General features: G+C 46.1%; 1 protein-coding gene across 1 annotated transcript; it reads left to right on the top strand.

Moving 5' to 3' along the window:
- The first annotated feature begins 28,290 nt into the window (after positions 1–28,290).
- ZNF366 (zinc finger protein 366) lies at positions 28,291–64,686 on the top strand. The gene is made up of 5 exons (XM_068248274.1): positions 28,291–28,434; positions 40,165–41,467; positions 50,554–50,745; positions 60,060–60,234; positions 63,692–64,686. The coding sequence occupies exons 2-5, from the start codon at positions 40,172–40,174 to the stop codon at positions 64,111–64,113; spliced, it is 2,085 nt and encodes a 694-aa protein (XP_068104375.1). The 5' UTR covers positions 28,291–28,434; positions 40,165–40,171; the 3' UTR covers positions 64,114–64,686.
- Positions 64,687–72,089: the final 7,403 nt, after the last annotated feature.

Genomic DNA, 72,089 nt, shown 5'->3' with positions numbered 1-72,089 from the left:
GCTGTCTGCCGATAAAGCTATTCGACCTGCTCAGTGGAACAGCTCAGAGTGCATGGCTACCGTACATGCAGAATAGTGATGCACCCGTCCTCAGAACCAGGGGCGTAACTAGAGAGGAACAGCCCCAGCAATCGCAGGGTAGCCCAAAGCTGTGGGGGACCCCAACTACTAACCTTCCCTTCCTCCGGTAGAGGTGGTTATACTTAAAATCAGGTGTTTTTGTGGCTACACTTGTTGTGGGTGTGAATATCATGATGGGTGGCTTCATTTGTTTTATCGTCCCTCAGTATGGTAATCAATTATGGGGATAACTATGTTTAGAGTGGGAGGTTCACAACATCCAAACACCACCTTGATGATGAACACTGCATGCTCATGATGTCAGTAGCAGATACAATATGTAGATTAGTAGAGATAGAGGCAGGTTGCATCAGGCACTGCAGTTAGTTCAAATTTATTTAATACTAGCTGATGACCCGGCATTGCCCGGGTATGTATATATGTATTTGGCTGGTGTTGTCTTCGCCAAGAATAGTAGCAATTTGAAAGAGACTCTGTAACAAAATGTTAAGCCTTATTTCTTCTGTCCTATAAGTTCATATTACTGTTCTAATGTGGTCTGTGTGAAGATATATTGAGGTGCTGATGATATTAGGGAGTACAGAAACCTATTCTATCATTTTTATGTCTGCTGTATATCTTTCAGAGGTGGAGGTCAGCCAGTATGACTTGAAGATAGTGGCAGCTAGCTTCATGGACTATTAATGTGATTGTGTGTGGTGTCAATAGACAGACAAAGGGAACCTCATTACCTGTTTCTGGCTGTCCAGAGGAACTGTACGCTGTGATCTTTTGTATTAGTGTAGACAGCTGCCATTGTCTTCAGTGAATGGACCAGTCCCCTTCAATAGGCAAGGAAGTGGGTATTGTCTTGACCATATGAAGGGCATTGAGTTTCTGCTAATGGGATTATCTGCCTGGCTTTTTGAACTCAGGAGACGGCCCATTGTCTCAATACACAAAGCAAGCCTAGTCAGGAAAAGACTAACACATGTCAACAGGATATTTGTTGTTCTCAAGATTATGACAAGCGTTCGGTGATGTCACAAACGGGGAAAGTGCATTAGTTCCTGGGGGCTGGACATTAAATGCCCCAGGGGACACTTCAGACTATTTAAGCTGACCCAGGACAGCCACCGGGATCTGCTCTTGGAGTTAGCGCATAGCTAGAGTTACTCTCGACTTCTGGTCGAACAAGCGGCATGCTCCTGCCGACAACGTTGAGACCTTCAAGTTGGTAACGTTTTTAATCCCCATTTTTATTTTTACGCAAATATCCGTGTGTGTTATCTTTGTAACTCTTAATTTTGTAACTATTTTTACTTTGTTTTTTGTAATCTTTTGTATATATTAAAGGGGAACTGAAGAGAGAGGTATATGGAGGCTGTCATGTTTATTTCCTTTTAATCAATACCAGTTGCCTGGCAGCCCTGCTGGTCTATTTCTCTGCAGTAGTATCTGATTAAAACCAGAAACAAGCATGCAGCTAGTCTTGTCAGATCAGACTTATAAGTCTGAACCACTGAAACACCTGATCTGCTGCATGCTTGTTCAGGGGCTATGGCTAATAGTATTAGAGGCAGAGGATCAGCAGGGCTGCCAGGCAACTGGTATTGTCTAAAAGGAAATAAACATGACAGCCTCCATATACCTCTCTCTTCAGTTCCCCTTTAAGTTCTGCACTGTTCTATGTTTTTCTGGAATATTAAATTATTATTTAATAAGCTTGACTTCTGCCGTACTAAACTAACACTCATAGCCTAAAAGGAGACTGCAGTGTAGCTGTGTATAAGTCCGTGCCTAGTTGTATGTTTGAGCAACACTACCATATTAAATTGTAATTGCATTGTGTGTGGGGGCGTTTGTCATACGTTGGCCTAAGCGCGCAGCTGACCCAACATACGAACAACACCAGTGCGAGTAGCGACAGCAGAGTGGCTAACAGTATCGTTCGGAACGACTGTTAGTGGGTCTTTGCTTCACGACAGTATAAGATTGCAACTGTGTGTGTGTGTGTGTGTGTGTGTGCGTGGCATTCCCGTATTTGGCCTAAGCGCAAAGCTGACCCAAATACGAAAACGCGGAGTGCGCGCTGAGGACTTGACAGCAGAGTGGAAGTGTCTAGCAAACCGCTAGTGGTGGCAGTGAGAGGTGTTCTGAGGGGTCCCAGCCTTGTTTTAGCTTGACTAAGGCTGCTTCCCCTCTCAGTCTGGTCAAACCTGCAGTCGGGAACCGTATACGCAGGCGTGCCACGGGCCGGTTCCTGACAGTCTGTCTTACTGCAGCCTTTCCTACTTGCACTGTCTCTGTAATAAATCTTATCTCCTTTCCTCTGTCGGGCTGAGGCTGGAATGTGTGGAATGTGCAGAATGTGCAGCACTGCTTGTCATTGGCAGAAGCTTTACACACCCCCTCCAAGCTCTGCATGAGTCACACAGTAAGCTGTTCTCAGCCTATGATACTCTGGTTAGAAGCCAAGTCTTTTGTTTGTAAATACTGCCTAAAACTGTTAATTACAAACCAGGATTGCAGCAGGGGATGGCAGAAACAGCACAGAGGGGCACAGGAGAACATAAGGAATAGAATGGTATGCTTTTTATTGTAAGAATATTAGAGTACAGATTCTCTTTAATATTCCCCTTGAAAATCAACAGGTGAATTTTGATTGGCTTTTTTAGGCTCCACCAACTTTTCTGAATATTAATCCCAGTCACCCAGTAACCAACTGTGCAAAATTTGAGAATAACAGTGAAGATCTGCAGTTTACATTTTCCCAGGGAAATCTGTTTTTGACACCACCCACTTTTTGTAACCTTGACACCCCAGTCACTGACTGTAGCAGGTTTGAGAATTCTGCCATTAACAGTGTAAGAAAGGCAGCAGTTTCAATATTCCCCTTGAAAATCAACAGGTAAATGTTGATTGGCTATTATAGGTTCCACCCACTTCCCTGAATATTTACCTCAGTCACCCAGTGACCATCTGGGCAAAGTTCGAGAACCCTGCCATTAACAGTGTAAGAATGGCTGCAGTTTATATTTTCTCAGTGAAATTTGTTTTTGGCTCCGTCCACTTTTTGTAACCTTGAAAACACAGTCAATCAATGACCAAGTTTATGAGCTTTGGAGTCCTTGGCAACAATAAGTGGCATTTTACCATTGAAATTAAACAAATCTGATTGGCTGTTTGTGGCCTGCCCCTTTTCAGAATTTATACTCCAGTCTCCCAGTAACTGACTGTACCAGATTTGAGGCCTCTGCCATTAAGAGTGTAAGAAGGGCAGCACTGTAAATATTCCCCTTGAAAATCAATAGGTGAATTTTGATTGGCTGTTGTAGGCTCCGCCCACTTTCAGGAATATTAATCCCGGTCATCCAGTCATCAACTGTGTCAAGTTTGAGAACCCTGCTAATAACAGAATTGCTGAAATCAATCTAACAAATCTGATTTGCTGTTTGTGGCTCCACCCCCTTTAGTAAATTTGGACCTCAGTCACCCAATGACTGACTGTATCAGGTTTGAGGCCTCTGCCATTAACAGTGTATGAATGGTAGCAATGTAAGTATTCCCCTTGAAAATCAATAGGTGAATTTTGAGAGGCTGTTGTAGGCTCCGCCCACATTTCTGAATATTAATCCCAGTCACCCAGGCGTCAACTGTCAATTTTGGGAACCCTGCCATTAACAGTGTAATCCGATTTGCGATTCTGATTTGGATTCCGATTTGCAATTCTCATTTTCCCTGAATGCTATCAACAGAAAAACGCAGAAAAAACGCAGCATGCAGTAACGATTAAAAATTGGAATCACATGTAAAAAACGATTAGAAATCAGAATTGCATGCAGTGTGCAGGGAGCCTAAGAATGGCTGCAGTTTATATTTGCCCATGTAAAAAATGTAGTTGCACTTTTTCTAACCTTGGCATGCAGTCACTCAATTACCATGTTTATGAACTTTGGGATCCTTGGTATCAATAATGTGTATATTCCCATTGAAATTAAACAAATCTGATTGGCTGTTTGTGGTTTCGCCCTCTTCCTGAATTTGAACCCCAGTCACCAACTGTACCAGGCAGGGCCGGGCCGAGGCAGAGGCGAGAGAGGCTTCAGCCTCAGGGCGCAGTGTAGGAGGGGGCGCACAGCTCATTCGGCTATCATTCCCCTATTGTGTTTGAAGCAAAGAGAAATACGAAAAGGGGATACATGGCACTGACTGCAAGCCAGATAACTGGAGATTAAGGTGTTTGGGGCCCTGGGGTGCCTCTTAGTCTAATAGCAGTCAGTGTGTGATGGCTGGGGTGGAATGGATGGAGGGGCACACTTTGGTGTCTCAGCCTTCGGTGCTGTAGAACCTTGTCCCGCCTCTGGTACCAGGTTTAAGGCATCTGCTATTAACGGTGTAAGAGTGGCAGCAATTTAAATATTCCCCTTGCAAATCAACAGGTGAATTTTGATTGGTTGTTGTAGGCTTCACCCATTTTCCTGAATATTAATTCTAGTCACCCAGTGACCAACTGTGCAAAGTTTGAGAACCCTGCCATTAACAGTGTAAGAATGGCTGCAGTTTATATTTTCCCAGGGATATTTGTTTTTGGCTCCACGCACTTTTTTGTAATCTGGACACAGTCACTCAATGACCAAGTTTGTGAGCTTTCAGGTTCCTGGCATCAAAAATGTGTGAATGGAAGCAGAAAGGGGGGGGGATCACTTGTGTGCTGTGTTGTGCGGCCCTGCAGCTTTGCCTTAACCTCCTGGGCGATAATCCCGAGCTGAGCTCGGGGTATGTCGCGCAGGAGGAGTTCTCAGGCCCTGGTGGGCCGATTTGCATATTTTTTTTTTTTGTTACACGCAGCTTGTTACACACAGCTTGCACTTTGCTAGCTGCGTGTAACTTCCGATCGCCACCGATCTGCCGCTCGCCGCCGTGCCGCGCAGCCCCCCCCCCCTCCCCGACCCCTTGCGCAGCCTGGCCAATCAGTGCCAGGCAGCGCTGAGGGGTGGATCGGGACTCCGTCTGACGTCTCGACGTCCATGACGTCGGTGACGTCATCCCGCCCGGTCGCCATGGCGACCGGGGAAGCCCAGCAGGAAATCCCGTTCTGAGCGGGATTTCCTGCTTACTCTGATCGCCGAAGGCGATCAGAGTGGGTGGAGGGATGCCGCTGCGCAGCGGCTATCATGTAGCGAGCCCAGGGCTCGCTACATGATTTAAAAAATTAAAAATTTTTAAAAAAAAGTGCTGCGCCCCTTCCTGGGCGATCTAATTGTATCGCCCAGAGGGTTAAATAGCCTGGTCACTAGGGGGGGTTTAGCACTGCAGTGCTCGAGAGGTTAAATATTGAATAAATTTGAACTAACTGCAGGACATGTGCCCCCGGGCGCTGGTCCCCTAGGGGCGTCCAGCCATGACCGTCACCGTCAGTTTTTTTTTTTTTTTTCTGTTTTTCTTTAAAGAGAACCCGAGGTGTGTTTAAAGAATGTTATCTGCATACAGAGGCTGGATCTGCCTATACAGCCCAGCCTCTGTTGCTATTCCAAAACCCCACTAAGGTCCCCCTGCACTCTGCAATCCCTCATAAATCATAGCCATGCTGTGAGGCTGTGTTTACATCTGTAGTGTCAGTCTCAGCTGCTCCCCCGCCTCCTGCATAGCTCCGGTCCCTGCCCCCCGTCCCTTCCCTCCAATCAGCAGGGAGGGAAGGGATGCAGGCGGGGACTGGAGTTCTGCAGGAGGCGGGGAGAGCAGCAGACTGACACTATAGAGATAAACACAGCCAGCTCTGACAAGCTGTTTGTCAGCAGCACGGCTGTGATTTATGAGGGATTGCAGAGTGCAGGGGGACCTTAGGGGGGTTTGGGATAGCAACAGAGGCTGGGCTGTATAGGCAGATTCAGCCTCTGTATGCAGATAATATTCTTCAAACCCACCTCGGGTTCTCTTTAATATATATTTTCCAGCGGGGGAGCACAGAAAAGGGGGAGCGGTAGGTACAGTGGTGGGGAAGGGGGGGGGGGGGGCGTCTCCCCCCCCTTCCCTCACCTTAGGGCTCCCTCTCCCTTGCTCCCCCCTCCAGATATGAGCGGCGGGCCGTCAGAACACTTACTCTATTCCCGGCGCGGAAGATAGATCTGTGCGCCGCTACTCTGGTCTAGTCTAGACCAGAGTAGCGGCGCACAGATCTATCTTCCGCTCTGGGAATAGTGTAAGTGTTCTGCCGCTGGCCCGCCGCTCATATTTGTAGGGAAAGCGAGGAAGGGGGAGCCCTAAGGCGAGGGAAGGGGGGGAGACGTCCCCCCCTTCCCCACCACTGTGCCTACCGCTCCCCCTTCTCTCCGCTCGCCCCTCCTGGTGGGGGGACACCTGGCTACATATACTGTGGACTACTATACCCCTGGCTACATATATTGGGGACACCTATACCCCTGGCTACATATACTGAGCACATATACCCCTGGCTACATATATTGGGGACACCTATACCCCTGGCTACATATATTGGGGACACCTATACCCTTGGCTACATATACTGGGGGCATATACCCCTGGCTACATATACTGGGAACAGCTATACACCTGGCTACATATACTGGGCACATAAACCCCTGGCTACATATACTGGGGACAGCTATACACCTGGCTACATATACTGGGCACATATACCCCTGGTTACATATACTGGGGACACCTATACGCCTGGCTACATATACTGGGGACATCTATACACCTGGCTACATATACTGGGGTCAGCTATACACCTGGCTACATATACTGCACACACCTATACCCCTGGCTATATATACTGGGGACAAATACCCCTGACTACATATACTGGGGACGTATACCACTGGCTACATATACTGGGCACATATATCCCTGGCTACATATATTGGGGACACCTATACCCCTGGCTACATATACTGGGGACATATAACCCTGACTACATATACTGGGGACATATATCCCTGACTACGTATACTGGGGACATATATTCCTGACTACATATACTGGGGACATATACCCCTGGCTCCATATACTGGGCACATATACCCCTGGCTACATATACTGGGTACATATACCCTTGGCTACATATACTGGGCACATATACCCCTGGCTACATATACTGGGGACAGCTATACACCTGGCTACATATACTGGGCACATATATCCCTGGCTACATATACTGGGGACACCTATACACCTGGCTACACATACTGGGGACACCTATACACCTGACTACATATACGGGGGACAGTTATACACCTGGCTACATATACTGCAGACACCTATACCCCTGGCTACATATACCGGGCACATATACCCCTGGCTACATATACTGGGTACATATACCCCTGGCTACATATACTGGGCACATATACCCCTGGCTACATATACTGGGAATATATACCTCTGGCTACATATACTGGGGACTGCTATACACCTGGCTACATATACTGGGGACTGCTATACACCTGGCTACATATACTGGGGACATATACCCCTGGCTACATATACTGGGGACATATACCCCTGGCTACATATACTGGGGACATCTATACACCTGGCTACCTATACTGGGGACATATACCCCTGGCTACATATACTGGGGACATATACCCCTGGCTACATATACTGGGGACATCTATACCCCTGGCTACCTATACTGGAGACATTTATACACCTGGCCAGCCAGTGCATCAGGGATAATGTGAAAGACAGTCATCACTGGGCCACCGATGTGAATGGTCATGTATTGATATTTCCATTATGTTAGAGCAGTGGCCATTAACACCATGGGGCTTGATTCATTAAGCTGCACTGCTAAAGCAGCGTACCTTAATGTGAAGGAGCGGCTACTATGCATGCTAGTAACTACAGTTACTATGTATAGGAAGGCACGCTCCTTACATAGCAGCGAGCACTGCTATGTACGACATGCATAGTGGCTGCTCTTTCACATTAAAGTGCATTGCTTTAGCAGTGCAGCTTAATGAATCAAGCCCCATGGCCCATATGCAATTAGCTTTTATTCCTGAGTTTTCTCCTAGGTGATATTTTCAAACTTGTCAATAAAATGCTTTTTAAGCCACCAGAAAGCAAGAAAATACTCAAAATAATTTTGATAATACTTTTTGTAATGATCGGTGTAACACAGAGAGGGTCTGATTACCGGTGAACTGCAGTATCACCGAGAATACAGAATATACCCGATTATTGATGATCTGCAGTATCACCGATAATCAGATATATCTACTAACCTCTGGACACCTGAGATAACAAGTGAGTGTAGAGTGCAACAGCAATATTTTGAGTACTGCACAGTAGTATGTTCCTTCCGGAGGCCTAGACTCTCCCGGGGGAGGAGCTAGGCTGAGAGTAGGAAGGACAGAGCGTGAGTGACACCAGTGAGAGGGTGTCACTAACAGGTCTGGGAACTGCCTCTAACAGTAAGGCCAGTTCTCGAGGTCGGGCAAGCCAGGTCGTTAACACACAGGCAAATAAGGTACAGATTCAGGAGACAGATACGGAATCCAATGAACAGGCAGGGTTTGGCAACGGAGTATCAGAAATAGCAAGGTACAGAATCAGGAGGCAAACACAGAGTCCAGGAACGAGCAGAGTTTGGCAACAGGATATCAGAAATAGCAAGGTACAGAATCAGAGTTCAGGAGGATAGTCAGGCAGGCAGAAGGTCATAACAAATAATACAGTTCAATATCCCTAACGCTAAGGTGTGAGGTCCGTGATCGTCAACACCTTTGGAAACTATGCTAGAACACAGATACTGACAAGGTCTGAGTGCTACCACGTAGTGATCGCAACGCCAGACGCCAGAGAAATGACCAGCATCAGTATATATACACCAGTGCTCTCCAGCGCCTCCCCTAAGTGCTGGACCAATGAAAACTGCTGCAATTGTCAGCTGACCGGCCTGGTCAGCTGACCCTCCTCTGGCTGCCATAAAGGCCCTGCCTCTCTGCGCGCGCACGCGTCCTCCTAAACCAGTGTGGACTATCAGTCCCAGCCACACCAGTCATGTGTTGTAATGTTGTTGCTGTATGGGATGCGAAATCCGCCGCCACGCTGTCTGAGCGTGCGGCGTTTCCTCCGCATTCCGCCTTCCTGAGAGAAGCAGGCCTATGCGTACAAACCGCCGCGTCAGACGCGGCGGTTTCTCCGCGTTCCGCTATGCCAGCCACGGAAACAGCCGCCTTATCCTGCGTCCATGCGGTGGCTTTTCCGCGTTTCTTCACAGTACCCCCCCCCCAGGAGTGGACTCCGGACAGCTCCTTCCAGGCTTCTGAGGATGTAAAGCGTGGAATTCACTTTTCAGTTTGTCAGCATGCATGCGACATTGTAATCAAGTAGCAGATTCGGGCACCATCCGTCATTCAGCTCATTTATTATAAAACAACTTGTGCAGTATAAAAGTCAAATAGTTGTCACCTGGTATTCCATGGCGATACTGTGCGGAGTAAAGTGGAGGTGGGTGCTCAGGGCTGTAGAAGGATCGGCGACAGCCGTTTCGCGTCCACCAGGACGCTTGGTCACGCTGCATTCCAGGCATGCGACATTCAGGTACCCATGATCTCTCCTCAATACCATATCCTTTCCAATGAACCAGATATTGTACTGAGTTCTGAACTATGCGTGAGTCTAAAATCTTCTCTACCTCGTACTCAGGTTGGTCATCTATCATCACAGGAGGAGGGGGAGTGGGACCCACATGGACTGCTGGCTTAAGTAGAGACACATGAAAGGATCTTACGCCACGCATACTGGCAGGAAGATCAATGGCATAAGTAACATTTTTGATCTTTCTAGTTACTGGAAATGAACCCACAAACCTGGGCCCCAACTTGGCTGAAGGCATTTTTAAGGTCAAGTGACGTGTGGGTACCCAGACTAAGTCTCCTGGTTGAAACTTCCACTCTAAGGAACGTTTTTTTGTCAGCTTGACCTTTCTGAATTTAAAACGCCTTCTCCAAATTATTTTCCACGATCCCCCACACGTCCTTAAATGACTTTTGCCAGGCCTCCAGAGCTGGAAACGGAGTGGAAGCGATTGGCAATGGGGAAAATTTGGGCAGCTTCCCAGTAACTATCTGAAATGGACAGAATCTCGTGGAAGAACTTTTCAAATTATTGTGCGCAAATTCTGCGAAGGGCAAAAACTTGACCCAATTGTTTTGCGCTTCTGCAACGTAACACCTCAAAAATTGTTCTAATGATTGGTTGACCCTCTCAGTCTGACCATTGGTCTGTGGGTGGTAGCCCGACGAAAATGACAGTTCCATGCCCATTTGGTGACAGAATGCCGTCCAAAATCTCGAAACAAATTGGACTCCCCGATCTGACACAATGTTTTCCAGAATGCCATGCAATCGGAAAACCTGGATGATGAACAAATCGGCCAACTCCTGGGCCGAGGGGAGTCCTTTTAAGGGCACAAAATGGGCCATTTTACTAAAGCGGTCGACTACCACTCAAAGGACCGACATGCCCTCAGACCTGGGAAGCTCACCCACAAAATCCATGGACAGGTAGGTCCACGGCTCACTCGGGGTGAGTAAGGGCTGCAACGTTCCCACAGGTGCCAGCCGGGAGGGCTTACTTTATGCATACACTGCACACTCTCTAACATACTCCTTGCAATCCGTTGCCAGAGAAGGCCACCAAGCGCACCTGGCAACCAGATCCTGTGTTCTGGAGGCCCCAGGGTGTCCCGCATTTTTGTGTGAATGGAACATTTGTAAGATCTGAAGACGGAATGGCAGTGGTATAAACATAACCCCTTCAGGCTTCCCCTCCGGGGCGTCCTGCTGAAAGGGCCCTAAGGTCTCCGTCCAGTCTTTCCATGTCTCAGTTGTTGCTAGTATCAGTTTCTGCGGAACAGTGGTCTCTGGGGCAGAGGGCTGTGCTGTCTCTGGCTCAAAACATCTGGACAGGGCATCTGCCTTAATGTTCTTGCTACCTGGAGTGTACGTAATTATAAATCTGAACCTCGATAAAAACAAAGACCAACGAGCCTGACGGGGGCTTAATCTTTTAGCTCCCTTGATGTATTCCAAATTTTTGTGATCAGTGAAAACTGTGATCGTATGTTCTGCTCCTTCCAACCAATGATGCCATTCCTCAAAGGCTAACTTGATGGCCAGGAGCTCCCTGTTGCCTATGTCGTAGTTTCTCTCTGCCGGAGAGAACCTACGGGAAAAATAGGCGCATGGGTGTAATCTACCCTGCAACCCTGATCGCTGCGACAGCACAGCCCCTACCCCGACCTCCGAGGCGTCAACCTCAACAATAAAGGGGTAGGAAGTGTCGACGTATCTTAGGATGGGTGCAGAGCAAAACAAGTCTTTTAACGGGGAGAACGCTTGCAAAGCTTCTGGAGACCAGTGGGTGGTATCTGCCCCTTTTTTAGTGAGACTAGTGAGGGGTGCAATGACAGTAGAGTACCCCTTTATGAACCTTCTATAGTAATTGGCAAAGCCCAAGAATCTCTGAAGAGATTTTAACCCCACAGGTTGAGGCCACTCCAGCACAGTAGAGACCTTGGCAGGGTCCATCGACAGGCCCGAGTTGGATATTATGTACCCTAAAAAGGTGACAGATGTTACCTCGAAGATGCATTTCTCCAATTTAGCGTAAAGCATGTTCTGCCTTAGTTTGTCCAATACAATTCGGACGTGTGTCCTGTGCTCAGAGAGGTTGTTTGAAAAAATAAGTATATCATCAAGGTATACTAACACGAATTTGCCCAACACCTCTCTGAATACCTCATTAATTAGTTCTTGGAAGACGGCCGGGGCGTTACACAGCCCGAAGGGCATCACTAGGTACTCGTAGTGCCTGTCGGGCGTGTTAAAGGCCGTCTTCCATTCATCGCCCTTTCTAATCCGCACCAGGTTGTATGCACCCCGTAAATCTAATTTTGAAAAGATTTTAGCGTTGGTAACTTGTGTAAACAGGTCATCTATCAGGGGCAAGGGGTAGCGATTCTTTACTGTGATTTTATTCAGGCCCCGGTAATCTATGCATGGCCGCAGACCTCCGTCTTTCTTTTTAACAAAAAAGAACCCTGCGCCAGCGGGCGACCGGGAAGGTCAAATTAACCCCTTGGCTAAATTCTCACGAATGTACTCTTACATGGCCACTTTCTCTGGCCCAGACAAATTGTAAAGATGACCCCTTGGGGGCATACAACCAGATCGGAGATCGATGGGGCAATCAAACAGGCGATGTGGCGGTAACTTGTCAGCAGACTTGGGACAGAACAAATCAGAATACTCGGAATATTGTACTGGAACCCCCTCCAAATGAATCCTGGTCTGGCCTAATGTCACCTTCCCTAAACACTGCTGGAAACAATGAGGTGACCAGCTGGTTAACTGCCCAGTGGTCCAATCAATCTGTGGAGAGTGAAGGTGCAACCATGGCATGCCAAGGATGACTGTGGAGGTGGTCATGTGTAATACAAAAAACTGTAATCTTTCGTTGTGTAGTACCCCTATAGTGACTTCCACCTCTGGTGTCTGAGACAGCGGATGATTACCTTGCAGGGGGGAATCATCTACTGCCGTAACCTGAATGGGTGGTTTTACCGGGGTGAGCGGAATACCCATTTTCTTTGCAAATTCGAAATTCATAAAATTAGCTGCAGCGCCTGAATCAATAAAGGCCCCAGAAACCTCAGTTTTATCTTCCCATGCAACAGTACAAGGAAGAAGTAACCCTTTCTCATCTAGGTAGTAGCGTTTCCGCTCCACTTGAGAAAACTCTGACCGACCAATCTGCATTGGTTCAGGTGGAGGCAAATCGGGAGGAGGTGGAGTTTCAGGGGACACAGCGTGGGACATTATTTTCACATGGTTTCCACCCCGGGTCAATCTCTGATAGGGCAGCCAGCGATCTATCCTGATGGCTGATGAAATGGCCTCATCGATAGATTTGGGCTCAGGCTGGCTTAGCATGAGATCGGAGACCTCATCTGACAACCCTGATAGGAAACAATCCAAAAGGGCAAAGGTGTCCCACCTGGCTGACACTGACCACCTTCTAAATTCAGCAGCATACTGTTCAACCGGACTCTTGCCTTGACGTAACAACTTGAGCTTCCGCTCAGAAGTCGAGGCAATGTCTAGATCATCGTAAATTACGGCCATAGCCTTAAAAAATTCATCTACGGAGGTTAAGGCTAAATCTCCGGAGGGCAGGCTGTATGCCCACGTCTGAGAATCGGCTGATAACAAAGTCTTAATAAATGTAACTCTTTGGGCCATAGTTCCTGAAGAATTAGGTCTCAACTCAAAGTATGATAACACTCTACTCCTAAAATTTCGGAAGTCAGATCTGTGACCGGAAAATGTTTCAGGTACAGGCATACATATGTCTGTGCTAAGAGGAGATCGCACTGTTTGAAGTTCCTGAATAGCCCCAAATATCTGACATGTCTGGGTCTGTTGGTTCAAAACTGCCGCGGAAAGTTGATTTACCGCGGTGGTCAGGATTCCACATGGCTATACAGTGCGTCCATTTGGTTTTGGGTCTGGCGTTCTGTAACGATCGGTGTAACACAAAGAGGGTCTGATTACCGGTGAACTGCAGTATCACCGAGAATACAGAATATACCCGATTATTGATGATCTGCAGTATCACCGATAATCAGATATATCTACTAACCTCTGGACACCTGAGATAACAAGTGAGTGTAGAGTGCAACAGCAATATTTTGAGTACTGCACAGTAGTATGTTCCCTCCGGAGGCCTAGACTCTCCCGGGGGAGGAGCTAGGCTGAGAGTAGGAAGGACAGAGCGTGAGTGACACCAGTGAGAGGGTGTCACTAACAGGTCTGGGAACTGCCTCTAACAGTAAGGCTAGTTCTCGAGGTCGGGCAAGCCAGGTCGTTAACACACAGGCAAATAAGGTACAGATTCAGGAGACAGATACGGAATCCAATGAACAGGCAGGGTTTGGCAACGGAGTATCAGAAATAGCAAGGTACAGAATCAGGAGGCAAACACAGAGTCCAGGAACGAGCAGAGTTTGGCAACAGGATATCAGAAATAGCAAGGTACAGAATCAGAGTTCAGGAGGATAGTCAGGCAAGCAGAAGGTCATAACAAATACTACAGTTCAATATTCCTAACGCTAAGGTGTGAGGTCCGTGATCGTCAACACCTTTGGAAACTATGCTAGAACACAGATACTGACAAGGTCTGAGTGCTACCACGTAGTGATCGCAACGCCAGACGCCAGAGAAATGACCAGCATCCAGTATATATACACCAGTGCTCTCCAGCGCCTCCCCTAAGTGCTGGACCAATGAAAACTGCTGCAATTGTCAGCTGACCGGCCTGGTCAGCTGACCCTCCTCTGGCTGCCATAAAGGCCCTGCCTCTCAGCGCGCGCACGCGTCCTCCTAAACCAGTGTGGACTATCAGTCCCAGCCACACCAGTCATGTGTTGTAATGTTGTTGCTGTATGGGATGCGGAATCCGCCGCCACGCTGTCTGAGCGTGCGGCGTTTCCTCCGCATTCCGCCTTCCTGAGAGAAGCAGGCCTATGCATACAAACCGCCGCGTCAGACGCGGCGGTTTCTCCGCGTTCCGCTATGCCAGCCACGGAAACAGCCGCCTTATCCTGCGTCCATGCGCCGGCTTTTCCACGTTTCTTCACACTTTTACACTTACTTATAGGTACTTTTTCAGATGAATAGAGCTGGAAACTTATTTCAAGTAGAAGATGAAAAATTATCTTCTAGGAGAAAACTCAGGAGAAAAAGTTAATTGCATACGGGCCCATGTGTACTAATTGTACTTAAAGTCATTGGGAATTGTTATAAAAAAAACAAAAAAAAAAAACAAGTTACTTAACTAAAGAAAAGGAAGGCTCTAAGTCGTAATGAGCCTTCCCTCTCCTCTCCTGGTGCCCACTCCAGCGCAGGATCCCCCAAAGCAGCATTCGACCAATTCCGTCAAATGCTGCTGTCTCTGCCGCCGAAGGGAGGCTTCGGAAGTCTTCGGGACCCTGAGTGCTCCCAAAGAACGGCTGCCCATGCTACGCACATGCGAGGGCTCATTAGGACCCATTGGGCCTTCCCTCTCTTTAGGTATCTTGGTTTTTTGGTTTTAATCTAGGATTCCCAATGAATTTAAAGGGATCTCTTTTTATAAGGAAGCAGAGGACAACATTGGGGGACGGGGAATAGCACAGCGGGAGGAACTACTCATCTCCTCCATCCACTCTCCAAGTCTGGAGACATCCTCTGTACTGCAGCAGTACTCACCTCCAAGCAGCCTCTGGAGAGTACAGCCGCCCGCTGCCTGGGGACATCCGGGGCACCCCAGAATAGATCCGGTGCACATGCCACTGATCTTTGAGGCTAGCAACGCCCCTTTCTGTATGGCTGATATTGTGGTAAACATTAGCAAACTGCGGAAACTGAGCTATTCTGAGCTGAGAAGCAGAAAGAGCTGAGAAGTGATCACTAGATAGATATTAATATATAAATACAGCAGCTGTGCAATAAAATGCAATGGCAGCTTTCAGAGCAGATAAACTATACTTTGGGAATTAGTAATTTGTAGATAGACAATATTACCTGTGCACAAAAGCAGATATGATAACTATAAGGGTAATAACAAGTAGGAAAACACATTTTTAGTGAATGTTATGTCAGAGTTGTATCCCACTTTATACAGCAGAGCAGTGGTGCTCAGCAGAGCTCGAATATTCGAGTAGCTCGAATATTCGAGCTCTTTTTCAGCTATTCGAGCTCGGTATTCGAGCTCCGAATAGCTGTAGCTATTCGAATGGGCTATTCGAGTACACTCGAATAGCCCATTCACTATTCGAGCTATTCGAGCAAACCGGCGCTATTCGAGCTCGGTACCGAGCTCGAATAGCGTCATAGCCCAGATTGATGTCCTTAGAGCCAATCAGAGGGCTCCCAGGCCCTCTGACGGCAGCCAATCACAGAGGGGGACCCTGGCCAGCCCTATAAATAGCGGCCGCCATGTTAGGTTTCTCCGTGCTTGCCTGAGACTTGTACAGAGAGAGAGTTGCTCCTTTGTGCTTTGGCTTAGCAAGAGCTCTATTGTGGTCATTTACCTAGCGTTTTTGCTCACATACACCTCCTATACACACCTATATTGTTGTTAGTTAGTTAGACATTGTATTTTAGTTAGTAGCTTTTGTGTTACATAGAGAGAGACTCAGACAGCTGCTGCACGCTTACAGCTTTAGGCCTCAGGGCCTGCCTGTGTGGGCAGCTGTTCTCTCCTGTCCTCTGTTTATTTCTCTCATCTATACCAGTATTTCTGCTGTCCTTTACTACTGATTGTATTAGTATTGTAGTTATATACTGTAACTGTACTAGGACACTCACTGTCACTGTTCATAGGCTACTAGCTGCTCCTGCGTGTGTGCACTCACTGTCTGTGTAGTGTGTACACACTACACACACTCTATTTCCTTCTGATAACTGATTGCTTATTGTAATTAGTTAGTTGTACTTACTGTTACTACTTACTGTACTAGGAGTCTAGGACACTCAGTCACTGTTCATAGGCTACTAGCTCCTGCGTGTGTGCACTCACTGTCTGTGTACACACACTACACGCACTCTATTTCCTTCTGATAACTGATTGATTATTGTAATTAGTTAGTTGTACTTACTGTTACTACTTACTCTTACTGTACTAGGAGTCTAGGACACTCAGTCACTGTTCATAGGCTACTAGCTCCTGAGTGTGTGCACTCACTGTCTGTGTACACACACTACACACACTCTATTTCCTTCTGATAACTGATTGATTATTGTAATTAGTTAGTTGTACTTACTGTTACTACTTACTCTTACTGTACTAGGAGTCTAGGACACTCAGTCACTGTTCATAGGCTACTAGCTCCTGCGTGTGTGCACTCACTGTCTGTGTACACACACTACACACACTCTATTTCCTTCTGATAACTGATTGATTATTGTAATTAGTTAGTTGTACTTACTGTTACTACTTACTCTTACTGTACTAGGAGTCTAGGACACTCAGTCACTGTTCATAGGCTACTAGCTCCTGCGTGTGTGCACTCACTGTCTGTGTACACACACTACACACACTCTATTTCCTTCTGATTACTGATTGATTATTGTAATTAGTTAGTTGTACTTACTGTTACTACTTACTCTTACTGTACTAGGAGTCTAGGACACTCAGTCACTGTTCATAGGCTACTAGCTCCTGCGTGTGTGCACTCACTGTCTGTGTACACACACTACACACACTCTATTTCCTTCTGATAACTGATTGATTATTGTAATTAGTTAGTTGTACTTACTGTTACTACTTACTCTTACTGTACTAGGAGTCTAGGACACTGTCACTGTTCATAGGCTACTAGCTCCTGCGTGTGTGCACTCACTGTCTGTGTACACACACTACACACACTCTATTTCCTTCTGATAACTGATTGATTATTGTAATTAGTTAGTTGTACTTACTGTTACTACTTACTCTTACTGTACTAGGAGTCTAGGACACTCAGTCACTGTTCATAGGCTACTAGCTCCTGCGTGTGTGCACTCACTGTCTGTGTACACACACTACACACACTCTATTTCCTTCTGATAACTGATTGATTATTGTAATTAGTTAGTTGTACTTACTGTTACTACTTACTCTTACTGTACTAGGAGTCTAGGACACTCAGTCACTGTTCATAGGCTACTAGCTCCTGCGTGTGTGCACTCACTGTCTGTGTACACACACTACACACACTCTATTTCCTTCTGATAACTGATTGATTATTGTAATTAGTTAGTTGTACTTACTGTTACTACTTACTCTTACTGTACTAGGAGTCTAGGACACTCAGTCACTGTTCATAGGCTACTAGCTCCTGCGTGTGTGCACTCACTGTCTGTGTACACACACTACACACACTCTATTTCCTTCTGATTACTGATTGATTATTGTAATTAGTTAGTTGTACTTACTGTTACTACTTACTCTTACTGTACTAGGAGTCTAGGACACTCAGTCACTGTTCATAGGCTACTAGCTCCTGCGTGTGTGCACTCACTGTCTGTGTACACACACTACACACACTCTATTTCCTTCTGATAACTGATTGACTATTGTAATTAGTTAGTTGTACTTACTGTTACTACTTACTCTTACTGTACTAGGAGTCTAGGACACTCAGTCACTGTTCATAGGCTACTAGCTCCTGCGTGTGTGCACTCACTGTCTGTGTACACACACTACACACACTCTATTTCCTTCTGATTACTGATTGATTATTGTAATTAGTTAGTTGTACTTACTGACTGTTACTACTTACTTACTGTACTAGGGACACTCACTCAGTCACTGTTCATAGGCTAGCTCCTGCGCGTGTTTGCGCGTGCGTGCACTCACTGTCTGTAGTGTACACACACTAAATTTACTTGTGATTACTACTGATTATTGTAACTGCTAGTTGTACTTCCTGACTGTTACTACTTACTTACTGTACTAGGGACACTCACTCAGTCACCTCACCCACCAACCCACTCCATTAAAGTACCCCCAGGGGAGGACTGGCCAGGGGGGAAGGGGGGAAATTTCCCCCCAGGCTGCCTCTCATTTAATGATTTAGGGCTGGTACAGTGCCTGGTACATGTTTTTGTATATAAGGCAATGTGAACCACTAGGCTGGCCGAGGGATATCAATCCCTAATTACAGAGTAATTAGAGGGTGGGCAAGTTGGTACATATAAACAGCATGATGCAGAGCAGAGGCTTGCCTGCAGGGTCCGTGGGAAAATATCTGTCTGATTTCGGGTGGAAATTGGTTGAAAGTATCGATCTGAGATGCTGGGAAATCTCGGGCTGATGTGGTCGATCCAGTGCGATAATCACAAACAATGAACGCGACGGAAACCCTGGCCGTTGTAACTCAAAATGTTTTATGTGCCCCCCCCCATTGCCAGTGCATTATACTTTACCTGTCACGCTGTCCCTCATGTGTCCTTGCTGTATTTCCCATGTGAATTTTGGCATATAGCATGTGGGGCACGTGTGTGATGTAATTTGGGCCCGGGCTGCCGTGAAAATGGGCCTCCAGTTTGTGTTTTCCCTCCAGGCCAAAAGGTCCCAGTCCTCCCCTGAGTACCCCACTTTTCACCCGCCCTTTTAAAAAACTTTTGTCTATACGCCCAAAACATCGAAGATGTCTGGAAGTGGCAGCCAGCGCGGTTTGGGCAAGGGGAAGGGCAGCAAGGGAATCAGGAGGAGAGGGAGCAGCTTTGTGGCAGGCCGCGGCCGCGCCACCATGCACAGTTCCGCAGCAGCAGCAGCAGCAGCGTCAGTGGCTAACATTCCTCCCATAGCCACTGGCCGTGGACGCCTTGGGCGCCGCCCAGCAGGAGCATCTGCAACTCACGCTGCAGAGACACAGCAGCAGCAGCGTGTAGCACCTGCTCCGATTTTCCTCCAGCCGGGTCGGAAACGTCCCATTGAGGAAAAGCATGCAGACACTGTGGTGCAACTCATGACGGAGGATGAGCAGCCCGCCATCAGCTCTGCATCCGAGGCCTCCACCCTCACCACCACCACCACCACCCCTGTTCGCAGCAGCCGCCCAGCAGGGTCTGGGGAGGAGGCCAGTTCACCGTCACAAGTTGGCGACCTGTCACTCAGCAGTATTTTTACCCCAGGCACCATCAGGGTATTGTCTGCTGTTGTTGGCGATTTTGAGGAGGAGATGCTGATGGGCACTTTGGGGGATGAGGGATTGGACAGCAAGACTGTGGCGACAGTCAAGCAGCCCATCCATGCATCAGGAGAGGAGTTTGGGGGGTCATCATCCCAGCAGGACATGTTTCAGGAGGGGGAGGATGATGATGACCCGGTGACAGACAGAGACTGGGTGCCACCACCTCCAGGGGATGTCGTCCTCAGCAGCTCTGAGGAGGAGGAGGAGGATGCTCTTGTGGGCCTTGCAAGGAGGCGCATCATTGCAAGCATTGGCAGCAGTAGGCAGGTCCCACAGCCTGCTGGTGTCTCAGGCTCAGCAGCAGCAGCAGCATCTGCCAGTACCACCACCAGCCGCACCCAAGCCCCCCCCCCCCCCAACCACCACAGGGAGACAGGCAGCAGCGCTTCCATGCCGTAGGGGGATGTTTCTGTCACCAATCTGGCGATATTTCACCATGCCCACTGTGTACAGCAAGTACGCCACTTGCAACCACTGTCAGCGGAAGTTGAGCAGAGGTGCAGACCCCTTAAAGTTCAGCACCAGCTCGCTCATCAACCACCTTGCTGCGAAACATTTCCACCAGCATGAGGAGTTCCAGAGGCTGAAGGCATCTGGTGCTGGCAGTGGCACCACACCCATCACTGCACAGCCTTCAGCAGCAGCAGCAGCAGCAACAGCAGCCACCCGCCCTCCTGCTCCTCCAGCAGCACCAGCAGGAGTGCGGAAACGCACTGCTCCTCCCCCCTCTGCAACTCCTCCCGCCGACACTGAGGCCTGTTCTGGCAGCCAGTCCTCAGTGGCCTCCTCCGCTGTGTCTGCTGATTCCCGTGCCAGCAAAAGGCCACGCCAGAGCCTTTTGAGCGAGTCCTTCCAGGGGGTGGTTAGGGCTCTGCCTCCCAGCAGCCGTCGCGTGCGGCAGCTGAACGGCTTGCTGGCACGGGCCATGTGCTCCCAACTCCTGCCGTACACGCTCGTGCAGGAGGGGAGCGACATTCGTGCGCTGCTTGCTTGCGCAGCCCCAGACTGGCAGCTCCCCAGCAGACACTTTTTCTCCCGCAAGGCCATTCCTGCACTGCACCGCTTTGTGATGGCCAATGTGGAGCGAGGGCTGGAGCACGCGGTTGGTGAAAGGGTCCACGTCACCATGGACTCCTGGAGCAGCCGCTTCGGGACAGGCCGCTACCTGTCCTTCACTGTCCACTGGGTCAGCTTGGTGGAAGGGGGTGAGGATGGGAGAGCAGCAGCGGGCACAGCAGCAGCAGCAACACAGTGGGTGGTGCCACCCCGCAGGGTCAGGGGAACTGCAGCAGGTTCCTCCGATCCTCTGCCATCCTCCGGCACACCTGGCCAAACCCCCCGCCTCAGCAGCAGCGTGAAGGCCCGCCACTGCCAAGCGCTGCTGCACTTGGTCAGCCTTGGGAAGACCAAGCTGACGGCAACCCATGTGTTGGCCAAACTCCAGGAGCAGGAGAGGATTTGGCTGACCCCCAGAGGCCTCAAAGTCGGAGAGGTGGTGGCCGACAATGGGGCCAATCTGGTTGCCGCAATAGACAGGGGAAACCTGACCCACATCCCCTGTCTTGCCCACGTGCTGAACCTGGTGGTGCAGAAGTTCTTGTGCACCTACCAGGGGATGGGCGAACTGCTGGAAACGGCAAGGAATGTTGTGCGTCACTTCCGGCGCTCGGCTGCAGCCTGTGCGAGCCTGGAAGACTTGCAAAAGTAGCTGGAGCTGCCACGCCATCGGCTGATCCTTGACGTTCCGACTCGCTGGAACTCCACCCTGGCGATGTTGGAGCGTCTGGTTGAACAGAAGCACGCTGTCAACCAGTACCTTGCCCTGGCCACTGTTTCCGCCGCTCAGAGAAGGGACAAGACCAGCAACATCCCGTCCATCGTCCCCGATGATGACTGGAGGCACATGCAGCAGGTGTGCTTAGTGCTGGCTCCCTTTCTGCAGGCCACTAACATGGTGAGCAGGGACCATGCTATGGTCTGCGAGTGGGTGCCCCTGGTTTGTCTGCTGAACAGGGCCCTCGATGCTTTGCTGGAACAGGGAGCGGCAGCCTTGGACCAGCAGGAGCGGCAAGCAGCTGCACAGTCCACCTCTGAGGGGGAGGAGGAGGAGGACTTGGTGGAGGTCCCTGACCTTGCTGCTGATGAGGGGGAGCAGCACAGCACAGCTGAGTTGGTGCGGGGGTGGAGAGAGGATGAGGCTGATGAGGCAGAGGAGGAGGATGAGGACAGCACTGCCATCGATGTGCCAGCACACGTGGTCCGCCTCTTCCCAATGGCAGCGCACATGCTGGCGTGCCTGCGCAAGGACCCCAGGGTGATCCAGATGAAGCAGAGGGAGGACATCTGGATCAGCATGATGTTGGACCCACGCCTCAAGGGGAAGTTGAGCCAGTTCCTGCCGCCTGCAGGAGGAGACCCAGCGCAACAAATAAGGAGCTTGCAGCAGGCCCTTGTTGAGTGCTTGGAGGAAGCCTTCCCCCAGCCTTCCACCCCCACTGTCCAGCAGCCAGCACAGAGGCAGCAGCAGGTGCCTGCATCCAGCAGCAAGCGCCCCACAGACCTGCTGTCTCTCAGCCACGAGCTCTACAGGACTGTAGAGGCTCCGGCAGCAGTGACTAGAGAGGAGGTGCATGCAGCAGCATCCTCCTCCGGTCACAGCCAGCGCCTGACCCGCATGGTGGCTGACTACATGGGGTCCTACAGCGGGCTTGACAGCGATGCCCCTGTTGATCCCATGGAGTATTGGGTCAAGCGCCTGGAGATCTGGAGCGAGCTGGCGCAGTACGCCCTGGAAGTGCTGTCCTGCCCCCCTTCCAGCGTGCTGTCCGAGCGCTGCTTCAGTGCAGCTGGTGGCGTGGTCACCGAGAAACGCTCACGTCTGTCTCACAAGTCTGTGGACAGACTGACGTTTCTCAAGATAAACCAGGCGTGGGTGGAAGGCGAGTTCCTGGCCCCTGTTGTCGGCGAGAGGGGGACATGAACTGGCTGCCGGAACTTAGAACCATCGTTAATGTGCCTTACCACCCTTTACCACCTCCTGGCTCCTGCTCACTAAGCCAGCCTGGTTCACTTTGACTATTACGTCGCCTGCAGCCACACATTTTACACCTACAGTGGGCTGCTGTGTACTGCCCTTCTGCTGTCTGTCTGTGTTTCCCACTGCCAGGGTACACAGAATTACCTTCTGCTGCCACTCTGCCACCAGCTATTACGTCAAACAATAGCTATATTGGTTGTAAAACCAAAACTAAAAAAACCATTAAAAAAAAAAAAGGTTTAATTTTTCTGAGGTGCCCGGGTTGAAAACTGTGTTGTCCCAGTTGTGTATTGGACACGATGTGGGCTGCACGACCGCTGTCTGGGACCTCCTGTTGTGTTTATTTACAGCCCTGGTATCACCGCTAGGTACAAGGGCTATTATGTCACGCTGCCTACCTGCTGCCACACTCACACTGCTCCTCCTCCATTCCTCCTCCTGCTGCTGCTGCTGTCTGTCTGTGTTTCCCACTGCCAGGGTACACAGAATTACCTTCTGCTGCCACTCTGCCACCAGCTATTACGTCAAATAATAGCTATATCTGTGTAATTGGTTGTAAAACCAAAACCAAAAAACCATTAAAAAAAAAAAAGGTTTAATTTTTCTGAGGTGCCCGGGTTGAAAACTGTGTTGTCCCAGTTGTGTATTCGACACGATGTGGGCTGCACGACCGCTGTCTGGGACCTCCTGTTGTGTTTATTTACAGCCCTGGTATCACCGCTAGGTACCAGGGCTATTATGTCACGCTGCCTACCTGCTGCCACACTCAAACTGCTCCTCCTCCATTCCTCCTCCTGCTGCTGCTGCTGTCTGTCTGTGTTTCCCACTGCCAGGGTACACAGAATTACCTTCTGCTGCCACTCTGCCACCAGCTATTACGTCAAATAATAGCTATATCTGTGTAATTGGTTGTAAAACCAAAACTAAAAAAACCATTAAAAAAAAAAAGGTTTAATGTTTCTGAGGTGCCCGGGTTGAAAACTGTGTTGTCCCAGTTGTGTATTGGACACGATGTGGGCTGCACGACCGCTGTCTGGGACCTCCTGTTGTGTTTATTTACAGCCCTGGTATCACCGCTAGGTACCAGGGCTATTATGTCACGCTGCCTACCTGCTGCCACACTCACACTGCTCCTCCTCCATTCCTCCTCCTGCTGCTGCTGCTGTCTGTCTGTGTTTCCCACTGCCAGGGTACACAGAATTACCTTCTGCTGCCACTCTGCCACCAGCTATTACGTCAAATAATAGCTATATCTGTGTAATTGGTTGTAAAACCAAAACTAAAAAAACCATTAAAAAAAAAAAAAGGTTTAATTTTTCTGAGGTGCCCGGGTTGAAAACTGTGTTGTCCCAGTTGTGTATTGGACACGATGTGGGCTGCACGGCCGCTGTCTGGGACCTCCTGTTGTGTTTATTTACAGCCCTGGTATCACCGCTAGGTACCAGGGCTATTATGTCACGCTGCCTGCCTCATTGACTGCCTGCTGCTACACACTCATCCTCCTTCTTCTGCTGCTGAATTTACCTCCTGCTGTCTGTGTGTTTCCACTGCCAGGGAGCACATACAATGGCGCTTCCAACATGCGTGCGCCCACCAGCTATTTGTTACGCTCAAAAATAGCTGCATTTCTTTAAAAAAAAAATGGAAAGAGAAATAAGTGAAGAAGAAGAAGACGATATAGAAAAAGGAGAAGGAGAAGAAGAAGAAGAAGAAGAAGATGAAGAAGATGAAGAAGAAGAAGATGAAGAAGATGAAGAAGAAGAAGAAGAAGATGAAGAAGATGATGAAGAAGAAGAAGAAGATGAAGAAGAAGAAGAAGATGAAGAAGATGAAGATGAAGAAGATGAAGAAGAAGAAGATGAAGAAGATGAAGAAGAAGATGAAGAAGAAGAAGAAGAAGAAGAAGAAGATGAAGAAGAAGAAGATGATGAAGAAGAAGAAGATGAAGAAGATGAAGAAGAAGAAGATGAAGAAGATGAAGAAGAAGAAGATGAAGAAGATGAAGAAGAAGAAGAAGAAGAAGAAGAAGATGAAGAAGAAGAAGAAGAAGAAGAAGATGAAGAAGAAGAAGATGAAGAAGAAGATGAAGAAGAAGAAGAAGATAAAGATTAGAAGATGAAGAAGAAGAAGATGAAGAAGAAGAAAAAGAAGAAGACAATATAGAAGAAGAAGAAGAAGATATAGAAGAAGATATAGAAGAAGAAGATATAGAAGATAAAGAAGAAGAAGAAGAAGAAGAAGAAGAAGAAGAAGTATATACAGTACTGAACAAAATTCTGGACACAACTTCTCTTTCCACCTTTTTTTTTTAAAGGAACATCCCCACATAATCACTTGCTGTTGTTACTTGGAAAAAAAGATGTTTCTTGCATCATTCACCCTCAAAACAAGTGTTGGAAGCTATTTAAGGCCAATTCGAATAGTCAGCTCGAATAATGAGCTTGAATACCGACTCGAATAGTCAGCTCGAAGTCCGAGGTCGAATCGAATAGTAAAAATTATTCGACTCGAATATTCGACTGACCTCGAATAATTTACTATTCGAATTCGACCAAACTCGAATTTTAAAAAGGGGTATTTGAGCACCACTGCAGCAGAGCCCACAAAAAGCCTAAGAAGTTGTCCTTCATCACTGTGAGTACTGCAGGTGATTTTTGCTGGTTGGTGAAGCTGCTGGTTAGTTGACTCCTGGATAAGCGTAATTCTACTGTATTAAAATTGTTTGCAAACCATAATGCAACTTGGAAAGAAAGAAAAAAAGAAGAAAAAAAAACAAAACAAAATGGTGATTCTGCATAAACATGTTGTTCATTTAAAGTGTACCTGTGACGTTAAGATGTGAAAAAGATACATACTTACCTTAGGCCCGGTTCACATTAGCGTTCGCTATCCGGATTCTCCGGATCTGATCCGGACCGCATACTGTACAAACGGAACGTACGTTCCGCATAGCAATGTAAAGTCTATGCGGACGTTCACATGTGTCCGTTCCGTACAGTACGGAGCCGGATCGGATCCGGACTCCGGACTCTTTTCCAACATGCGCTATTTTTTGGGTCCGGATCTCCGGCCCACGCACCCGGACCGAAGCCGGACCTGAGCCTGACAGCACCATCAGAAACACAGAAACCAATGGGGAACGGAAGGCACAGAACACACTGCCTACAAAAACCTGACGTTCTATCCCACTTCCTATGCGTATCCAAGCAGCCATTTCGGATGGGGACACATGGGCCAAGCATGTCTAGAGTGGAGCAGCAGTGACTGACGTGCTGGAGCTGTTTGGCAGAATGTCGGAGGTGGAGGTGAGGCCTACAGCGGAGGAACCTGATTCTACACGTGCACCAGGTGCACCTTCTGCTGACCCCAACATTTTTTTTTCAAATTTCGCTATTTTTTTTCCCACGGATCCGGATGGCAGCCTGATGCATGCCTGATGCAAACGGACCGGATCCGGATCGGAACCGTACGGTTCTGATCAGGATCAGGTCAGGATCCGATCAGGATCCGGTCCGTTTATTTGCCAAAAGGCAAGTGTGAACGGGGCCTTAGAGGGAAGCCTCTGTGGCTAGCCCAGAGGTTTCTATTTGTTCCTCTTGCTCACCCTTCTTGCATGGTCCGCACACCTGCACAGCAGCACAGAGCCGCTCATGCACAGCTTTTTCTGTCAATTTCTTGATTTATAGACTCATGACATTTATTTAATTATATTTTTTAGTTTTCAATCACTTTTTATAATTGGGAAACAATTGTACACACATGTGTGATACATTGGTCAGATGTTTCAAAAGTTTATGTAGAAAAATTGCTTGTAATTCTCGAACTGAAAAAAATGTAAAAAAATTGTGGCCACCTTTAGGCCAATTCAAACTGTCAGGAAGAACATTTGCTGTAGTTCCACGCTACACAATTAGCAATAAAGGACACCCGAAGTGGTATTTTAAACAATACCAGTTGCCTGGCAGCTCTACAGATTTATATGGTTGCAGTAGTGTGTGAATAGCACCAGAAACAAGCATGCAGCTAATCTTGTCAGACACATCTGATCTGCATGCTTTTTCAGGGTCTATGGACAGATGTATTAAAAGCAGAGGTTCAGCAGGACAGCCAGGCAACTGGTACTGCATAGAAGGAAATAAATATGGCAGCCTCCATATCCCTCTCGCGTCAGTTGTCCTTTAAATCTGCATGCAAAACTGCATATTAGCATATAATTTACAATCTCTATTCGCAGACCCTTTCTCTATCTATATATGATGTTGTACATGTTTTGGTCATGTCTTAAAGTAAGCATGTAACTTTACAAAAAAAATTACGGCTATTATAAAATTACGGTATATACTTACATCAGTGGTGGGAAATTCCTGGAGGACCCAAACTTCACTGATCCTCTGCGACCCCTCTGCTGATGGCCGGGACACTCCTTATCTTGGTGGCCGTGCTGTATGAGTGCAGCTGCACCACGCAGGCACCAGTGGGTAAGTGCTCGGCAGTAGCACGGAGCTACTCATACACAGAGAAAAGAAGCCATGCACGAGCGGTTCTGTACAATTGGGCAGGCGTGGGCCCTACTTTATGCCTGTGCAGTGCAGCCACACTTGTACATTAAGGGGAGTGCAGCCACGGGCAATCTTCAACTTTAATGTTGAAGATTGTTCAGAGGCACCCGGCACAGTGCAGTAGGGGTGTAGGGAGACTGGGGAAGCCACTGGACCATCCAGAAGATTCCCCCTACTGAGGTAAGTATCTAACTAACTCTCTTTTTTAAAGTTTCCATGTACAATATAAAAACTGGAGAGTAAGCAATGTGTTTATAAATGACCACTTCTTTATAGAAGGTCTGGATGTGCGTGGCCACCACCTTATTATTTTTATTCTGTTAACCCAAATAGCTCACCACATACGTTTTGCGAACCAAAGACTATGTGAGTCATATTAACCTAAAGGGTCTGACCAACGTCAACTCATCTTAGAAGCAGCTTTCTACAGTTCCGAGGACCGCCCCCCTTGGAACTGTGGCAAGCTGCTTCTAATATGAGTCCGAAGGACATGACCTGCTAAGTCAACTTTCACTCGGTATACTAGACTAACATAAGTTGAAATTTTATTGGACATTGATGGTTACTGTACATCATTAGGCACCCTTTTACTCTTGAGAAAAAATTGCATTGAGTCAGAGGATTCCCACCACTCGTCCTGTCCTCTGCACTGTGTGCTTATCCTTCCATAGTCAGGACTGGAATGTCACTAGAATTCCTTCTCAGTTCTCTTCTTCTGCCAATTATTTTTTTTTTAGAAGAAAAAGATGTCTATCTGCTGTTTCCTTATTTTTTCGCAGGGAAACATAGGGTTGTTGACTTCCTCTCTCCTCCCTTCCTTCCTTCTTTCCGAAGGTACTCATCTCAGAAAAAAAGGAGAAGCAGATGATTGTTCCTGTTCTCCTTCTTAAGTTACTTTTCTGCACTGTCCTCTCTACACTCTGATCTAAGGCTTTCAGAGAGAGCGAAAGGACATCAGATTCATTAGAGGGCATTCAGGGAGCCAGTGAGAAGACATAGCCCTCCCTTCTCAGTGATCAGTAAGTAGGTTTCCTGCTTACACTCTAATGGCATTAAGGTGTTAAGTGATCAGGATAGATAGATAGATAGATAGATAGATAGATAGATAGATAGATAGATAGATAGATAGATAGATAGATAGATAGATTTTTTTCTGAATATTATTTTAAGACTGTATTTTACAGTTGTTGTTAGTAATTATTTCATAAATGGACAAGCTGTTCTATAGGAAGTATTGCATAACGTGTTTAATAAACTACTAATTATTTACCAGAATTTCAGCATGCTTCTTAAAGTTGTATTATCATCAAATTTCATCTATAGTCTAAAGTATTTAAAAAAAACAGCATAAAATGAACAACTAAAACCATCTGACTGGGTTTCAAGGTTGAAACTCATGCTTTACACTTCATTTACCTGCTAATTGAAAAGCCTGCATTTGCCAGCCAGAATTGGTGTATACACTGTGAGAACGAGGCAGACATGGTTCTGCTGTTTTCAGGGGGTAACAGAGAACTTTATCTCCTTTATTTGCTCACTAATTACTTCTCTAGGAGTACATTTGATATTTTGTCCTGCAAAGTGATCAGTCAGCTTCAGTGAGGTGAAAATATGTGTTCAGAAGACATCAGAGCAGTCTCATACTGTTTCATATTCATTTTTTGTTGTGTTAAATGTTTTAGAGGAAAACATTTTTTGATGACAATACCACATTAAAAATGTTTATTTGTATTTAAAGAGAAAGCAAAAACGGAGAGTAATTTAGAGGCTGCCATGTTTATTTGCCTTAAAAACAAATGTCAGTCATCCCTGGAGTCCCATACCTGGAACAAGCATGCAGTCAGTCAGAATAAAGTCAAAACACCTGATATGCATACTCTGGGTTAGTGGTGGAATTAGAATCAGGAGGATCAGCCCAATGGCCATGCAAGCTGCATTTTTTCTTAAAGGAAGTCAACAATGCCACCGTCCACATGGCTCTCGCATCCAGTTTCTTTAATTATGGTCTAGTTGTTTTGTTGCTGCTCTGTGGCAGATCGCCGTTGCCCCAAATTTACGAAAATCTGAGCCAACCTAAACTGCCGGTGCCCATTATAGCCAATGAAGAATTACATTATTTTCATGCATGATTTAAAGATATAAAGCAAACTTGAACTGAAAATAAACACATGAGATTAACAAGTATATCAATATCTCTACTCATAAATAGGGTTTCATTGAAATCCCAGTCTTATTTTGTGTTATAAAGCTAAAAAAAAATGATGACAGTTTGAGATGTTTTACAACCTTGGGCTGTTGACCTTTTTATATATTCCTTTCAGTCAGAATTGTCTCCCTCCCATTTAAGAGTCATGCCATACACTATACAATTTTGTTTTTGTAATTACGATCAACTATGACCAAAAACCAACATCGCAGTTCATTGTTTCGATTGTAATATTGATCATATTTATGATCATAAATACTTACTTAAATCCACTTAAATTTCCTCCTAATTAGACATTTTTGTCTAATCGAATGTCTATAATTGGGCAAAAAAAATTGTATAGTGTATGTCCAGCTTTAGCCTGTATCTAGTTATCAGTGGGATTTACTCTACAGTCTATTGCTCTGCCTGGAGAGAAACTGTCATTCAGAGCCCTGGACTGTTAACTCTTACACTCTTGGTACTATATATATGCATGTTTTCCCACCATGTCACACATTAGGTACCATTTAAACTATCATACAAAAAATGATTAAACTATTAGTAAACTATGTGCTAGGTTTTACTTAAAGAGGTCACGAAAATCTTAAAATTTAAAACACATACAAATAAGAAGTACATTTCTTCCAGAGTAAAATGAGCCATAAATTACTTTTCTCCTATGTTGCTGTCACTTACAGTACATAGTAGAAATCTGACATTACCGACAGGTTTTGGGTTAGTTCATCTCTTCATGGGGGATTCTCAGCATGGCCTTTATTCTTTATAAAGACATTCCCTGAAAAAGATTTATACAAAGATGCTGGCCAGCCTCCTTGCTAGCTGCACACTTTTTTGGAAGTTGAACAGAGCAACTGCCATTCACGATGTGCTTTTAAAAATAAAGAAAACCCTGAGAGCCCCCCATGAGAAGATGGACTACTCCAAAATCTGTGGGTAATGTCAGATTTCTACTACTTACTGAAAGAAACATACTTCTTATTTGTGTATGTTTACATATATTTAAAATGTAAGATTTTCACAAGAGAGGTCCTTTAAAGAGAACCTGAGCCAAAGCTGTGGTTGAGCAGCTCCAGCTTACTGCACATGCGCAGCCACGCTGATGCCAGAAGAGGTGCGCAGCACCAATAAGATTGGCGATGATCTGTTGTCGGTAATCCTCCGGGGTGCTGCGCTCAGTGAGGGGGAGGGGGGGGGGATGCAGAATGCCAAATGAAGCCTCAATAGAATCTTGAGGTTTTTAGGTAACTATCTCTTTTGGTACACAAGCTTCGGCTCCGGTACATTTTAAAGAGACTCCGTAACAAAAATTTCATCTGGTTTTCTTCCATCCTACAAGTTCCAAAATCTATTCTAATGTGCTCTGGCTTACTGCAGCACTTTCTACTATCACCATCTCTGTAATAAATCAACTTATCTCTCTCCTGTCAGACTTGTCGGCCTGTGTCTGGAAGGCTGCCAAGTTCTTCAGTGTTGTGGTTCTGTGATGCATCTCCCCCCTCCAGGCCCTTCTATGCACACTGCCTGTGTGTTATTTAGATTAGGGCAGCTTCTCTCTGCTCTATTATCTTTTACAAGCTGGATAAATCCTCCTCTGAGCTGGCTGGGCTTTCACATACTGAGGAATTACATACAGGCAGAGCTGTCTGCATTCTGCAGGAAGAAACAGCCTGACACTTCAGTGGATGATAGCTGCAGGGGGAAAGAAACACACAAGTGATCTCTTGAGATTCAAAAGGAAGGCTGTATACAGCCCGCTTGTGTATGGATGTATTTTCTATGTGTGGACATACTGTACATCAACCTACTTCCTGTTTTGGTGGCCATTTTGTTTGTTTATAAACAAACTTTTTAAAACTGTTTTAACCACTTTTAATGCAGCAGGGAGCAGCAAAATTGTGACAGAGGGTAATAGGAGATGTCCCTTAACGCACTGGTATGTTTACTTTTGAGCGATTTTAACAATACAGATTCTCTTTAAAGGTGGCCGCTAACTATACAATTTGCCAAATGATCTTTTACAGATGATTATTCATACGAACAATCAGAAATGGTCGATTGGCCCCACTGATGAACAAAAATCTCCTAACCAATCTGATCAGATTGACGGGATCTGACATGAATCTGATCAAATTGGTCTGGAGAGTTTTGTCTGTTATGCTGGGAATACACCATAAGTTTCTTCAGCAGATAGACGGTCCAATAGATAATTTCTGTCATGTATTATTTTCGTTTTGTTTTTCTGATCGATTTCTCATAGAAGTGAATGGAAATTGCTAAGAAAAGATAAGAAAATCGATTGGAAAATCGACTGGAAATAAGATCGGACAGTAAATCGACCGAAAAATCTCATTGGCTATAATTCATAAAGCATTCCCGCATGCGGTAATGCTGTAAACAGCTGACTTTACCGAGCACTTAGCAAAATGTCCATTCATGAAAGCTGTTACCGCATGAAAAGCTGACATTCCCGAACAGAGCGATAAATTACCGCCTTGTGTGGTTATTATCGCAACACGTCACTAGCTGTCAATTCATAAAGATTAGAGCAGGCGGTGTCAGGATGGAGAATACCGCTCCCTTGGAAGAGGCAATAAGCATGCGGATAACAGCTAAGTTAATGGAGACAGACCTCCCAGGCAGCAGCAGTGAGAGCAGAACAAAAAAGGCTTTCCAGAATAACCAGGCTGTGTTTTTTAACCTCTTGGGTACCTGTTTTCAGATATATTTCACATCAGAAAGCCTGCATGTGTAACATTTCTTTAAGTTCTTCTAAGCTGTGGCAATGAAATAGATTGTTTAGAACAGGGGTCTCAAACTCGCAGCCCGTGGGCCATTTGCGGCCCTCGATACAATATTTTGTGGCCCTCTCCGGCAAAAGCTTCCTTATAGTTCGCTTCAGTGCTCCCATGTAATCCGCCGGCATTTCCTGGAAGGGGCAGAGCTTTCAGCTTCAGCTCTGCCCCTCCTGACGTCAATCGCGCACGGATCGCCGCCTCTCCCCGCCCCTCTCTGTGAAGGAAGAGTGAGAGGGGCAGGCAGAGGCAGCGATGCGCCGCGATTGTGAAATTCCTTATGCGGCCCAGCCTCATCCTGACTTTGCCTCCTGCGGCCCCCAGGTAAATTGAGTTTGAGACCCCTGGTTTAGAAAGACTAATAGACAGGTTCAGCTCAGATTCAGGGCCAACAGAGGCAAGTTTAAAAAAAATGCACATCTAAAGGTAAGTTGGGGCTGCCTCTTTTATTGTAAGGCTGTCTCTGCAGGGAGAAAATGTATCAACTCAGGCAGCTTCTCATGTTACGCAAACCTACCGCCAGCCTAGTTTGGGAGATCACTGCACTGCTATCGCAACTGTAAACATTTTTATGAATGAGCACACAGAAGTCTAAAATACCGAATGCGGTATTTTCCCGCACAGATTTTTTTTACCGAACACACTTTTATGAATGATAGCCATACTGTATACCCAGCATTAGTGGTCCCAAATGATCATGTTCCACAGCGCTGTACAGAGTACAAAGTGATGTCACTGACTGTCCCTCGGAGGAGCTCACAAGCTAGTCCTTACCATAGTCATACATCTATTGTAGACTAGGGCCAATTTTAGGGGAAGCCAATTAACTTATATGTATATGTTTGGGGTGTTGGAGGAAACCAGAGTACCCAGATGAAACCCACACAGACACGAGGGGAACATACAAACTCTGTGAAGATAGTGCCCTGGCTGGGACTCAAACTGGGACCCATCGCTGCAAGGGTGCAAGCGCTATCCACTAAGTGCTATCCACTAAAGCCACCGTGCTGCCCACTAAAAACTCATATGCTTTTCTTGTTACTCATTCTTATTAAATAAAGCATCATTATGGTAAATAAACATTTCCAAGCATCGGCAGTCCCCACATGTCCTTTACAAGCTGCCCGCAGCATCCTCAGTGCAGAAGCCCTCAGGTTTCCATCCTGCTCATGTACATTTTTTCCTGCTGTCCATAAGCAGTGGCTTCAGACTTGTGTCATCTATGCAGATAGCTGCAGGTGTGTTTATGTCTACAGCAGGTACATGTCCAATGCAGTGACTGCCTGCAGTTTTCATAAGACACCCAATACATGATCATTATTGATAATTCATACATGCAAAAAGTACCCTACTTACAAACGTCTCGAGTTACAACTCGCTCTAAGTCTCTACGCACAAAATATACAGCACTGTTTTTGTTATTACTTATTTTTATAGTTACATGTTACAGTATTGTAAGTACTGGTAGTTTAAAATACATTAAAAGCACATTGTGAACAATCAAAAATGGTTTATTCTATACGTTCAAATCCAGGTTTCTCCAAAATCCAGCATTTTTCCACATGTATGTATCCATATTTCCCTACATATAATAACCCTTGACTCAACTTACAAACAAATTCAACTTACGCCTGGCTCACACCATGCAATTTCCTGTCAAATAGACGGGTTGAATGGATTATTTCCAACAGATCCGATCGTTTTTTGATCACTTTTATACAAAATCGAACAAAAAAAGATTGGAAATCAGATCGGACCTCTTAGAAATAATCGATTTGAGCATGGTGTGTACCAGGCATTACAACCAACCTCCAGAACAGAACTAGTTTGTAAGTAAGGGATTGCCTTTTCAATGTGAGTATTCATTTTGCACTAATTTCTTTTGAAATCGTTTACAATTTGTAGGAATGATATTTTAGGATGAGACAAACATATTCGATTTTTATTGTTTTTTTTTAATGTGATTTAGCATGTGGGTTGAGATACAGCTCAAACTTACAAGTGAAATTATAAAAATATATATATAATATACATTTTACCACGTTTTCTGATTGTTTTATTGTTTGTAGTAAAAATAGTTCAAAGAATCAGAAAACTGCTTGTAGTAGTTAGTTTTCCCTACATCTAACTGAATTTTCAAAAAGCTCAATTTATAAAATTTGATTGTTATGTGAGCTGCTCCATTGTGTTGTTTTGGGACAACTACCTGACGGTATATACATACCGTATATATTCGCATATAAGCCAAGGTACCCACTTTTCCCTCAGAAACCAGGATAAAGTGATTGACTCACGTATAAGCCCCATCCCCAGTATAGCCCCCTCTCCAGTAGCCAGATGTGCCCCAGTACAAGTCAGCCTCCATCCACATATCCAGATGTGCCACAGGATCATACAGTTGTGTCTCAAGGCCCCACTAGAAGGCGTTAGAATCCCCAAGCATTGCACCGCTGAAATGTTGCTTGCACACTCCACTTCACAAGCCAGGGGACACAGGTAGTCCTGAGCAGCGCACTCTGCACACCATGTTGCAGGGGATGAGGGTGGGGGGGCACAGACACAACAGGAAGCCACTAGCAAAACCAGCCAGTAACATACCTGCTTCGCCATCTGTTCTGCTCCTCTGACTCACAGAAGCCGTGGGGGTAACTTTTTAGCACATTTTTTGTGCTGAAAAATTAGGCTTATACATGAGTATATACAGTAATTTAACAACTGTCAGGCTAGAGCATGACCTTCATCGAACATCATCATCATTTGGATAGCAGTGTATAATAGTCATAATTCTAGCCGGATTAAAAAAGGGATCCAGGGAATCAGAAATGCCTATTTGATACCCATTCATTTTGTATATACTTTACTCCATTCATAAAACCGTTTACCCACCTGTCTGTCCGGAACAGGCTTTCTGCATGTGAGGTTGATGTGGCTCTGTAAAATGTATTAGCTATAGGCTTGCTATACACCAGCGGTTCTGGATGTAGGCCTGGCTTCAGGGGCATAAAGAGATCATTTGTAAATTCAGCAGAGGTGCATTGTGGGCAACCAAAGTTACACACTTAAAGCTGATATATCGCAAATACCTTCTACATTAAGCAGGCAAACCACAATATATAGTGTAAAGCAGCCCTTAATGTGAACCCGAGCCAAAGTGCTATGAATGCTTGCTGTCACTCCCCATCCCCCCCCCCAACCCGAACGGTTGCCTGCGTGCTTAGTTTACTTTAAACCTTTCCAGTTTTGGTGGTCATCATTATTGTTAGTTTATAGCTGGGCAGCATGGTGGCGTAGTGTACAGCACTCTTGCCTTGAAGCGCTGGATTCCTGGTTCATATCTCAGCCAGGGCAACATCTGCATGGAGTTGTTCTCCCCGTGTCTGTGTGGGTTTCCTCCGGGCACATGCACTCACCTATCCGCCGGCACGCCTCCTGCTGCCTCGGGGGACCTTGGGGGCTGAATTTGCTGGGGGCACAAGGGGCACCATTGGAGGTTAAACTGGCCCTGCTACTGTTGGTCATCCCAAAATCAAATGTTGCTACTGCCATGTACCCAACCACACCGCTTTGAGGGACGTCCAGCCAGATATCGATTGGGCAGCAACGTTGCAGCATTGATCTCTGACAGATGGGCACCTTTAATCTGGCTCTGTTTAAAAGAGATTTATTTTACATCAGGTAAACAAAGAGTCTATAAACAAATACAAATGGACTCTACCACTGAGTGCCTTCACGGGGCCTGGACAAAGTATGTGCTCAGAGTGGAGCTTTTACAGGCACATCACTTCTCTCTGCACACTGATGTTCCTTGCTAATATATACAGATTTGTGGAGACTGCTGTGAAGTTCAAGCTCCTACTTACACTGATTACTAATGCTTTGCAGAATGGTAAGGATCAATCTTAAAGAAAACCAGAGACATTGGAAAAAAGATTTTATACATACCTGGGCTTCCTCCAGCCCCATAACCCTGGATCGCTCCCACGCCCCCGTCCTCCGCTGCCTCTGTCCGCCGGTATCAGGTCCCGTACTTTTGGCCAGTCGAGCCAGTCGACGCAAGCACAGTGCGTCACTGCCGGCGGACGCGGCCAATTGTACGCAAGAGCAGGGACTCCTTCCATATCCTTACGCATGCGCCTCCATACTACTCAGGCGCATGCGTAAGGATTTGGAGGGAGACCCTGCTCTTGCGTACAATTGGCCGCGTCCGCCGAAAGTAACGGGACCCGGTAGCGGTGATAGAGGCAGCGGAGGACGGCGGCGTGGGAGCAATCCAGTCTTATGGAGCTGGAGGAAGCACCAGGTATGTATAAAAGCTTTTTCATTTTTTTAATACTGTTCGTCTCTGGTTCCCTTTAAGAGTCACATTTACAGTGGCGTAGCTAAGGAGCTGTGGGCCCCGATGCATGTTTTGCATTTGCCCCCCCCCCCCCCCAAGCACTCTATACAAAACAATTGATACGGCGCACCAAAACCTGCCAATGGCAACTACAGTGTCAGAGGTGCAAGAAGGGGGTGAGGAGCAGTTTGTTAATGATTACTACTAATTAAAGTGTCTATAGAAGTGATTATTATGAGCACAGGACTAATAGAAAGCTAATACTGAAGTTGAGGGAGGGCCCTACTGGGCCCCACTGGCCCAAGGGCCCCGATGCAGCCGCCCGCAAGCTCTGCACCCCCTATTGCTACGTCCCTGTTTGTGAAGGTGTTGTAATGTGTTATAATCCAACAAGCATTAGAGGGAATGATATGCTTTGTTTTGGCAGCATGCACTTGTTTTATAGCTGGCATTAACATTCTGAAATCCAGGAAACCTGAGATGAGTATCAGGAAATGAAAGTAACATTAAGTTCTCCGGGATGGAAATATTCTTAATAAGCTATGACGCGGATTGGAAGAACTGTTCTACTGGATATCATGATCCTACTGAGCACACAAAATTATGAAACATAAAGCACTTTGCTAAATTCGATGGTTGACAAAACGTATTTTGTATTTTCTAATAATTCAAATTTAAAATAAAAATCCTGAATAATATTAACCACTTCTGCATGTGGACTTAAAGCAAGCCTGAACTGAAAATAAACTGATGAGATAAACAATTGTTTATTAAAAAATCTATCCTCCTACTCCTAAAAATGACCTTTTTTAGAATCCCAGTTTTATTTTATTTTTTTGGTTTAAAAGTTAAAAAGTAAGTTTAATGTTCTACAGTCTCAGATGAATGACACAGAATTTTAGGCCTCGATTCATAAAAGTGCTGTCGGGAAGGTAACGTCGAGCGGGGAAACACCGCTGTCGGTATTTCCGCCTTCAGGGTGGTAATTCATAAAAATTTTGCTACTTGTGACAGGCGTGCGGAGATATTCCGCTGTAGGCAGGCGTTAGGCTGTCGGGAGACATGCGGAAACAGGAGAAGCAGGCGGAGTCCCTCCGTGCGGTGTTCTCTCTGCAGCTGCTTGGGAGGTCTGTCCCATTCACTGCACTGTATTCCGCATGCTTCTCGCCACATCAGAGGTAGCGGTAATACCCGTCCGCATACCGCTACCTCTAATCTTTATGAATTGACATTTGTTACTTTTGCTATGATAATCACCGCGCAAGGCGGTGATTGATCACTCTGCTCGCGAATGTCGGCTTTTCATGCGGAAAAAGCCTTTATGAATACATATTTTGCTGTGTGGTCGGTAAAGTGAGCGGTTTTCTGCATTTCCGAATGCGGGAATGCTTTATGAATCGAGGCCATAGTGTCTGAGAGCCACAATCTATGAACTAATGACTGTTTTTATCTATTCCCTGCACGCAGAAGCTGTTCTGTTCTGTTCCAGGCAACCGTTTTATGGCCGTAATTAGTTATCAGTGAGAGCCAGGGCCAGGTCTAGACTTTTTGCTGCCTGCGGCAAACTTGTGAGGATGCACCACCCCCAAATTGGAATGATCGCACAGCACCCCACAATTAGCACTGCACATTATAACTGCAGTGAGTCCCCCAAAACCCCCCAGTATAGGTAGGCAGGTATAGGTGCCCCCAGTATTGGTAGCTAGGTACAGTTGCCCCCAGTATAGGTTAGCCAGGTACTATTGACCCCAGTATAGGTTGGCCAGGCACTCTCTTCACCTGTTTCTGCCTGGTGCTGCCCCCAGACTTCTGCAATCTGAGAAAGTCGCCTCACTTCGCATCATGGGCGGACCGAGCCTGGTGAGAGTTAAAGAGTCCCTGTAGTGAAAAAAAAGTCCCCCTAGTGTGTACTTACCTCAGGATGGAAAAGGCTCTGGATACTAATGAGGCTTCCCTTGTCCTCCTTAGCACCCCAGATCCAGCACTGCCCCCCCCCCCCCTCCACCTCAGAAAGTCCAGCATATCAAGCAGGCACATTACGCTTCCACCGCTGCTGGGTTACCTGTATGCGCCTTGCACAGGCGCAGTTGCTGCTTGCTGCTCGGGCTTTGGCGGAAATAGCAACAACCTGGGCCTGCGCAGTAGAGCGGAACTGATCGGGTTTGGCTATTTCCGCCGGAGTCTGAGCAGCAAGCAGCTACTGTTCCTGATCGAGGCGCACAGATATTAAATTTGTGGTGGCCGTTTCTCTGGAGGAGCAAGCGCTAGATCTGGGCTTTTGAGAAAGACTGGGGGAAGCCTTAATAGGATCCAGAGGCTTCCCCTTCCCGAGGCAAGTACCCACTAGGGGCAGTTTCTCCCTACAGGTGTAATTTAAGCTATAGTCCGACTAGGTTCAACTAGGGAGAAACTGTCATCTGCATGACTGAATGTTTAACCATTTCAGTGAGAGAAAAAAAAATGTCTAGCCAAGTTATGCATAAGAATCACGGCCACATATCAGTTCAGGTACACTTTAAAGACCCACCGAAAGCACAGAGCGAAACATACCATCTGATAACATGGTAAACATTTTAAGAAATAAGGGTTTAAAAGCTAAAATTACTGTTTTTAATTTGTTGGTTAAAGACCTGAAACAGTCCAGATGAAGGAGTTAGGAGTATGTTCTGTGGGTAACACGACTGCTAAGAATGTGCAGCACAGAGAGAGTTGTCTCTAATGATATCACAGCTTGCAGCTATGGAGGATTGTGCTACATGATATGGAAGGAGAGGGAGTACCTTACCAGGTACTTTATAAATGATGAATATAATAGATTTAGCATTTTTTAATGACCAAATTATGAACGAGCTCCTACACAAATAAAAATAACCTCTGCATTGGAATGCCTACACTAAACTAGGAACATATATAACTAGAGTTAGAGTTAGGGTTTGATCAGAACTGTGGCAGCGGACCTGAACTCATAACTTCCTCTCTGCTCTAAAAGATAAGCAACAGCTTAATAACCTTTAAAGAAAAAATATTTTTTGTTACAGCTGATAAAAATCCTGCATTAAGTCTACAGTGTGTCTACTTCCTGCTTTCATGGAAGCAGGCATAGGGTTAACATACTGTGTTTACAAATTAGCTGCTCTGCCAGGCATCCAGCTGACACATCTGAGGGATCAAATTACAGTTGTGATTAGCCACAGATGAAGGGGTATTAGACAGGCTTAACTCTCTAAATACATACAGGGAGCATTTCTCTGTTGGCCTTCTGTCCTGTGCAAGAGTTCAGGTTCACTTTAACTAGGTTACGTCAAGAACATAAAGTGACTAGCATGAGCTTTTCTGCAATTATATTGTGTTATTATATTATAGAGCACCAAGTTATTATGCAGCCCTGATGTTTGCGCATTTATCTTTGCAGCTGGACAATGCAGAAAGACACATATGGATTAAATGACTACACTGCATGTTTCAGTGCTGACATGAAGAATCCACTGGTTATTCCCCACTGCAGACAAGCAATGCCTTCCATTATAAAGTGCAGCAGACTATCTCCTTTTGATGGAGGCTACCCGCCTCATTTCCCCTATTACCAGTATGACCATCCATCTGACAATCGGCATAGAGTTCAAGATTTGGAAAGTGGGTTACACAGAAGAAAGGGGTCACCTTCCATGGACCCCCATGACATTGAGGACGCTAAAAATAGAATCAGTGAGGAAAAACATTTTATCCCTTCATCTCTTCCATTTCTTTATCACTTACCTCCTCTGTCAACTTACAACCCCAAAATGATTGAGCTATCTAATATTGGCCTACAGTACTACAGAACAATGGACCACTTTTGGGTAAATTCCCTAAAGAGAGAAACTTTTAGGACTAATTTAATGTGGCCCCCAAGACCCCTCTATGTAAACTCCTCATACCCGTATCTTCACAGAAGCTACCCTGATATGATGTTTCCATACCCTGCGCCCACACAAAACCTTCATATGCATCACAGCTTTCCTACTGGTCAACCAGAGAGAGGTGCCAAGAGTGAAACCCAACCTGAGGATGTTGAGGACCAGAAGCATCAGGTGGAGAGGGTGGACATCAACATTCAGATAGATGAGAGTTTCTACGTGGAGGTCGGAGATCAGAAGCGATGGAAATGCCCCATGTGTGACAAGTCATACACCTCCAAATACAACTTGGTGACACACATTTTGGGACACAGTGGCATTAAACCCCATGCTTGTTCTCGTTGTGGAAAACTCTTCAAACAACTAAGCCACCTGCATACCCACATGCTAACTCACCAGGGTACCAGGCCCCACAAGTGCCAAGTCTGTAATAAAGCTTTCACGCAAACCAGCCATCTAAAGCGGCACATGATGCAGCACAGTGACGTAAAGCCATACAACTGCAGGATATGTGGTCGGGGATTTGCCTACCCAAGCGAGTTGAAGGTTCATGAAGCAAAGCATGAGAGCGGTAGAGAAAATATTTGCGTGGAGTGCGGCCTGGATTTCCCCACGCTGGCACAACTTAAAAGACACTTAACAGTCCACAGGGGTCCTGTACAATACAACTGCACTGAGTGTGATAAGACATTCCAATATCCAAGCCAGCTTCAGAACCACATGATGAAACACAAGGACATCCGGCCTTATATCTGCTCAGAGTGCGGCATGGAGTTTGTACAGCCACATCATCTCAAGCAACATTCCCTGACACATAAGGTCAGTACCATGCATGGGTGTAGTACTTATATGAATGACAAAGGCCTTTGTCTGTAGCTGCAGAACCAGAAAGCTCTTAGTTTATACCAGGGTTGCATGAAAGGGCCCCAGATCCAGGGCATGAAATTCAATGTTTGCTTCATTTAAACAGTACATTTCTACTTAAAGAGGGATTGTCACCATAAAAATCAAATTTCAATAGCAACTGGTCTGAGTGTATTAAAGAGAATCTGTACTCTAAAATTCTTACAATAAAAAGCATACCATTCTATTCATTATGTTCTCCTGAGCCCCTCATTGTTGTTTCTGCCACTCCCTGCTGCAATCCTGGTTTGTAATTGCCAGTTTTAGGCAGTGTTTACAAACAAAATACATGGCTGCTAACCAGCATGTGACAGGCTCAGAGAAGCTCAGTCTGTGACTCATAAACAGCCTGCAGGGGGCGTGGAGAGGGTGTGCATAACTTCTATCCTATCACAGCAGAGCAGCACATTGCTGCCTGAGCCAACAAAGCCAGCAGAGGAAAGAAGATTAGATTAGATAACAGAGATAATACAGCCACTGTGCAACTAGGAAAGGCTGCAGTAAGACAGACCACATTAGAACAGGTATAGGAACTTATAGGATAGAAGAAAGAAGGCTGACATTTTTGTTACAGAGTCTCTTTAAATGATAAAGATGCTAATCCTGCATTCAAAACTTTCAAAACTTTTTCTGCTGTTATGGTTTGGAGTTATCACATACCTTAGAAGCACTGGCCCTTTAATAGCCATTGCCATTCAGTTGCATGCTGGGGATTCTTTTTATCTATAATCTACTCCTCCTCTTCCCTTTATTTCCCTGCCTATCTGCCTAGCTGAAACATGATCCTCTGCTCACTTGTGTTTACAAGCAAGGCTGAGGTGACTCAGCGATGGAGGAGAAAAGAAAAAAAAAGTTAAGGGAAGAAATGACATCAGCATTTAGCCTCAAACTGTGGGCAAAAGACACGGTTCCCTCCAGGAACAGAATTATCTTCATTTACTATATACAACTCCCTGAAATCAAAACGTGGACAGTACAATACATGTGTGATGTAAATAGATCAAGTAATCAAGTATTTATCTACTTAAATATGTGTTTTTTTTCCCTGGCATTTCCCCCCAACCTCAGAGACCGCCTGGTTCACAGTGAGATACAGGCCAAACCTAATACTTGGCTACAGGAACGTGTGCCAAATGGTATGTTCAGATGTGGCAGGTGCAAACTTTGCCCGTTCATTGATAGAACTAGGAGCTTTCAGAATAGACTAGGTGACACTACGTATGACATAAAATCCTTTATAAACTGTGATAGTGAGAAGGTGGTATATATGATCGAGTGTCCATGTCATCTTAAATATATAGGGAAAACTAAAAGGGCCCTAAAAGAACGGGTATTGGAGCACTTGGCTATTATTGTTGGGGGGAAAGGTCAGACCAACATTGCAGAACACTATAGAGAGGCTCATGGTAATAGGTTAAGGGGAACAACTGTAAAAGGGATATACAAGCTTAATATCTCAAGTCGCTGGGGCGATTTTGATGAAGTATTACTTTGCAAAGAATCAATGTGGATATTCAAGCTTTGAATGCAAAATTGGATCTCTCACCTTTCCAAAAATCAGCAAGGTATGGCTGACCCTGTGGCACTCCATGTGGCCATATGACTAATGTTGGTGATAGATTGCTCTTTTGAGTTGTATCACTTATATTGTGGTGTGGATATCGCCTGGTTCCGCAGTGAATGATATAAGTGCACCGTGTGTTAAATTGTACCGTTCCATGGCGATAAAGATACGCATCTGAAGCTTGCACTTAGTGTGGAAGAAGACGTATGGGAACATAATATGAACTTCCTTGATGCCTACTAGGATGGGTAATGTGAAGCTATGTAATGTAAAAAAAGTAAAAAAGTAATAATGCGAAGTGACCTTAAACCCCCAGAACTTTTTGGAAGATGTGGATACCGGATGGCACAGGGGCAGTACCCTGAAAGCAATTATGATGAGAAAAACCAAAATAATTGGAACTATGGTGACTGATGTATGCACTGCTATGGACTCTTAGGGCTGGAACCCACAGGAGCGCTTTTGACGGCGTTTTGGCAGCACTGCGATACGCTAGCAGTTTGCCAAAACGCTGGGCTAATGTTAATGGATGGGGCAATTTCCACAGGAGCGTTTGCGTTTCCCAGAAACGCAAACGCAGGACCTGCAGCATTTTGGGAGCGTTAGCGCTTCAATGTAAAGTATTGAAACGCTAGCAGAAACGCTCAGCAAAACCTAAACTGAGCGGTTTTGCTAGCGTTTTGCGGTTCAGCACACTGTAACAAAATGAAAAATAATTCACAGGACCAATCAGGATAAAAACGCAAAACGCAAAACGCTAGGCACCCGCTGGGGAAAAAAATACAATGTTGCAAAACACAACCAAAAACACGCATGAATCCGCTTGCAAACCGCTCAGACAAAACGCTAGCGGTTGCGTTTTGCGTTTGCTGATTTCAGTGGGTTCCAGGCCTTAGGCCTGGTGCACACCAGAGGAGTTTTTCTGAGCGTTTTGAGTTTTTAAATCTGCTGCTACTGTTATCCTATGTGTCTGTGCACACTGGAGCAATGAGGTTTTGTAAAAAAAAACCCATAGCATTACATTGGGAAGAGGTTTTGAAACCTCTAAAAGCTCTTCCCAATGTAATGCTATGGGGTTTTTTACAAAACCTCATTGCTCCAGTGTGCACAGACACATAGAATAACATTAGCAGCAGATTTAAAAACTCAAAACGCTCCGAAAAACTCCTCTGGTGTGCACCAGGCCTTACAGCTGAATCTTGTTGCTGCTTCAGGCTGCTGCAGTACGTAAAGCCTTCCCGGGTTGCCTATGTTATGATGATGCAGGGTGTGAAATATTCAGGGATTGGCCAGGACGCGCGGTCTTACCTCCCTCCTCCCTCTCTTCCTTTGTTCTCCTCCTCCTCTCAATTCTCGCTGGGGATGGGCGTGACACATGCAGTGAAAAGGGTGACGCATCAGGAACGAGCCACACCTTGAGAAAGAACCTGGGTGGTTCGAAACGCGTCGTGGGCGGAGCTTCGGTCAGCTGACCGCTTCACAGCAGCGTGTGCCCGCTACTGCTCTTGTGCTCTCTCTCTTTGCCGGTGAATCATCACTAGAAAATCCCCTGCTGCGATTGAGCAGGGGTGACAGGACCTTCAGGATCAGCTGGGTCCACGTGAGGCGGCGTTACTGGATGGGAGTAACACAAGCGGTTAAGTTGGTGAGATCTCCCCATGTTACAGCCTTTACCAAATTGCGCAATCGGGGAATAAAACGGGATGTGACTGTCATAAACAAACGATCTGAGTCACTGCTGTGAGTGGATTACAATCTCTGTTGTTAAAAAGTTTTAAGGGGGCCCCCCAACTTTTGGACACGCTACTGGGCACGGTGCACTTTGAGGTGAATGCGCGGGCAAGTGATGGATGCATGATTGCTATGTCACCACACACGTGTTGCGATTGAAGTGCTGTGTTCTTGTTTTTAACTTTTTGTGTTGTTGATTACAATTGATTGCTTAGTATTGTTCTTGGAGATAGGTTTGTCAGTATTGTACTCAATACATTTTGTATTCCTTGTTGACACCCAGAGCCCAAGCTTTTTTTTGTTTTATTATGTGCACATTTGAGGGCTGTGTCACGGTCTGTATTGGATGAGCATAAGGTACAATTGATTTCTGACGTGTTAGTGCACATACTTAACCACTTGCCGACCGCGCACTCATACCGCGCATCGGCAAAGTGGCAGCTGCAGGACCAGCGACGCAGTATTGCGTCACCAGCTGCAGGCTGATTAATCAGGAAGCAGCCGCTCGTGAGAGCGGCTGCTTCCTGTCAATTCACGGCGGGGGGCTCCGTGAATAGCCTGCAGGCCGCCGATGGCGGCTCGCAGGCTAAATGTAAACACAAGCGGAAATAATCCGCTTTGTTTACATTTGTACGGCGCTGCTGCGCAGCAGCGCCGTAAGGCAGATCGGCGATCCCCGGCCAATCAGCGGCCGGGGATCGCCGCCATGTGACAGGGGACGTCCCGTCACTGGCTGCACAGGACGGATAGCGTCCTGTGCAGCCCGGATCTCCAAGGGGGGGCCAGGTAGGAGAGGGAGGGAGAGGATTTCGCCACGGAGGGGGGCTTTGAGGTGCCCCCCCCCCCGCAACACCCAGCAGGCAGGAGCGATCAGACCCCCCCAGCACATCATCCCCCTAGTGGGGAAAAAAGGGGGGCGATCTGGTCGCTCTGCCTGCACGCTGATCTGTGCTGGGGGCTGCAGAGCCCACCCAGCACAGATCAGCTACAACAGCGCTGGTCCTTAAGGGGGGGTAAAGGGTGGGTCCTCAAGTGGTTAAGCTCCTCCTTTTTGATGCATAGTATGGGTAATCCTCCTTAAAGGACTTACGAGGCGAAATTAGGAAAAAAAAGTTAATCACCTGCCTCATCTTTTAAGGCACGGAGGACGCCGTCCGCGCCCTCCGTGCCGATCCGCCAGGTCCCCCCGCTCATTAGCCCCCCGGGCCGGCTCCCGACCCCACGGCACGGGTCGGGCTCTCCTGCCTCTCCTAAAATGGCCCGATCGGGGGGGTGGCCCTAGAGCTGCGCAGCCGCGCCCAGAGGAAGCGGCCATCTTTGAAGAGGCAGGAGAGCCCGACCCGGGTCGTGGGGTCGGGAGCCGGCCCGGGGGGCTAATGAGCGGGGGGACCCGGCGGATCGGCACGGAGGGCGCGGACGGCGTCCTCCGTGCCTTAAAAGATGAGGCAGGTGATTAACTTTTTTTCCTAATTTCGCCTCGTAAGTCCTTTAAAGCGCACCTGAACTCAGAATCCCTCTCTGCTCTAAAAGGTACTCAACAGCATAATAACCTCTACAGAATAACATGTCTTTGCTGCAGCTGATACAAATCCTGCAATAAATCTGCACTGTTCGTACTTCTTGCTTTCATGGAAGAAGACATATTGTTCACATCCTGTGCTTTTTAAACAAGCTTATCTGCTTATCTGCTGTGGCAGTCAGCTGACACAGGGGAGAGATCAAATCACAACTTGTGATAAGACACAAGGGGGGGGGGGGGGGGGAATAAGACAGGATAAACTCTCTAGATACATATATAACAAATACTTGCATTTCTATGTTTTCCTACTGTCCTGTGGAAGAGTTCAGGTCCACTTTAAAGAGGACCTAAACTTTTCCAGTGGAGAGAAAGTAAAACTCAGAAAACAAACTCACCCTGTTTGTATATTTAGAGATAACAGGCTATCTAATTCTCCTTATCTACTAGTAATACATCACTACAATTTGAGCTGCCACCTGTGTGATCTGTGCTATTCAGACAGGCTATGTGTAAATACTGGCGGTTAACGCTGTATGTTCTTCTGTGAAACCAGGAAGTAACTAAACAGCAGCATCTCTGTGGAAAAATGAAAGCAGTAACAAAGAAATTGTTTTCTATAAAGGATATTATGAAGTTGCTTTTCTGTTAGAGCAGAGAGGAAGTCCTGGGTTCAGGTCCGCTTTTAAGAGGAACTGTAGTGAGCATAATGCGATGAATCAAATTGCTTATTTTTGTTGCAATAGTAATTTCTAAATGATTTAGTCCGTGTTTGCCCATTGTAAAATCTTTCCTCACCCCAATCTACATTCTTACATTTGTCACAGGTGATGGCATCTTTAATCTTTGTGTAATGTTTGTTTACTTGAGTTCTAAAGCCAGTAGAAAATATACCTGGTCTCCCAGAATGAATTCCGCAGAGCTAAACAGCCTAAAGTAAGCAGCGCTGGGAGGGCAAGGTTACATACCAATATACTGTACAGCAATATGTAGATGTAGGAAGTGTTACTGATGCTGAAACCAGGAAAATGACCGTAAAAGTGGGTTTCCTGAATAAATGAATGCATTCCACTGTACGTCATTAAAGGTGTCTCTTAAAAAAGATGGAATTTGTTGCAGTTGGCTACACATGCACAAATTTGACCTTACTCACACCTGTAGAAGTTGATTTTGGGACCTAACCTCTGTCTGTTTAACCACTTCAGGACTCAGCCTTTACCCCCCCTTAAGGACCAGCGCTGATTTCTGAGATCTGTGCTGGGTGGGCTCTACAGCCCCCAGCACAGATCAAATAACAGGCAAAGCGACCAGATCGCCCCCCTTTTTTCTCCACTAGGGGGATGATGTGCTGGGGGGGTCTGATCGCTCCTGCCTGCGTGTGGCTGGCGGGGGGGGGGGGGCACCTCAAAGCCCCCTCCACGGCAGGATTCCCCCTCTCCCTCTTCTCCCTCCCTGCCCCGGAGATCGGAGGCTGCACAGGAACGGATCTGTCCTGTGCAGCCTCTAACAGGCTCCTGCCTGTCATGTGACAGCGATCCCCGGCCGCTGATTGGCCGGGGATCGCTGATCTAGTACAACGCTGCTACTGTTAGCAGCGTTGTAAAAATGTAAACAAAGCGGATTATTTCCGCTTGTGTTTACATTTAGCCTGCGAGCTGCGATCGGCAGCCCGCAGGCTATTCACGGAGCCCCCCGCCGTGAATTGACAGGAAGCAGCCGCTCGCGCGAGCAGCTGTTTCCTGATTAATTAGCCGGCGACGCAGATGTGCGACGCAGATGTGCGTCGCTGGTCCTGCAGCTACCAAGTGATGCGAACGGTAGTGGAAATTATGCGATGCGGCAAGGTTGCAGCACTCGCATCACTTCATAGTGGAAACGGGCCCATACACTTCTGCATCTCCCGACGTCACTTGGAAGTGACAAGAACGGCAGTGGAAGTGATGCGATGTAGCAAGGTAGCCGCATTTGCATCACTTCAGCAATGGAAAAGGGCTCTAAGTGTTTCCAACCACACAGATACCATGAGGCTGTTAATTAATGATTAATGCTGCAGAGGTTGCGACCGTATCGGGGCCCTTGGGCCAAAGGGGTCCTGAAGGGCCCTCCCTCAACTGCAGTATTAGCTCTCTATTGGTCCTGTGCTCATCATAATAATCACTTCTATTGATGCTTTGAATAATGGTAATCATTAACAAACTGTCCCCCATCCCCTTCTTGCACCTCTGACACTGTAGTTGCCATTGGCAGGTTTTGGTGTGCCGTGTCAATTGTTATGTAAAGAGTGCTTGGGGGCCCCCATGCAAAACTTGCATCGGGGCCCACAGCTCCGTAGCCACGCCACTGGTGTGATGTCAGCGCCTGACAGAGGTCCTGACATCACACTGTGGGAGCCTTGTTGCATTGTGGGAAATAACAGCTGTTTCCAACTGCCCAAAAAAGCAAGCAGTATCTCCTTCCATTGACATCACCTGCCAGCAGTAAAAATGTCACCATGTGATAATTAGTATGGTAATTCAGGGAGAGGAAAGATTTTACAATGAGCAAACACTGACTAAATCATTAATACATAATTATCGTAAAAATTAAGCACTTTTTTATTACATTATTTTCACTGGAGTTCCTCTTTAAACCACCCAAGTCATCTGCCCATGTGAACTAACTTACGTTATTTTAAATAACTTTTGAAATTTCAACAAAATTGGAGATGAGGCATAATGTGCTAATCTGAACTCTCATACTTTAAAGCAGCAGGGACAGCCATATTATCCCTGAAAAACAACAACACATAAATAAGTAGATGAATACTTGTTCTACTTATAAACATATGCAAGGGTGCAGCTAAGGTTTTGGTGTCCCCAAGCAGCCCATAATTTGGGGCACCCTCCCTGCAGGGACCAGCACACGAAGCGCACTGCGGTGGAAAAGTGGCCATCGCTATAACATGATGTTGGTGGAGCCAAATACTATACTAGCAAAATACAGGTATTCCCTAGTTAACAAATGAGATAGGGACTGTAGGTCCATTCTTAACCTGAATCCGTTCTCTTTTGCCCCCCTCTGGTCTCCCTCTGTGTCACCTCAGTTTGTGCCTCTTTTGTTCCCCCCTGCAGTATAGGTATCCAGGCATAGGTGTCCCCAGTATAGGTAGCCAGGTTTAGGTGGTGCCCCCAGTATAGATAGCGAGCTATAGGTGTTCCAGTATAGGTAGCCAGGTACAGGTGGAGCCCCAGTATAGGTAGCGAGCTATAGGTGCCCAGTATAGGTAGCCAGGTACAGGTGGAGCCCCAGTATAGGTAGCGAGCTATAGGTGCCCAGTATAGGTAGCCAGGTACAGATGCTTCCAGCAGTATAGGTAGAAAGCTATAGGTGCCCAGTATAGGTAGCCAGGTACAGGTGGAGCCCCAATATAGGTAGCGAGCTATAGGTGCAGTATAGGTAGTATAGGTGTAGGTATAGGTAGTCATGTAGAAACTTACATCAGCAACTCCTCTCACAGCGCTTTCCTCCCTCTCTCCTGTAGCCTGGCCCGGCTTCGCTCCTACCGCCATGGTTACCATGGAGACCCGACTTGCACCCGGGCTCGGCAACAAGAGAGAGCGAGGAGAGCGCGGTGAGAGGAGACGCCAATGGAATGCTGGTAAGTTGCGGGCGCCGTGCAGAGCACAGGGCAGGCCGAAGGGCAGAAAGTGAGGCCCAAAGCGGGGGCGTGCCTTGCTTGTACATTGGCAGCGCCCCTCAACATTATTGTACTGTCCACGTTTTGATTTCAGTTAATGTTATATGGAAAATAAAGAGAAATCTGTTTCAGGCAATTTCCTTCTTTACTGCCTCTGACTGAAGCCATTCCCTTACTCTCTTTTTCTCCTAGAAACTGCACTGTCATATCTAGCTTGCTTTGTAAATACATGTGAGCACAGAATAGATTGTATTTCAAAAGCTTCTGCAGAGGGGTGAGGTGTATTTCTTTTCTCATCCTCATGTCACACTGAACTGCCCTCAGCCAATTATTGAGGAGTAAGAATGTGGGAGGGGAGATAACAATCTTCACTTTCCCCGGCAATGTACCAGAAAAGAGCCAGGCTGACTGAGATAAGATTTATAACAGCAGAAACATTTCTGATTATATTGGAATGCTTGCAATGCAGGGTCAGGTTGTAGACTGCATAAATGTATTTTAATTTTTGAATTTAGGGTGTGAAAGAGCATAAGTGTGGGATATGTGGCAGAGAGTTCACCCTCCTGGCCAATATGAAGAGGCACATCCTGATCCACACCAACATCCGAGCCTACCAGTGCCATCTGTGCTTCAAGAGCTTCGTCCAGAAACAGACACTCAAGGCACACATGATTGTCCACTCTGATATCAAGCCATTCAAATGCAAGGTGAGAGGGCATTTATTTTGTGCAAGGGCATTGTTACTTGTAGCCATAGCACACAATGCGATAGCTATGGAATCCAGCAGTATATGGACCCAGCTCTACTCAAAGGAGAACTCCACCCAATGCATGGTGTGAATTACGGTCATATATTCCCCAGTCAATGCTGTGCAAAGATTCCTGCAGTTTTAATGAGATCCTAATAATTCTGTCTTGCGTGCAGATTGTATGCTTGGTATTGGGACGTTTAAATGCATCTTCTGTTAGTTTTGGATAAGCCCATTCCCAATGCTGGATTTGCATTAAATATGAATGAAAGCTGGAATTATTAGCATCTCCAGAGTAGAGTTGGGCCGAACGGTTCGCCTGCGAACGGTTCCATGCGAACTTCCGTGGTTCGCGTTCGCGTCCCGCAGGCGAACCTTTGCGGAAGTTCGGTTCGCCCCATAATGCACATGGAGGGTCAACTTTGACCCTCTACATCACAGTCAGCAGGCCCAGTGTAGCCAATTAGGCTACACTAGCCCCTGGAGCCCCACCCCCCTTATATAAGGCAGGCAGCGGCGGCCATTACGGTCACTCGTGTGCCTGCATTAGTGAGAGTAGGGCGAGCTGCTGCAGACTGTCTCTCATTGGGAAAGATTAGTTAGGCTTAGCTTGTTCCTGGCTGCATACCTGTTCTGTGAACCCACCACTGCATACCTGTACTGTGAACCCACCACTGCATACCTGTTCAGTGAACCCACCGCTGCATACCTGTTCTGTGAACCCACCACTGCATACCTGTACTGTGAACCCACCACTGCATACCTGTACTGTGAACCCACCACTGCATACCTGTTCAGTGAACCCACCACTGCATACCTGTTCAGTTAACCTGCCACTGCATACCTGTTCTGTGAACCCACCACTGCATACCTGTTCTGTTCAGTGGACCCGCTACTGTATACCTGTTCTGTTAAGTGAACCCGCCACTGCATACCTGTTCTGTTCAGTGAACCTGCCACTGTATACCTGTACTGTTCAGTGGACCCGCTACTGCATACCTGTTCTGTTCAGTGAACCCGCCACTGCATACCTGTTGTGTTCAGTGAACCCGCCACTGTATACCTGTTCTGTTCAGTGGACCCGCTACTGTATACCTGTTCTGTTCAGTGAACCCGCCACTGCATACCTGTTGTGTTCAGTGAACCCGCCACTGTATACCTGTACTGTTTGATCAGCTGGACAGTCACTGTTCTGTCATTCAGCTACATCAGCCAGGCGACCAGCCACCAAAACCTGCACTCTCGCCATGGTGCGCACCAGTCCAGCACGGCCGTCACTACACAAATAGCTGTTTGCGGTGCGTTGCACGGTGAGTTTGGTGTGTCAGTGTGAAGCAGTACCTTAATTACACTCCCTGATTGATGTATACACATGCAAGATGTTTTAAAGCACTTTAGGCCTGTCATTTAGCATTCAATGTGATTTCTGCCCTTAAAACGCTGCTTTGCGTCAAATCCAGATTTTTAGCGGGGACTTTTGGCGTGTATCCCACTCCGCCATGCCCCCCTCCAGGTGTTAGACCCCTTGAAACATCTTTTCCATCACTTTTGTGGCCAGCATAATTTTTTTTTTTCAAAGTTCGCATCCCCATTGAAGTCTATTGCGGTTCGTGAACTTTAACGCGAACCGAACGTTACGCGAAAGTTCGCGAACCCGGTTCGCGAACCTAAAATCGGAGGTTCGGCCCAACTCTACTCCAGAGCTCATAACAGTCATGATTTGGTGAGACTGTCCTGAATTTGCATGCCCCACCCGCAGTCCTGCCCCCCCTCCCCCCAGCAGCTACTGTCCCGACCATTTTCTTACACAGTGGAGCAGTTAGCCCCACCTCCTGCATGTCCCATGTCCTCCTCATAGTTTGTCCCAGCATTCCAATGCCCCCCTCATATTGTCCCCCACGGTTCCATTGTACCCCGTAGTGAATTTCAACTTCCCAATGCCATTTACAGTATGTGTCATCTTTCCAGCTTCTTCCGCAAACCAAAGACACTGTCTTTTATTACTTTTAACCTCAAATAATGTGGTAGGTCTTATTTTTGGGGAGGGCTTATCATTTTGGTCCTCAGTGGCAACCCCCAGCCCAGTAAAGCCCTTCCCTTCCTCCCTCCCTGTTACCAGAGGGGACCTGGTCCACAATGGCAGCCCCCTGCCCCCTGCCCAGGACATTGGGCAGCCAGCTAGGTCTTATTGTAAGGATGTCTAATATTTCAAGCATGCTTGAGATATAAGCTAGGCCTTGTTTTTGGGGGAGGTCCTATGTTCGGGTAAACACGGTGTTACAATTCCCCTGTAACTGTCCTGAATCTAAGGGGTGCTTATGGCATCCTGGTGCCTCCTTTATACTCTTCATTGTGCTGATATTGGGGAGCACCTGGATCCTTTTCTGCCAAAGCAGCAGTGGGGCAGGTAAATATTAAACTGCACTACTCTGTAGAAGGGGGCAGAGGGCCCCCTACTCCCCCCCCCCCCTTTGCTATATTTATGCCACTTAGTTTGAGATTGTTCAATAAATGTTAAATCCTAATAAACAATTTGGCCCGCGACTTAGACTTGGCTTTAGATGTTGGCCCCTTGATGGAGTTTGACACCCCTGCTATATAAATACTAAATAATAATAATATGTATCTCGGTAGAGGGAAGCCTCTGGAGGGCTTCCCACATCTTCCTCCCGACCACGGATCCAGCGCTGGGACCCCGAGAAGCATTATGCCTGCACAGTAGTAGCATGGAGCCACTGGGCTTTGGCAGAAAAAGCACTTTTTCCCATCAAGTAAACTTTATATCAAGCCTGGAATTGAAAAGACCCCAGTACGATTGTGTTTAAAAATCACAGGGTAGTATTCATCAGCATGGAGTACCCTTTATTATTATTATTTAGTATTTATATGGTGCTGACATCTTCTGCAGCGCTGTACAGAGTATATATTGTCTTGTCACTTAACTGTCCCTCAGAGGGGCTCAGAATCTAGTCCATACCATAGTCACGTATCTATGTATGTATCGTGTAGTGCATGTATCGTATTCTAGGGCCAATTTTGGGGGAAGCCAATTAACTTTTCTGTATGTTTTTGGGATGTGGGAGGGAACCGGAGTGCCTGGAGGAAACCCACACAGACACAGGGAGAACATACAAACTCTGTGCAGATAGTGCCCTGGCTGGGATTCGAACCGGGGACCCTGCGCTGCAAGTCGAGAGTGCTACTAACCAGTACACCACTTCTATTTAATTGTTTTTCCATCTGCCTACATTTCTGTGTACCACAGACATCAGTGATTCCCTCCTGCTGTACAGACGATGGAACACATACTAATAAATTACAGCGCAGTAACAAAGTGTTTCCTTCCTAATTCTCCTCAGAACAGCTTGTGCCTTAGCGCTGCCTGTGTCCCCTGATGTCTAGTGACCATTACTGCTTACAGGGGAACACAGAGGAGCCTCCAGTTCCCAAGTCACACTTGTCTGGTGAGGCGATAACACTCCATTTGTCAGACTCTGCATGTTCTGCTTTCATCTTCAATAATGGAGAGAGAACAAATGAAATATGTTTTGGCTTTAGAGCACCCCCTGCCAACATGGCACAGAACTCAAAGCGAAGTAGGTGGCGTTGACTTTCTTTATCTGGCCTGTGTTCAGCAGGATTAAGGCAATGACCAGATAGCAGCATTTTGGCATACAGCTCCTCCTCAGGAGAAGGAAGGATATAAGGCACTGAACTGCCTTCATAACAATGGCTCGCATGTCTCCCGGGATTGCCTTGCACACAGATTTCATCTTGCTTTCTCTTATACTTCTCGAAGCTTCCTGTTTTCTCACGGTCCATTTTGGACAGTTTACAGTCATTTTCATTCTGGGTTTCTCTCTCTGGCACTCTAAGGAAAGAAACACCCTTCTTCTGAGGGAAGACGGCCCAGCGGCAGCCTTTGTAACTCTCTGCAGGCCTCTGGTTTTTATTGCTTGGTTCTCAAAGGGAATGTGAAGGGAAGAATGGTGTTGTGCAGAGCGTTGATGTCAGGTGCCTGCCGATGTGCTACATAACATTCCTTGCATGTCTGTCTGTGCTTTTTCTTTTATTACTTTTTCCTTGTCCTTTTTTTTTTTTTTTTTTGTACTTAGGGCACTGAACAATGTTGAACTTAGAAAATATGCTGTTCATTGCCCTCTAATGCACATGTGTCAAACTCCAGGCCTGGAGGGACAGATCCATGCCAGTGTTTAGGATGGACAGAGAAATGGAGAAGTGTGTTCTACCTGATGGACCACACCTTTCCTGATTCAGTCCCATCAATTAATTTTAGCTGTTTCAAAAATGTGTGAGGACCTCGGCCCTCGTAGGACTGGTTTGACATCCCCGCTCTAATGGATGGTGCTGTTTTATGCAGGTCACACTTCCCACTATAATATAGAAGTTTTGAATCTTGATGATACCATTATTGGCTAACTTTAAAAAATAAGAGTAAGCTTTCAGCTCTGCAACCATCGTCAGACCTCAATCCTGTTTGCTTACAAGATGTTGGAACAGACACAGCTATATACATGCAAATTAATGAGCTTGTCCACAATGGAGGTGCGCTTAGCTTTACTCAAATAACACAATGCTAAACAACAAAGTGCACATGCAAAAAGAGACCAATCTGGTATTAGGTATGTCCCAAAAGGTAAGTAGGTCCGTGACACAGGTTTGCCACAATTAGTGAATCACCACCACCACATCCTCAAGGTGGAACACTTTCCCTTATGTACTGACCCTCTATGAGACTGGGAGACTGCTCTATGAGACTCCTCTTCAGATCTTAATTTGGGGTGTTCATGTGCAGTTCACCGTAGAAAATATAAGCCAACAGCCTCCATAGTGTAAAACCATAAATTAAAGGCACCCTGAACTGAGAAAATAAACAATATGGACCTACCTGGGGCTTCCTTCAGCCCCCCGTAGCCCACAAGTTCCCTCCGTGTCCTGTCGGTCCTCTCCATGGTCCTGCTGGCAGCTCCATTAACCCGCGTCTTTGGCCGAAGTCGATCACGTACCCATCGGCGTAAGCCTCCTGTGCATGCTTGGTTCAGTCTTCTTGGGCATGTGCCAATGAGTGCGTGATTGACTTCAGCTGAAGTCGCTGGGTTAACGGAGCTGCCAGCGGGACCAGGGAGGGGACCCAGAAGACACAGAGGGACCTCACGGACTACAGGGGGCTGAAGGAAGATCCAGGTAAGTCCATATTCCGATTATTTTCTCAGTTCAGGGTCCCTTTAAAATTAAGATTAAACACTCACATGCTAGAATCTATAAAACACGCTCAGAGCTTTTACGGGTTCAACCTTGATTGTGAGCCATCTGGGTGGCTTTCAGGTGCATCGTACCGCCCGCTGGATTCCAGAGATAGTGCGCCGCGCACCCTTACTTCCTTGTTCCACGTCTGCGTGTCCTGGCCCCAGAGCCGGGACAAGGTCCTCCAGCAGCCAAGGCTGAGACACCAAAGTACACCCCTCCTTCCCTCCCACCCCAGCCGTCACACACTGATTGATATTAGAGTAAGAGGTGCCCCAGGGCCACCAACCTCCCCTAACACCTTAATCTCTAGTTATCTGGCTTGCAGTCACTGCCATGTATCCCATTTTCTTATTTCTCTCTGCTTCAAACAGTAGGGGAATGATAGCTGAGTCAGTTGTGCGCCCCCTCCTACACTGCGCCCTGAGGCTGGAGCCTTTCTTGCCTCCGCCTCGGCCCGGATTTCATCCCTTCCTGTGACTCCGCTTAGTATTGTACACTTCCCACTAACCACTATATAATATATTTTTGATTTTAATCCTCCCTTTTTAGAGATTAAATTAAATGTAATGGTGTAGAGGTGCCAATTATATTTACACTTGTATCTGCACATGTGACTGTAACGATCAGTGTAACACAGAGAGGATCTGATTACCGGTGATCTGCAGTATCACTGGGAATACAGATATATAGCAGATTATAGATGATCTACAGTATCACCGATAATCAGATATATAAGCTAACCTCTGGACACCTGAGTGCAACTGTAATACTTTGAGGATTGAGCCTCAGAACCAAGTTCCGTACGGCAGAGAGTACTGCACCAATGCAGATTCCTTCCGTAGACCTGGACTCTCCCGGGGGAGGAGTCAGGCTGAAGGTAGGAAGGACAGAACGGAGGCGACACCCAGGAGGGGGTGTCACTAACAGATCTAGGAACTGCCTCTAGCTGTGAGGTTAGTTCTCGAGGTCGGACAAACCAGGTCGTGTACACACGGACAGATAAAAGTACAGATTCAGAAGGCAGAGGCGGAGTCTAAAGTATAGGCAGGGTTCGGTAACAGGGTATCAGAAATATCGAGGTACAAAATCAAGAGGCAGATGCAGAGTCTAAGGACGAGCCGGGGTTCGGCAACCAGTATCAGAATGGCAAGGTACAGGATCAGAGTTCAGAAGAATAGTCAGGCAGGCAGAAGGTCATAACAGATAATCACAATCAAACTAGTACTTTAGACTATCTATAGAATCTAGCTAAGTGTAGGATTACAGCTCCAGCTGGTCCCGGCACACTTTAGGATCTGACTCAGGTCTGAGTGCTACCACATTGTGATCGCAACGCCAGACAACCAGCAACTGAACAGCCAGCACTATATATACACAAGAGCTGCCCAGCACCTCCCTCAGTGCTGGACCAATGAATGGTGCTGCAATTGTCAGCTGACCAGCCTGGTCAGCTGACCTACTTCTGACTGTTATATAAACCCTGCCTCGCTGCGCGCACACGCGTCATTCTGAACCTTGGTGGACTATCAGTCCCAGCCACACCAGTACTGTCTTGTAATGTATTTGCTGACCTGTGCGCGGGGATGGTCACACCGCTATCAGCACCGGCGGTGGCCTCCCCGTGCTGGGACAAACCACTCGCATCAGGCCTATGCGCGCTGTCCGACGCGGCGGTTTTTCTGCGTTCCGCTATGTCATGCGCAGAAAGAGCCGCCTCCCGCTGACTTACAGCGGCGGCTCTTCCGCGTTTCTTCACAGTGACAGATAAAGAAAGACATAAACAGATATACGTAGAAAATATGCCAAGGTACAAGCAATCGGAAATGTAAAAGTAACACAGAATTTTAGTCTTTCTCAGTTGTCTGGAAAAGACAACCTCTCCATTATAGAGATTAAACAATGAAAGTAAGCAGTACTCATATAATACTTGTATCGAGTCTTTCAGCCCAGGGCTGGTTTTAGCACTAGGCACACTAGGCGCAAGACTTGAGGCTACAGTGTGCTAATAGGCGGCTTGTTGCGCAGTCCCATTCAATTCTCCCAACCAGCTCTCTATGAACCTAGCATGGATGTCAGCAAAGCTACAGGATGTGAGTGCAGAGACGCCAGGTAGGGGAAAGGAGGGGAAAGAGGTGATGGCTGGGTCCCCAAGAGAATGGGGCAGCCAGCATACTTGCAGTATGGTTCTGTTGGCTCACATTGATATTTGCAGCTTTGACGGAGAGTTTAGGGCACCAGAATGTCCGTGTCTGTATGCACCGGAGTCCTGGCGCAGTCTGTTCAAAAACAATACCGCTTAACGCCACAGATCCCGCGGATCCATTGCAGAGTGACAAGTGTGAACAGCTGCTATTTATAAAATAGGAGATGTTCACTGTCGGTTTGGCAATGAACGGTGAATGGACAGTCAGTTCTCAGGTCAAGTGGGAACAGAGCCTTAAAGGGGCACTATGGCGAAAAATTGTAAAATTTAAAATATGTGCAAACATATACATATAAGAAGTACGTTTTTTTCCAGAGTAAAACGAGCCATAAATTTCTTTTCTCCTATAATGCTGTAACTTACAGTAGGTAGTAGAAATCTGACAGAAGTGACAGGTTTTGGACTAGTCCATCTCTTCATGGGGCATGTAATCATCTTTACTACTGGCAGACATGAAAAAAACAGACAGCACCAATTGCCATTATCTATAACCACACCCCCTAGCAATGTGATAGGCTAAAAAATGTTTTATTTAATAGATATACATGTGCAAAGAGGGAGATACTGGTTGCTTGGCAGCTGGAAACAGCTGTTATTTCCCACAATGCAACAAGGCTCACGGACAGGAAACTGTCAGGACCTAGGTCCTGACATCAGACCCAGACCCCCCTGATGATCTATTTGGGAAACATTTTTCACGGTAATCGGGTTATCAGCTACTGATTGGGATGAAGTTCAATCCTTGATTATAGTTCCTCTTTAAATTCATTTCCAGCTAATTCTAATTCTAATAAAGATCCTATATACATTAGCCTGATGAAGGCCATACAAAGCCAAAAACTCTGGTGAAGCTCCACACCCACCTTACAGAGATCTGGACATATAGCATTAACGATACATCACTGCATTGTGGCATGGGCTTTTAAATCTTTTACAAGTATGCATGAAAAAAGGGCGCCATGAAAAAAGGGCCTAACTTGATAACGAAATGGTGCAGTTTTTTTAACAAAATTTGATAATGATAAACATAGTTGTCAAGCTTTGTTAATGATAATTACCGTTGTAAAAACAGACGAGAAATAATAATGAAAAGATATTAACGTCAAATATCTTTCCGTAATTCAACATTAGAGCTTAACCCAACCCTACCCTCACGCAGAACCCTCCCCTGGTGGCACCTAACACTAACTACCCCCTGGTGGTGCCTAATCCTAACCACCCCCACGCTGGTACCTAACCCTAACCACCCCTCCTGGTGTTGCCTAAAACTAACTGCCGCCTGGGTGGTGCCTAACCCTAACCACTCCCCCTGGTGGTGACTAGCCCTAACCACTCCCCCTGGTAGTGACTAACCCTAACCACTCCCTCTGCAGAAACACCCTTTTACACATAGTAACGATAATATCTATGATAACGTAAAATCTGTACATATAAACAAAATAATATGACAAAAACTATAACGTTGCAAGCTTCTAAAACGATAACATACTTCAAAAACTATAATGTTGTAATGTTGTTAACGCTATCTATCGCAGCGCCCTTTTTTCTGCTTCTTTCACCGTATTATCGATAATTGCATTAAAGTCTATGGCGGCGCTCTTTTCGTCCACCCTCAGCCGGCGCTCTTTTTTCCTGCTACCTTTTACAAGGATCTCACCTGAAACTACTTAGGTTGTTTTTTTTTTTGCATGATGGGCCACGGCTCATAATAAACTGAACAAGATTTAGATAACTGCGATGTTTAGAGATGTGTAACCATTTCTTCTATATAACACTTTACAACAGTGTTTGTGTTTCCACAGCTGTGTGGGAAGGAGTTTAACCGAATGCACAATCTAATGGGCCACATGCATCTCCATTCAGACAGCAAGCCTTACAAGTGCTTATACTGCTCCAGCAAATTCACCCTGAAAGGCAACCTCACCCGGCATATGAAGGTCAAACACGGAGTCACTGAAAGAGGATATCATTCTAAAGGTAAACAGCGGCTGCAATCCTGCTTCCATTATGGTGATCTTGTATGATAATATGGGGTGTACCAGAGTGCTGTCACTAGGCACTGGCACCTGGGTGTCTCTGCATAGCTGTGGATAATGGACCTGAGTGCTGTCACTAGGTACTAGCATTTGGGTATCTCTGCAAAACTGTGTGTAATGGACCAGAGTGCTGTCACTAGGTACTAGCAATTGGGCATCTCTGCAAAGCTGTGGGCTGTGGACCAGAGTACTATCTCTAGGCAATGGGACTTTGGCGTCTCTGCAAAGCTGTGTGCTACCTTTGCATAGCAATAGTGTATAGAGATGGTCAATGAGGGCTAGCCCAGACACCAAGAGCAATGCTAAGCGCTTTTTAAGACGTAGCGCTTCGAAAAGCGCTTGGCTAATGTATTTGAATGGGATAGATCACACCAGAGCGATGTGATTTTTTTTCCCAAACATAAACGCGAGTCCTGCAGCATTTTGGAAGAGATTCAGCCTCAATGTAAGTATAGTAAAAGTGGAAAATTGCTCTGAAAAATACTAGATCAGAGTGATTTTCTAAGCGTTTTTTTTTTTTGTTTTTTTAAAGCTGTTCACGTCCAGCTTAAACTGTAAGATTAAAAAAAAATTGCTACACCAAAATGCTCCAAAAATCGCTAGGCATACCTAAGAAATCAATAGGCACATGCCTATAATCGCTCTGAAAAATCGCTTAAAAAAAACGCTTAGCAATTGCGATTACACTAGCGATTTTTGGTGTGCATTGGCCCCAAGATGTAAAAAAAAAGAAAAATCAGACTTGCATGCATCTTAGAAGTGGGCCAATCAAATGGGCCTGAAGAGTCCTTGTTCCTATAGTGGTTGAGATGGAACCCTTGAAATGAAGGAGGGGCTTTGGCATCGCTCTGTTTTGGAGACAGGTCCCCCCCTTCTCTGGTAGCTGCAGAGAAACAAAAACATTTTAATCTGCTTTTCATGGACCTGATTGTATTAGGATTAAGGAAGAACATGCAGATTTTGTGGAATTTAGAAATTCAAGTTCAAATGCGGAATGTGGAATTCACAGAATTCCAACAATTTATTAAAAAACATTCCAAGCAAAATTATAACTTATTGTGAACATATTTTTAAACATTTGCACTAACCATATTTAACCTTCTGTTTTGCGTGAAAATATATTCAGAAATATGGAATTCCAATGGAAATTTTAGAATTTCGACACATTCAGAATTCAGCTGTACCAACCATTCTACTAATACACTGAACTGTGAAAGCAGGACTACAGTCACCACATACGTGTTTATAAAGAAATGTCCTCAATTTCCTGTAGCATAAAATAGCTAGAAAAGTATTTTTTGTATTGAAACTATTAAGTCTTTCCTTCTCGATGGTCTGTAGTCACATGACTATGCCTACAGGAAGCTGCTGACACAGATGAATGCTGCAAGAGAATTCAACTATCTTTTAGTATTTTCCTCCAAGCATGCATTACATTACGCTTGTGAAGTCCTAAAGCTCTCGTCTTCAGGCTGACATATTAACAAAATGTTATAAGTACAGTTGTGTAGTTAGAAGGTCTAGCAGATTAGATAAAAGTTGAATGTGTTGTAGGTAGGTTTTCACTTTACATAAGGCTAAGTTCACAGTAGGGGATTGCAGTGCGTCGTAATGGCCACATTGTAATGCAAACTATCGCATTGCGATACAAGAGCAATGCCATGTTTACAGTGCAGCCATTACGTGTGCGTTCTGTCAGAGTGTAGCACCCCAATACACTGCATGCAGTGCTCTTACCCCATGACGCCCGTGTTAACAGTACAGTGAAGTATACTTTTCATTCGCTGTGCTGCTTTCCCGATTCGTTGTATTGCATTCCTGCTGTCACAGGGAACGCAATGCAACTTCCACTGTGAACCTTACTTTAGAGTTGGTAAATTTTGATGTGTGGCAGTTCAAAATCTGATTGTGTATGGCCAATTTTTAAGCTGCTGGTCAATGGTTGTGCATTACTGGTGCAGGACAATCTTTTGTCTGAAACAAGGAAATATAAAATAGTTGCACACATGTAGCTTATAGTTTCCTATCCTGTAGAGATTAAATTACTAAACAACCCTTTAATTGAATCTCTACAAATTATGATTAAAGGCACATTGTACTTTAGTTTGGTTACCTTGAAAATGTAAATTGAAAAGCTGAGCTACTCCTCACTGATCACAAAGGCTCATACACACGCTTGATTTAAGTCAGCTGAAGCGGCCGATAACGATCGTCTAAGTCGATAGTCCAACATGTGTACCGCAGCCCCCAACCCGCGAGCTATCCACACGGCAGGTCAACTCACCCAACCAACTTCGTTGTTCATGCTGCCCACCTTGTGACATCACACATGCTCCATTACCCCCCCCCCCCCCCCCCCACCCGCAAAGCAACAGAACGAGCTGTCTCTACTGGCCAGATCAGCTATGTCACCTAAGGGAATTGGATCCCGATCCCTGATGGGCGACGTAAGTCAAAGGTGTATACGCACCTTAACAGACACTGTCAAAACTGCGAGTGTCGCTAGTCCCAGTCGAGTGGTTTGCACAAGTGTCCAAAATAAGCAACAGTAGTTTGTGGCATGTGCAGCTAATTATCCATGCAAGGAGTGGAGTGCAACTGTGCCGTCTGTACCGAAAACTAGTGCAAAACAGTGTACGGATTCCAGACTATAAATGTAGTGCAACGTAGGCTTACAGTCAGTTGTGGAATATTGTAATTAGCTTCAAATTGCATTGGACATTTTCATAGCATGACACTACAAAAAAACATCTTTGCAGAATTGATTGTTTATAGCAAATATTTAGCAAGAAATTACATTTAGTGATTTGCTAGTTTCAGCGTACAGTTCCCTCATTTAGTTAATGAGAATGTTAAGATATTTTTTTGATTGTCACTCATCTCTCTAGTATGGTGGGTACATTCATTTTTAGTCACAACCATTTTGACTTTTTGGAAAATAATTACAATACCGTACCTCACAACTTTTTGAGATAAGAAAGAGGGACACTTAAGCCACTCCTCTAATCACGCCCCCGGCACACCCCTTGTCACGCATACCATAAAGATTTCATAGGAAAAGTATGTTGTTTTATAATTCAAACCACACTGTTCCTCTCTATCCTGATTCATTTTCCTTCATATTAACATTTGAAAATAAAAGATATATCAATTTAAAGGACAGGAATAAAGTTTAGAGTCAATGGAACACATTGTTCAGTACAAAAATACATATATTTACACAGATCGTTACATCAGTTCTGAAAGAGGGACAAATGAGGAAGAAAGAGGGACAGAGGGACTTTGTTCCCAAAGAGGGACTGTCCCTCCAAAAGAGGGACAGATGGGAGCTATGCAATACAAAATGTGAATGACTTCAATATAAAACCCCTGATGATTCCATCTGTTTCTATCTCTAGGTCTGAGTAGAGGAAGAGCAAGCCTCTCCCAATCAATTGTCCTGCGCAGTGTGGAACAAAACGAGCCTTTTGACTTGTCCAGAAATCGAAGAGTTAAAGAGACATGTCACATGTCAGATGGGGACAGTATAAAGGGTGGTTCCTCACAAGATGAGGAGGAGGAGCCAACGGACACTCAGGAAATATATGAGGAAGCCATCCCCTCTGACTCAGAAGATGACCCTGAGGAACATCAAAGCACCATGAAGAGGAGTTATGAGAAAGAGAAGCATGATCTACAGACACAAGGAGTAACAGAAAGGACAAATCCAAATCACAGAGTGAAAGAAGAAGTAACTCCTAATCAACATAAAGAAAGTTCTGGATTACCTGTTTCTGATTACTTGTATTTCAAAAACAGAAACACTAAACAACCTACATGACTACTGAAAGCATAAAGCGAGGTCTGACAAAACCTGGACTCGATCTGCTTAGAACAGTCTAAGGGCCAGTGCACACCAAAAACCTCTAGCACAGGGGTCCCCAACCTTTTTGAGCCCGGGGCCCACTATCCCGACCAAAATTTTCTCCGGGGCCCCCCTGGGGGCGGGGGGGGGTGAGTGGGCATGGCTAGTGTGACGGCGGCAGCAGCCCCCCCCCCCCTTTTTTCCCAGATTCCACAGTATAGCAAGTACAGTTTCCACAGTATAGCAAGTACAGTTAGCCCAGTATAGCAAGTGCAGTTACCACACTATAGCAAGTACAGTTAGCCTAGTATAGCAAGTATAGTTACCACAGTATAGCAAGTACAGTTACCACAGTATAGCAAGTACAGTTACCACAGTATAGCAAGTACAGTTACCACAGTATAGCAAGTACAGTTAAGACAGTATAGCAAGTATAGCTACCCCAGTATAGCCAGTAGTTACCCCAGTATAGCAAGTACAGTTAGCCTAGTATAGCAAGTACAGTTAGCCTAGTATAGCAAGTATAGCTACCCCAGTATAGCCAGTAGTTACCCCAGTATAGCAAGTACAGTTAGACTAGTATAGCAAGTATAGCTACCCCAGTATAGCAAGTACAGTTACCACAGTATAGCAAGTACAGTTAGCCTAGTATAGCAAGTATAGTTACCCCAGTATAGCTAGTACAGTTACCACAGTATAGCAAGTACAGTTAGCCTAGTATAGCAAGTATATTTACCCCAGTATAGCTAGTACAGTTACCACAGTATAGCAAGTATAGTTAGCCCAGAATAGCAAGTATAGTTAGCCCAGAATAGCAAGTATAGTTAGCCCAGTATAGCCAGTATAGTTAGCCCAGAATAGCCAGTATAGTTAGCTCAGAATAGCAAGTATAGTTAGCTCAGAATAGCAAGTATAGTTAGCTCAGAATAGCAAGTATAGTTAGCCCAGAATAGAAAGTATAGTTAGCCCAGTATGGCAAGTATAGTTATCCCAGAATAGCAAGTATAGTTAGCCCAGTATCGCTGCCCCAGTGTCGCCAGTACAGTTAGCCCAGTGTAGCCTCTCCTCTCCCCCGCACAGCCCCCATGTGGCCGCCGCTCCTGTTACCTTACGAGCGGGCGGTCGCTTCCTTGTATTCCCCATAGCTCCTCTCCTCTTGCAGCACCTCGTATCACAGCAGCGCTTCCCGCGCGGCTGCTGTAAGGAAGGGTAGGAAATAGGGCAGCGGCTTCCTGTAGCGGCGATCGCCGTTACCATGGGAACACTGCCCGCCTCCTTCCCTCCTTACAGCATGCGCACAGCAAGCGCTGCTGTAATACGAGATGCTTCAAAGAGGAGAGGGGCTATGGGGAATATAAGGAAAAAAGCGGCCGTCCGCTCATAAGGTATCAGGAACGGCGGCCGCTGGGGGGAGAGGGAGAAAGGCCAGATCCGCCGCAGCCCCCCAGAAATCTGCCCACGGACCCCCAGGGGGCCGCGGCCCCCAGGTTGGGGACCTCTGCTCTAGCAGATCTGCAAAACACTAGAGGTTTTTGAAGCAGATTTTCAGAGCGATTCTAGGCATGTTTAGAGAGATTTTCCAAACATGCCTAGCGTTTTTTGGAGCGTTTTTTTTGTAGCAGATGTCATATTTTGTTACAGTAAAGCTGTTACTTAACAGCTTCTGTAACAAAAACGCTTGGAAAACCGCTCTGATCTAGTGTTTTTCAGAGCGTTTTTCCACTTCCCTACACTTTAACGTTGAGGCAGAAACGCCTCAGAAATCTAAAAAATGCTGCAGGACAGGAGTTTGCGTTTAGGGGAAAGACGAACCGCTCTGGTGTGCACAATCCCATTCACTTTCATTAGCCAAGCGATTTTCCCCTGCAAGCGTTTTAAAAAACGCTCCAGAACCGCTCCGGTGTGCACTAGCCCTTAAAGGGAATCTGAAGTGAAAATAAACTTATGATATAATGAATTGTATGTGTAGTACAGCTAAGAAATAAAGCATTATTAGCACAGATATGAGTCTCATGTTGTTTCCAGTACAGAAAGAGTTAAGAAACTTCTGTTGTTATCCATGCAAAAAAAAAAAGAGCTTCTGTGAGCTCTGTGACATTATAAAGCACTGGCTTTTAAAGCACTTATCTCAAGCATCTCTCATTGTTTCTTCTTATGTTATGGTTTTTCTGCAGAGAAAAGTTAAAAGGGTCACTAGCCTGCTCTGTGACATCAATTAAAATGCTGAGTGTATTGTGGAAACAGCAATTATTAGAGAATGATGCAATGTTATAATAAAAAAAAAAAAAAAAAAAAAAAAGCTATATACTTGAAAATACAAATATGACATTTTCTTTGCTACTAATGTTCTATTAAATATCCATACTACACAACCAATTCATGATATGAGTTTGGTTTTTTTCGCTTAAGTGTCACTTTAACAACAAAACAATGTTATCCGATTAGACACATCTAGACTGATTCAGTAAGCTAATGCTAACAGAAATGGGCCCGTATTCAATTCACTTTTTTACCTATTAGATCATTTTCATCTTCTGTTGAAAACAACTTTCCAGCACTCTGCAGTTGAAAAAGTAGCATAAAGTAGGCCAAAAAAGTACTATCAAAATTATGCAGAGTATTTTCTTGCTTGGTGTTGGCTTAAAAGGCATTTATTTAGAAGGTGTGAAAGTATAATAAAAGGAGGACGTATAAGAGAAAAAGGGCCATATGCAATTCTCTTTTTCATCTGAGTTTTCACCTAGGAGATCATTTTTAATCTTCTTGGTTTCTGGTGGCTTAAAAGGCATTTTATTGACAAGTTTAAAAATATCACCTAGGAGAAAACTCAGGTGAAAAAGTGAATTGCATATGGCCCAAAGCCTCTAATTCACAAAGCATTATCGCATTCGGTAATAAAAAAAAACAAAAAACAGCTGATTTTACCAAGGATTTAGGAAAATGTAAATTCATCAAGTCTTTTATCACATGACTAAGCTGAAATTACCGAGCAGTGAGGTAAATTACCGACTTGTGACATGTCAGTAAAATGTCAATTCATAAAGATAAGAACATGTGGTAAAGCCCAGTTAGAAGTTTGGTAATTACTGGCAGCTCTTTGGTGTCGAAAAAAACAGCTTCCGCATTCCTGCAGAGTGCGATATCCCATGAGTAACAGAAGCAGAGTCAATAAGAACAGCCCCTCTCTCCTGCTCAGGGCCGCCCTCAGAAATTTTGGGGCCCCTAACACATCATCAGGCCTGGGCCCACCCACTGGTTGCTGAGCCCGCTCACTAGCCACCCCACAGCCGTGTCTGTGCGTGAAGTGCACTGCAGCAAAAAATGTGCATGGCTCCGACACTGAAGAAAGTGGCATGCACAGCGTGATGTGGCAAAAAGTGGAGGTAAAAGTAGCCAAGTATAGGTGGTGCCCCAGTATAGGTAGCCAGGTATAGGTGGTGCCCCAGTATAGGTAGCTTAGGTGGTTCCAGCCCCAGTATAGGTAGCCAGGTATAGGTGGTGGCCCAGTATAGGTAGCCTGTAGCCAGATATAGGTGGTGCCCCAGTATAGAAAGTCTGCTGTAGTGAGCTCACTCATCTGTTCCCCACGTTCAAGAGCTGATGTCATTCTTCTCTCAGTGCTGGAACGCGGTTTGCTGGGTAGTAAGCCACAGGCCCGCAGCCAGCACATGCGGCCCTTCCAGCATTTTTGGAGGGCACTCTGGGCCCCTCACTGAAGTGTCAGTTGTCCCCCCTTGATGGCTGCCCTGCTCCTGCTACTTCTCCGATACTAGAGATGTAGTGAACGGTTCACCGGCGAACGGTTCCAGGCAAACTTTGGGGGTTCGCGTTCGCCTGGACCAAGCAAACTTTTGCGGAAGTTCAATTCGCCCCATAATGCACTATGAGGGTCAACTTTGACCCTCTGCATCACAGTCAGCAGGCACATTGTAGTCATTCAGGCTACACTAAGCCCTGAAGCCCCCCCCCCCCCTATATAAGGCAGGCTTGCCGGCCATTACACTCACTCGTGTGCCTGCTAGAGACAGACTAGGGACAGCTGCTGCAGACTTGTTTTCCTAGGGAAAGATTAGTTAGGCTCTTGGTCTTGGCTTGCTCCTGGCTGATTGTTATTGCTAAAATAGCACCCCCCAACAGCTCTTTTGAGAGCTAATGTTTTCCAGATGTGTTTTTTTTGTGTGTGTGTTGCTCACTGACATTATACAGCCCTATCTGTTGCAGCTGGACCTTGGTAATTGTTATTACTGTGCCAGCCAGGCCCTGCCTAACTATCTATACTGGGACACCTACCTATGCCTACCTAACTACTGGGGCACCTACTTACCTATACGGGGACACCTACCTATACTGGGTCTCCTACCTATGCCTAGCTAACTACTAGGTCTCCTACCTATGTCTAGCTAACTACTGAGGCACCTACCTATGCCTACCTACCTATACTGGGTCTCCTACCTACCTATACTGGGATCCCTACCTATGCCTACCTACCTATACTGGGACTCCTACCTATGCCTAGCTAACTACTGAGGCACCTACCTACCTATACTAGGTCTCCTACCTATGCCTACCTACCTATACTGGGACTCCTACCTATGCCTAGCTACCTATACTGGGACTCCTACCTATGCCTAGATAACTACTGAGGCACCTACCTATGCCTACCTACCTATACTGGGACTCCTACCTATGCCTAGCTAACTACTGAGGCACCTACCTATGCCTACCTACCTATACTGGGACTCCTACCTATGCCTAGCTAACTACTGAGGCACCTACCTATGCCTACCTACCTACACTGGGACACCTACCTATGCCTACCTACCTATACTGGGACTCCTACTTATGCCTAGCTAACTACTGAGGCACCTACCTATGCCTACCTACCTATACTGGGACACCTACCGAAGCCTACCTACCTATACTGGGACTCCTACCTATGCCTACCTACCTATACTGGGACTCCTACCTATGCCTAGATAACTACTGAGGCACCTACCTATGCCTACCTACCTATACTGGGTCTCCTACCTATGCCTAGCTAACTACTAGGTCTCCTACCTATGTCTAGCTAACTACTGAGGCACCTACCTATGCCTACCTACCTATACTGGGTCTCCTACCTACCTATACTGGGATCCCTACCTATGCCTACCTACCTATACTGGGACTCCTACCTATGCCTAGCTAACTACTGAGGCACCTATGCCTACCTACCTATACTAGGTCTCCTACCTATGCCTACCTACCTATACTGGGACTCCTACCTATGCCTAGCTACCTATACTGGGACTCCTACCTATGCCTAGATAACTACTGAGGCACCTACCTATGCCTACCTACCTATACTGGGACTCCTACCTATGCCTAGCTAACTACTGAGGCACCTACCTATGCCTACCTACCTACACTGGGACACCTACCTACCTATACTAGGACTCCTACTTATGCCTAGCTAACTACTGAGGCACCTACCTATGCCTACCTACCTATACTGGGACACCTACCGAAGCCTACCTACCTATACTGGGACTCCTACCTATGCCTAGATAACTACTGAGGCACCTACCTATGCCTACCTACCTATACTGGGACTCCTACCTATGCCTAGCTAACTACTGAGGCACCTACCTATACTGGGACACCTACCTATGCCTACCTACCTTTACTGGGACTCCTACCTATGCCTAGATAACTACTGAGGCACCTACCTATGCCTACCTACCTATACTGGGACTCCTACTTATGCCTAGCTAACTACTGAGGCACCTACCTACCTATACTGGGACACCTACCGAAGCCTACCTACCTATACTGGGACTCCTACCTATGCCTACCTACATACAAGAAGATAATAAGGTTGTTGCTTGCTTCATTGTGGACAGACCAAATTTGATCAGCTGGACAGTCACTGTTGTTCTATCATTGAGCTACCACAGCCCGGCGACCATATGGGCTGGAAAACTGCCACGGACTGCACTCTGGCCATGGTGCACACCAGTCCAGCACGGCCGTCACTACGCAAACAACTGTTTGCGGTGCGTTACACAGTGAGTTTGGTGTGTCAGTGTGAAGCAGTACTCTAATTACACTCCCTGATTGATGTATACACATGCAAGATGTTTTAAAGCACTTTAGGCCTGCAATTTTGCATTCAATGTGATTTCTGCCCTTAAAACGCTGCTTTGCGTCAAATCCAGATTTTTTCCCGGGACTTTGGCCATGTATCCCACTCCGCCATTCCCCCCTCCAGGTGTTAGACCACTTGAAACATCTTTTCCATCACTTTTGTGGCCAGCATAATTTTTTCTATTTTTCAAAGTTCGCATCCGTATTGAAGTCTATTGCGGTTTGCAAACTTTTTGGCGAACCGAACCTTCTGCGAAGGTTCACGAACGGGTTTCGTGAACCGAAAATCGGAGGGTCGCGACATCTCTATCTGATACCCTGCGACATGTTCTCGGGAGGGTCAAGCGTCTTTACCCCCCAGGCAGCAGAGGAGAGAGCGGCACAAGAGAGATTTCCCCTGCAGCCCTTCAGAACCTGAGGTGGTTCTTGAGGGGGGGGGGGGGGGGGGTCAGATGGGACACAGAGGCATGTTCTCTACCTCCTGACATGCCTCTGACCCCACCGCCGCACTATAGCCCCTCAGATTAGCGACAATATTTGTTGCTATCTCGGAGGTAAACATTGCAGAACATCTCGGAGGTAAACCATTGGGCAGCGCTCTCTCCATGGCTGTGCCCCCTGCCGCTCCCCCGCCTCCCTGCGAGAGACACACTGTGTCTCGATGCAGCATCGTGACCTGTAGGTCACGAAAGTGAAAGTGGGCCATTGCATCCCACAGGAGCGCCGTTTTTTTTGCGCTATCTGATCCGCTCAGCCCTGTGGATCAGGTAGACTATTTTTTTTCTAGCCCACCTTGGGCTTTTTAAGGTTCCTGTTTGAAGATGCCAAGGAGCAAGTGGGGAAATCATCTAAGCATGGCATGTGCAAAGTTTATTGAGAGTTCATCTAAACACAGGCTATTAAATACAATGCTAATAAAGGCTAATAGACAGATTCACAGGGAGTAGAGCAACATTGTTATAACATGTACAACTAAAGGAATTCTGGGGATGCCTTTTACTATTGTAAGGCCTCTTTTCCATGGACTGTTGAGCTATGTGCTCAGCAAGCAGTTTCCAGGCAGCAGTGAGCAGTTACCAGGCAGCAACAAGCAGTTGCCAGGCAGCAGTAAGCAGTTGTGAGAGTTTGAGAGGCATTTCACTGCCTGTCAACAGTCCGTGGAAAAGAAGCCTAATGCTGTCAGAACACAATACAATAACATTTCTATAGCGCTTCTCTCCCATAGGACTCAAAGCGCTTAGGCTCTCTCAGATTCAGTAATTGGTAGTAGGATTCACACAACAAAAGTTATATTTCTGCAAATGCCAAACTGAACAGGTGGGTTTTCAGTCTGGATTTAAACACATTCAGGGATGGAGCTGTCCTGATCTGTTGAGGTAAGGAGTTCCAAAACGTAGGAGCAGCATGACAGAAGGCTCTGGGACCAAAAGTTTCCAAGTGGACTCTGGGTATGACTAGATTATTAGAACCTGTGGATCTGAGAATGCGGGGATTGCTACGTAGAAGCTGAAGGGGAACAGCATGTAAATGTTATGCACAGGTCTTTTTCGGAAATACCGCACCTGTGAAAACTTTTTTTTTTTTTTTTTTTTTACTGAACAGCAGTTTGTGAATTGAAGCAAAAGTGAATTGAATAAGGGCCATGATCACTTATCTGACTGCAGAAATCTGGTTTCCATAGATACCGGTAACTTAACTGTTCACATTCTACTTGCCCTTTGCAGTGATTAATTCTGCTTAATTTTTGACCTTTTAGTAATATTTTTGATGTTTCTTGCTTTGTAAATTTGTTAAGAATTGCTTTGCGTTCAGCATATTAAACGCGT

Source organism: Hyperolius riggenbachi, chromosome 1, assembly GCF_040937935.1.
Source record: "Hyperolius riggenbachi isolate aHypRig1 chromosome 1, aHypRig1.pri, whole genome shotgun sequence".
NCBI classification, from domain to species: domain Eukaryota; kingdom Metazoa; phylum Chordata; class Amphibia; order Anura; family Hyperoliidae; genus Hyperolius; species Hyperolius riggenbachi.
Note: the sequence above shows the minus strand (reverse complement) of the source record. Positions and strands in the feature narration are given on the sequence as shown.

Excerpts from the sequence above, each read along its gene's own strand:
- ZNF366 (XM_068248274.1), top strand. The coding sequence starts at position 40,172 with ATGCAGAAAGACACATATGGATTAAATGACTACACTGCATGTTTCAGT. Across the intron at positions 41,468-50,553 it reads AACATTCCCTGACACATAAG|GGTGTGAAAGAGCATAAGTG; the intron begins GTCAGTACCATG and ends TTTTGAATTTAG. Across the intron at positions 50,746-60,059 it reads TCAAGCCATTCAAATGCAAG|CTGTGTGGGAAGGAGTTTAA; the intron begins GTGAGAGGGCAT and ends GTGTTTCCACAG.